The sequence below is a fragment of the Mytilus edulis genome, chromosome 2 (genome assembly GCF_963676685.1).
Source record: "Mytilus edulis chromosome 2, xbMytEdul2.2, whole genome shotgun sequence".
NCBI lineage: Eukaryota > Metazoa > Mollusca > Bivalvia > Mytilida > Mytilidae > Mytilus > Mytilus edulis.
In genome coordinates this window covers 10,871,925-10,923,138 of record NC_092345.1, presented here as the reverse complement: position 1 = coordinate 10,923,138, position 51,214 = coordinate 10,871,925, and the positions used below count along the sequence as shown (strand labels likewise).

At 31.5% G+C, this 51,214-nt stretch overlaps 1 protein-coding gene and 1 long non-coding RNA gene across 2 annotated transcripts; one reads left to right on the top strand and one right to left on the bottom strand.

Annotated features, from left to right (window-relative positions):
- The first annotated feature begins 4,347 nt into the window (after positions 1-4,347).
- LOC139510121 (uncharacterized) lies at positions 4,348-34,218 on the top strand. The gene is made up of 15 exons (XM_071296426.1): positions 4,348-4,518; positions 5,230-5,378; positions 5,892-5,972; positions 6,438-6,567; positions 18,867-19,069; positions 19,699-19,839; positions 21,461-21,675; positions 23,176-23,379; positions 24,996-25,157; positions 26,855-27,019; positions 27,621-27,725; positions 28,486-28,687; positions 30,137-30,405; positions 32,939-33,087; positions 33,931-34,218. The coding sequence occupies exons 1-15, from the start codon at positions 4,367-4,369 to the stop codon at positions 34,034-34,036; spliced, it is 2,433 nt and encodes an 810-aa protein (XP_071152527.1). The 5' UTR covers positions 4,348-4,366; the 3' UTR covers positions 34,037-34,218.
- A 793-nt stretch (positions 34,219-35,011) lies between these two features.
- On the bottom strand, positions 35,012-43,122 carry LOC139510128 (uncharacterized). The gene is made up of 3 exons (XR_011661834.1): positions 42,942-43,122; positions 36,242-36,456; positions 35,012-35,173 (listed from the first exon to the last, which is right to left on the bottom strand). It is a non-coding gene; the product is annotated as an uncharacterized lncRNA (long non-coding RNA).
- Between the last annotated feature and the right edge of the window lie 8,092 nt (positions 43,123-51,214).

The window sequence follows — 51,214 nt, the reverse complement described above, 5'->3', positions numbered from 1 at the left end:
ATTAAGTCATGCTAAATTACTGAAATCTTCATAATTCTAGCATTTTAGTTAAATTTTAGACGGTTTTCGTGTAAAACGAAAGTGGCCGCATTCGTGTTCATCCTTAATATTGAAATGTAAGTTGTATTTTATGATAATACATAACATATATAAAGGTTGAGGATGAACACGGATGCTGCCAGTTTCATTTTTACCAAAAACCATCTGAAAAGTGATATTTTTCGGCATATTAAGTAGATTTTTCATATTTGAGCTTGAATCGGATCGTTTTTAATGTCTAAATCTGTTAAAATCTTTCACATAAACTAATTAATTCAAATAAAATAGACACTTAAGGATGTACTTAGGTGAGGTTAGGTGAAAATTAATAAATCAAAAAGTTAAAAGTGATACTATAAGCTAGTAGAGTATTCGTTTAGGATAAAAATGAACTAAAAATATTGATAGGTCATGGACCTCCTTTTCGAGATATTTGAGATTTCAAATTTGGCGGGAAAAGGCTGACTCGGACTTTTACCTTATATTTGCCTTGATATTATTTGGGTCTCAAAACAAAAGAAAAAAAATCAAGAATCTTCCAAAATTTTGTTAAATGACCTTTCATGAGCTATTAAGTCTAATATGAAAAAATGAATGGGTGTTATGGGGCAAAATATGTTACATTGTATTGTATGGAAAAACAACAAGGAGTCCGAACATTTGACATGAATTCCAAAACCTTACCTAAGTACACCCTTAAGTGTTTAAAAAGTGGTCAAAATCTTTCGTCAGATGAACTTGAAATTTGAGGCCAAAATCGGTCCTTACCGGACCTACTCCTTTATTTTAAAATGATCCGGAAAGCTTTCCAAGTCAAAATCACTGCCTTTAATTCTCGCCAAGTTGACCTTGAGATTTTAGTGAAGTATGCAAAAATTCTTACTTTTTAATAGACACAAGATCTAACTTTACCCTAGAGTCCCAAGAGGATCGATCATTTACTAAATGATGTAAGTGTCTTGTCAAAATTCTACATATATTACCTAACGGGTGATAATGCAATGATTTTACCAATATCCGCTGCAACTTTCCTTGCAGTCGTATTACAAGGATTTATAAGTGCTAAAGCAATAGTATTCAAAATATTCAAACATTTCTGTTCAGGAACACTTAAAGTACCCCTATGTAAATCCCATACAGAACCAAGCCAGTCTAAACTTTTGAATGGCTTCCACACACTTTTTCCATAATTTGGCAAAAACACAGCTGACAATAATTCAGACAATACTTTTGACACTTTTAAACATAATTTTTCAGTATCTTCAAATCCAAGTCCATAATCTAGATATACAATTATATTGAATCCTTTACTATGCCAAAATTTTACAAGAGGGCGTACCATTTTAGTGAAAATGTAACAAGCTGAGCTCAGCACAATGATAAAGCTGAAGTTTTATATTTAACTTTAGTGTCACTTTTCTATGAAAACCCAAGAAACTTTTGTGATTCAACATGCATATCTATATGAAGGTACCCCGATGATGTCTTGAATAAGACTTAAATGCAAAATTTGTATTATGCTGCATACATTTTGGCCCTTTTTACAACCTCGTATTAAAATTTAAATAACATTTCGTATTGATGTACGTGTCTGAGGTCAAGAATCAACCATGATTCCTTGCCAGTCGAGTTGACCGACACTGATAAAGGATTAACAACAAAAGGGGGAGTGCTAACTTTCTTAGCGACTCCCGTACATACTAAAATACAGAATTAGGTGCATCGGTAATTTTCAAAAAAAAAAGCCAGATTCAAGTATAGGTAAAACTTTATTTTTTTTATTTTTTTCACAACTCGACCAATAAAAGTTTTTCTTTCCAAAATTGTAGGCTATTATATAATCGACCGTTTACTTTATAAACTTGTACTAACTCATTCTCATACTCATATGTGTCTAAACATAAATTCAAGCCAATCAAAGATACAACCTCATTTGGAACTGCTGGTGTTGTTAGACCGCTTATTTCTGGACAGTAAGACGACCAATGTCCTGTGGAAAACAACGAGAAAGCATCAGCTGTAGGATTGCTTGTAGGATTGTCATCTTCACTCCTATGATGACTTCTTGCAGATGTACGTTCAGGAGAACTTTGGATTTCCTCGTCAGACATGAAGGAGAAAAGTCAAACAGACCTTAACAGCAATTGAATTAAACGTGTACAGTCAGGATTCTACTTCGTCAAAATTATCTCCCCATTACGCCAGTTCATTTTTACAATCGTAGAAATGGAAGCCATTGTAGGGATGACGCGCTGCCAATTTTGCTCTTGGAAACCGATAAATTTATCCACATTGCACCATTACGATCCTTATATACCAGTTGTAATTTAAAAGACAAATGTATCAACTAGCAAATCAGTTAATGATCTTGTCTGCATTGATTCAACTGAAAACTATTGTCTGATCGGTTGTCAGGTGGAATTTTTCGAAAATTCATAAACATTTAAAAAAATTATAATAAATATTTCGTGGAAGGGCAGACTAGATTTTTTTAGTGGTTGAAGACTATAAACCCTAGTCACACACAAAAAATTATAATTTTTCGAAGATATGCATTTTCATCATCCAACTTGAAAGACTGTCGTCAAGTACTTTTAGTAAAAAAAAATAGCTATTCGAACACACCTATACTGTTTTTGTGATTCATTAGATATGTATTTCACTTGACCCATATATTTCATCTGTTAGCACTGTGATGTTTTTATGTTATAAAGTCAACCTGTAGCTTTGATATATAAACATGATAGAATCTGAAGCGAGACGATGTATGAAATATTCTTGCTTTGTACGATATCAAGACAAAATATTCATCTCAAACACGCCCTAACATAAAAAGGTGTACTCGATTGTCTCTTTTCGATACAATTGTTACCCTTTTTTTTGAATTTTTTCTTATGTCACATAATGGAAGGGCAGACACGAAAATTACTGAACTAATAGATTGATATTTTTCCGTTCGTGGTAATTTTTTTTTAAATCGGAGGTTATGCATTTTCTACATCCAACTTGAAAGATACCCATGTCGCCGACTTGATATCTAATTGTTCTGCTAACTATGTTCTAGATAAATTGAAAACTTATGGAAATGGTGTTTTTAAAATAAAACACTTTGTCATTTAGAAGAAAATTGTCATTTTATTTGTTTTTATTAACTTTTAAATTTTTTGTCACTATAGTAAACATTACAGTATACATTTATCGCCTTCTCTAACAAAGAGCTTCGATTCTTTTATTCTATTTCAACCGGGTTTCCGACTGCAAAAGTATCTCATACGTATGTTATTACATGTACAAAATATTGTTTTACCATCTTGTATTAGTGCCGTTGTGCAAATCTTTAGACATATATATATTTTCTAGGAGATGCCCGATAATCATGGTAAAATTGGGCAAGTGTTAAAACAATTAAGAGTTTTTAAATTTTACATGCGCGAAATCGTATAAGACACGTTCGAAGACACGGATCGAATTTGGTATTTTCTCCCAAAAAATATGTGGAAAAAAGATTGTTTCAAAGACAATTTTAGGAAGAACCAAACACTACATTTATACGTCATATTACAAATATTTCCGACTTTGTATGATTTCAGATGAGTTGCGGCTCAAAAAAATCGGTCGTTCCCTTTGTTAGTATATCATTTGTATCAAATAAGAACCTTTGTTTTTTTTTGTTTTAAGTTACTATTAGAATATCCATTTTAAGGATTTGCGTAGCGGAAATATTACGCAACAACTCCTTGTGATTCACTTAGAATTCAGTATTTAACATTGCCCAGATATTTACGAGGACAATTTTCAAAACATCCGGGTTCCATTTACAAAAAAAATTATCTGGGTATTGAAATTAAATTTAGCTTTTTTAAACTGATTCTATACTTGTTAGTGTCTTTGTTGAAACAGTTATTTGTTTTTTTTAATGATTTTGATTATTACACAATGTTGACTGTTGTACCCCAATTTTTGACATTTTGACATCTTATTGTCAATATAATGAAATTATTTGCAACAGTTGTAAATCTGAAAGGCTTATCTAGCTATAAACCAGGTTCAATCCACCATTTCCAACAAAATGCCTGTACCAAGTTTGGAATATGCCATCGTTTGATGTGTTGCTCTTTTAATTTTTGCATTTGATTAAGAACTTTCCGGTTTGAATTTTCGTTTGAATTCGTTATTTTTGTAATCCTTTGACACATTTTATACGCCAGTGTGTTATTGTCCCGCCTGATGAAATTACCAGACAAAACGCTACTACAGCTTGACAATATACCTATCATGCAATAGTGAGAAAACAAATTATATAAATTATTTTTTTCCTTTAATCCCAATGACCTTATATCTTGGGAGCGAACATGCCGGTCTTTATTTGGTATCATATTATCAAATACGGCCTTATCATACATTTGTAAGACGTATGTGTATATTTAAATTTACAATGCGGTCAGTTCTGTTCCTCGTAGTTCTATGTTGCAAATTAAGGTAAGATTATTGAGTTTTACATATGATAATACAATACTGTAGTGATCGGTTGTCAGCTTTACCTCTGAGAACTATTGGCCATCATCCAAATATAGGAAAAAGAGAATGCGATATGATTTCCAATAAGACTACTTTCCACCGAAAAACTAAGATCAATAATGTCAACAACTACAGCCACCGCACGGCCTTCAACAATTCAACATATATTTTTTAATCACTTGGTATAATGTACCAAATTACATTTTTTCCAAGCTAAAATAACAAAGTCAAAGAAAATCATAATAAAAGGGATTATATGCATAGACATATGGTTTCTTAATTAAGAAAATATAGACAGTTTAGTTAATGACATATTTGCTAGGAAATAATTTTAAACCAAAAGACACAACATATTGAAACAATTAAAACTGGAACCAAAGTATTTCAAATGAGAACACTTGATAATGAAAATGATATTCTAGTACGACCAGTAAGAGGTATAAAGATTAAACTAATAGTAAAGTGATTAGAAAGGAACACAGTGGAACGGAAATAAATCCTGACTTAATTCTCTGCATTACTTATTCATCTATCTCAAAGGTTATGAACATCATGGTGATAAATATTTTGAATTTATAATAAGAAAAATTGTATATGTGATAATATATTCTTCAAAACTGTGGCTTATTTCTCGGTGATTATGATAGTTTTATTGAATTAAAATATTCTCAGAGTCAGTGTTTCCGTCACTTGCCCAAATGACTGTCATTGGAATGGGAAATGTGATACCAATAGTGGTAAATGCCAGTGTTTTGCGGGATTTGTTGGTAATGATTGTGCTGTTGATTGTGGATGTACAGGTCACGGGACATGTAAATCTGGTTCGTTTTAGATTATATTTGTCATGTGATATAATATAAGTTAATTAACGTAGTAACATTGCTTCAATATTAAGGAATTTATTGGACTGTAATACAAGTGTGAGGTTTAGCTAGCTATACGTAAAGCCAACAGTAGTATACCGGTGTTCAAAAATCATAAATCGACTAAGAAAAAATAAATCCGGGTTACAAACTAAAACCTATAAAAACACATCAGCTATAAGAGAAAAACAAACTTTAAGAAACAACAAGAACACCGAAGTGTAACAAAAACAAACGGCATCATTCATGGAAAAACGAGCTATTTGATAACACCTGCCATATTCATTTAAGCCATGTTAAAACCATTATTTTGCGATTCTTTTTTACTTTACTTTATGCATACATTTCTTTTAGATAACTTACAATGTATTATAGAGGAATTCATTCGCGTTCACTATTTTTTAAAGTATAAATAACATCAATTTATTTAAGTTGGATTTACTTAAGTATTGTACTTTTTTTTTCATTAAGACAACACCTGCCTCTGTCAAGATGGTTGGAAATGGTATGCAGCGCAGCACAAATGTATTTGGGATTGTCAGTGTCCAAATGGTCAGTTGCTTAAATTACTAAACACAATAGTGTGTTAATGATTGTTATCTACATCACACGTTTGAGGAATCGACCAATATTTCAATCAGAAAGTCAGATACATCGAATTATATACCCATAAAAGTCTCTATTACCAAATACTTTGTGTCATAAAAATACCACCACGATTTCGGGTGTGAAAGACCATAGACTTTTGAGTTTTGATCAAACACAAAGACAAAAACACTCCAATAAAACTATCTACTGTGCTTGAAGGTACCCTAAGGCGACAGCAGTTTACCGATATTTTCAAACCATGAACATAATTCTTTAATATGCTTGCGTATTAAAAATATTGACGAGGCACACATTCTAGTATTATTTTTCTTAAACTATTAGTATATATACATGATACCATACTTATTAGTTTGAACGGTGATCACATCCTTGAATATTAACTATGACATGTCCTTCATCACTTCAAAGGGATACAGTGCATAGGTCCTGGTATATGTGGCTGTTCTACCAACTGTCATCAAGGTACATGCTGGAATGGTCAGTGTGAATGTTTTGAAGGCTACAGTGGAAATGACTGTTCTCATTTTAACCCAAACATGTATGTTACTCTTTTTTTTATAAAGCTCTTCAAAACACCTTGTTTTTCCGTAGAAATAAAATTGTGGTTTATAGCTATAAAACCAGGTGTAATCCACCATTTTCTACATTTGAAAATGCCTGTACCAAGTCAGGAATATGATAGTTCTTGTCCATTCGTTTTTGATATGTTTTGTTATTTGATTTTGCCATGTGATTAGGGACTTTCCGATTTTGATCCGATTGAGTTCAGTATTTTTGTGATTTTACTTTTTACTACATGTCCCCGAGGCACCAGACACAAGTTGGTTCCTTTTTCCTTTTTCCTTTTTCGATATTCAAATTTTGAAAAATATTACAAGTCCAAACTGAATTTTTTTTTCCTTCAAAATTTTTTTTCCTTCAAATTTTTTTTCCTAAAAAATGTTTTTTTCCCTCAAAATTTTTTTTCCTCAAATTTTTTTTTTCCTCAAAATTTTTTTTTTCCTCAAAATTTTGTTTCCTAAAAAAATTTTTGTCCTCAAATTTTTTTTCCTCAATTTTTTTTTCTCAAATTTTTTTTCCCTCAAAATGTTTTTCCTCAAAAAGTTTTCTTCAAATTTTTTTTTCGTTTCCTTATTCCTTTTTTTTTTCCTTTTTCGATTATCATCCTTATTCGATTTCCATTTCCTTATTCGATTTTCATTTTCTTATTCGGTTTCTTTTTCCTTTTCCAATATTCATTTCCTTATTCGGTTTCTATTTCCTTATTCAGTTTCTATTTCCTTATTGGATTTTCATTTCCTTATTCGATTTCCATTTCCTTATTCGATTTTCATTTCCTTATTTGGTTTCTTATTCCTTTTTCAATATTCATTTCCTTTTTCGGTTTCTATTTCCTTATTCGGTTTCTTTTTCCTTATTCGGTTTCTTTTTCCTTTTTCAATATTCATTTCCTTTTTCGGTTTCTGTTTCCTTATTCGGTTTCTATTTCCTTATTCGGTTTCTATTTCCTTATTTGGTTTCTATTTCCTAATTGGATTTTCGTTTCCTTATTCGATTTCCATTTCCTTGTTCGATTTTCATTTCCTAATTCGGTTTCTTTTTCCTTTTTCAATATTCATTTCCTTTTTCGGTTTCTAGTTCCTTATTCGGTTTCTATTTTCTTATTCGGTTTCTATTTCCTTTTTCGATTTTCATTTCCTTATTCGGTTTCCATTTCCTTTTTCGATATTCAAATTTTGAAAAATATTACCAGTCCAAACTGAATTTTTTTTTTGCTTCAAATTTTTTTTTCCTCAAAATTTTTTTTTCCTCAAAATTTTATTTCCTCAAATTTTTTTTTTTCCTCAAAATTTTTTTTTCCTCAAAATTTTTTTCCTTATTCGGTTTCTTTTTCCTTTTTCAATATTCATTACCTTTTTCGGTTTCTATTTCCTTATTCGGTTTCTTGTCCTCAAATTTTTTTTCCTCAATTTTTTTTTCTCAAATTTTTTTTCCCTCAAAATGTTTTTCCTCAAAAAGTTTTCTTCAAATTTTTTTTTCGTTTCCTTATTCCTTTTTTTTTTCCTTTTTCGATTATCATCCTTATTCGATTTCCATTTCCTTATTCGATTTTCATTTTCTTATTCGGTTTCTTTTTCCTTTTCCAATATTCATTTCCTTATTCGGTTTCTATTTCCTTATTCAGTTTCTATTTCCTTATTGGATTTTCATTTCCTTATTCGATTTCCATTTCCTTATTCGATTTTCATTTCCTTATTTGGTTTCTTATTCCTTTTTCAATATTCATTTCCTTTTTCGGTTTCTATTTCCTTATTCGGTTTCTTTTTCCTTATTCGGTTTCTTTTTCCTTTTTCAATATTCATTTCCTTTTTCGGTTTCTGTTTCCTTATTCGGTTTCTATTTCCTTATTCGGTTTCTATTTCCTTATTTGGTTTCTATTTCCTAATTGGATTTTCGTTTCCTTATTCGATTTCCATTTCCTTGTTCGATTTTCATTTCCTAATTCGGTTTCTTTTTCCTTTTTCAATATTCATTTCCTTTTTCGGTTTCTAGTTCCTTATTCGGTTTCTATTTTCTTATTCGGTTTCTATTTCCTTTTTCGATTTTCATTTCCTTATTCGGTTTCCATTTCCTTTTTCGATATTCAAATTTTGAAAAATATTACCAGTCCAAACTGAATTTTTTTTTTGCTTCAAATTTTTTTTTCCTCAAAATTTTTTTTTCCTCAAAATTTTATTTCCTCAAATTTTTTTTTTTCCTCAAAATTTTTTTTTCCTCAAAATTTTTTTCCTTATTCGGTTTCTTTTTCCTTTTTCAATATTCATTACCTTTTTCGGTTTCTATTTCCTTATTCGGTTTCTATTTCCTTTTTCGATTTTCATTTCCTTATTCGGTTTCCATTTCCTTTTTCGATATTTGAAAAATATTTATAGTATAACTAATCGCCGTATTTGAATATCAAAAATAAGACAACGCGTGACCGAACGACGCATGGATTAAACGAGTGCGCAGCACGAGTTTAATCCATAGCGGCGTTCGGTCACAAGTTGTCTTATTTTTGATATTCAAATACGGCGATTAGTTATTCTTTTTATTACATTGGCAAATGGCTTTTTTTTATGAAATTAATGTAGAAAATGTAAGGAACTATATCTTTTTCCTACGCATTGACAATTTGTTTTGATCCGACGTTATCGACGTCTTGACAACGCCTATTGTTGTATGACGTCAGAGAGTGAAATAACCACGTTTATTTCACATGTGAAATTATCGGTTTTTATCTAACTGGGAAATCAATGTAAATCATTGCAACCAATGTAATAATAGTATATAAAATATAAGTCCAAACTGAATTTTTTTTTTCCTTCAAAATTTTTTTTCCTCAAATTTTTTTTTCCTCAAAATATTTTTTTCCTCAAAAATTTTTTTCCTCAAAATTTTTTTTCCTCAAAATTTTTTTTCCTCAAATTTTTTTTTCCTCAAATTTTTTTTTCCTCAATTTTTTTTTCCTCAAATTTTTGTTTCCTCGAAAAGTTTTTCTTCAAAATTTTTTTTCGTTTCCTTATTCGTTTTCTTTTTCCATTTTCGATTATCATTCCTTATTCGGTTTCTTTTTCCTTATTCGATTTTCATTTCCTTATTCGGTTTCTATTTCCTTATTCAGTTTCCATTTCCTTTTTCGATATTCAAATTTTAAAAAAATATTACAATTCCAAACTGAATATTTTTTCTTTGAAAATTTTTTTTTCTCAAAATTTTTTTCAGAAGACTTTTTTTCGTTTCCTTATTCGTTTTCATTTTCCTTTTTCGATTTTCATTTCCTTATTCGGTTTCGATTTCTTTTTTCGATAATCAAATTTGGAAAAACTGAAGTGGCTGCTATTTTGATCGGCTGCTAATAGGCTTTAATTTGGTGTATAATATGAGCAGATGGGTTAAGGCAGTCCGTTCAATTATTCACAATAAGCCATTTCACAAAGTTCATGCGTATTTTGATATTTAAGTCCGTCGGTACTCTTCTACTAGAGGTTTCCCGATTTGCTACGTATCTGGTACGGTTGGTACGTAACTCAACGGTTGGTGCTGTTTTGGAGAAATCATTTAATGAATGAGGTCATTTCATTCATCATGATAACATCAAAAGAATTGAAATGCATATCAGCAAAAAAAACTAGCTTCACGTTTTATTTGATAACGATTTCTAGAACACTTTGTTTATATTCCCTATGAAATTATTTAGTGGTACATAAGAGAATGAATCAAACTGGAAACCTCTAATACGCTTTCGAATGAGGTATAAAGTCTATCTGTAAATACGGGCTGAAGTGTCACAGCAGTCCATTCAATTATTCAAAATATCCATTTCATTATTCAAAATTGGCTATTTCCTAATTTTCACGCGTGTTTTGGCATTTAGGTCCTCCGTAACCCCTCTAATGGTCATTGCCGCACATATTGTTTATTATCAGTGTATTTCTCTATCAATAAGCTTTTTATTGGTGTATAATTTTTATCGTAATTAGGAGCTGACGGGTTGCAGCAGTCCGTTCCATTATACAAAATAAGCTATTTCTCAATGTTCACGCGTATTTCGATATTAAGTCCGTCGGTACTCCTCTTATATGCGTTGCGGAACATATTGACTATATACCTTTTGCTCCTCATAATAAGCTTACGAATGAGTTATAAGGTTTATCTATTATTCGGGGCTGAAGGGTAACAGCAGTCCATTCAATTATTCAAAATATCCATTTCATTATTCAAAATTGGCTATTCCTTAATTTTCACGCGTGTTTTGTCATTTAGGTCCTCCGTGACCCCTCTAATGGTCATTGCTGCATAATCAACTTGTTATATCTTTAATCAGAGGATGAAGAATAGCAAAGGTCCAGAGAAAATAAAAAAAGACAACGTAGAGTATTTTAATTTTGATATATATATATATATATATGTTTTGGTATTCAGGTTGTTCATACATGGAATTTCTTTTAAAAATAGTTAAGAAAAAGCCATAAGTTTATATCCTCCGAAACTAAATAAATAAATGAAATTAAAGATTTACAGAGTGTTTTTTTATAATAATTTGAATGATCGTTTGATAACACTAAAATGACGAATTTAAAAATACGGAATTTAGCTACAGTGTCAGTTATTTTTATTTCACTATTCACCGCTCCAACTTGAATAATGAAACCTTAACTATTTCATCATTCATTACTTAACATTGAATAGTGAATAGTGAACTAGTTCATTATTCATTATTGAATTTTGAATAATGAATAATGAATAATGGACGTACTTCAGCGCGGTAAAAATGACAAGTATGATGGATTTTTTTCTGTGCCCGGTAAAAAGACCACCTACATAATGTAGTGTTCTAGTACTTCCCAGATCTATGGACAAAACGACAGGCAGGACGGAACACTCTTAGTTAATCATATGTACATACCACCTAAAACTTCATTTTTGAGGGATTATATATATACATACAACCTCTAGTAACTTACCCTGTATTTCACTTTAAATGTGTCTCGTTTTATACTAATGTATAAGTGAAATAGTCGGGCAATCCATGACAGATTTTGCCAAGTAGCCTTTGCCAGCTGTTCATATTAAATTGTTCATATTGCCTCGCATATGTGTGTCTTCTATGCCACATACAACTGTGACGATATTGACTTTAGCAAACAATTCTGCTCAAACCGGTGCTAGGGACTGTCTTTCAACTTTCATTGAAACGAGCATGATTTCTCTGTGTAAAAGATCTCAATGTATTTGTCAAGAGAACAGCAATAAAGACGCTGTTTCTTTACTGCAAATGTATTGTGTATATGTCTTGATTTTGATGTCGGGCAAACTTATGAAAGAAAACGGAAACACAAAAATCAGTATTTTTTTTTTTAATTTGTTAAGGCGCATAACCCTAGAATGGTATAAATGACGCCACCAAAATTCAAATGTGATCTGTATTTTGTTGTAATACGGATTGTGTATAAGTTTCTTAACATTTTGTTGAGGCAAACTCAAGATAAAAGAACAAAAACTAATTTCTTGACGTACGGACATACACACAGACAAAGCTGGAAAAACTTAATGCCCCCTCCACTATAAGTCATATTTCATTGAATAACCCGATGTTTTCATCACTTAGTCACGATAATTGCTATCTATATCCTATTCTTTTTTTATTTATATAAAGTTCCGGAAAAAATTTCCCTAACCGATATTAATCAGAGTCTTTTAAATAACTAGAAGGAATTCCGATCTATATATAGAAAATTATTGACCTGGCTACTGAGGTTGTCATTTGTCGCTTCTGTAAAAGGAGTAAAAAACGGGGCATGTAATATCAAAATCGGGAATACGCTGGCATTTCATAATCTATCATGTATTGTTACGTAGGGACATTTGTTCTTACGAAACAGCTTATAAATGCACATCTTATACAGGGGCAGATCCAGCCATTTTAAAAAGGGAGCGGGTTCCAACTATATGTCCCTATTCAAATGCATTGATCGGCCGAAAAAGGGAGGTTCCAGCCCCCGAAACCCCCTTCTGGATCCGCCACTGTTACAACATTTTGATGTCTCATATAGACTTTCCAGTTCGTTTTTCATTGTATACTAGAAAGATCTCATTTTTGTCTGAATTGGTGAACCCTTTTTTAACGATAAAGAGTAATAAGGAAATGAAAATTGAATAAGGAAATAGAAACTGAATAAAGAAATAGAAACCCAATAAGGAAATGGAAATCTAATATTATAACAATGAAATAAAAACCCAATAAGGAAATAGAAACCGAACAAGGAATGAAAATCGAATAAGGAAAAAGTTACCGAATAAGCAAATGAAAATTGAATTAGGAAATAGAAACCGAATAAGGAAATGAAAATTGAATAAGGAAATAGACACCAAATAAGAAAATAGAAACCGAATAAGTAAAAAGTTACCGAATAAGGAAATGAAAATCGAATAAGGAAAAAGAAACCGAATAAGGAATGTTATTACATTGGTTGCAATGAATTACATTGATTTCCCAGTTAAATAAAAACCGATAATTTCACATGTGAAATAAACGTGGCCTTATTTCACTCTCTGACGTCATACAATAAGTACCGATTATCAGGTTATCTGCATTTTGATATCGTAAAATATCAGCTGCGACATAATATGAAGCTTTTTGTCGAGTGAGCGTAGCGAACGAGATCAACTAGCCTTCATATAATGTCAAGCAGCTGATATTTTACAATATCAATATGCAGATAATCTGATAATCGATTTATCGGGCTATATATTTGCGTGTTTCGGAAGTGTTTTCTTTGTTTCACCAGCACACAAAAGATGACTTGATAAGTTCGGGTCTAAGTTATTAACGTCGGTTCAAACATTATGACGTCGCTGATATGTCAGGGTCAAAGTTAATAAGGCCGGGTCAACGTATTTGACGTCACAAAGACATGATACGGAATAATATTATTAATTTGTATATTTTAACAAATTTGATTCGTTTAGGGATAGTCACATGTTAATCTATATTTTCGAAGGTAGAGAGAAAACGGCGGATAGCAAAAAGCATATTGTACGGCAAAAAGCATATTGCACGGTTATTTTTAGAAAATATAAAAACCGATAAACTTTGTGACGTCATGTATTGAATTTCAGGATATTGTTAAACGATCTTAACGTTTTGAAACAGATGATATCTGTGATCGATTATTTGACGGAAAAAATCTTCAAATACTTAAGATGACAAACAAACAAAAAAAAAGCAATTGAAATAACAACTAATATTTTGTATTGTTAAGGAGACAATATGATATCTATAAAATTCCAACAACATCAAATGACGATTTTGATACAAATATGGTCGGAAATTAATAATATAACAAATATAGCCTTTGTATGAGGTCAATACAGGATATATCGACCCAAAGAAGTATATCGACCTCTGACTACGTTCTCAGTCAATATACTTCTTTCAGGTCAATATATCCTTTAATCATATGTTTAGTAGTAAATACAGTAGTTTTGCATGTTTGATAAATAGCCTGTTGTTTAATCCGTATCGCGCAACTTTGGTGCGCACCCTTTATCGCATACCCTTTATCAAACCCTTACCCTTTATCACACCCCTACTTTTTTTTTTTTTTTTTTTTACAGTCAGTTTTGGATTTTTTTTTTGCTTATGAAAAATTTTCCTCAAAATTTTGTTTAATGACGTCATTGTTTGGTATGTGACGTCACGAACGTCGTTTTCATATTGTATGTGACGTCACGAACGTCAAGTTTTCATATTTTTGGCACACTAAATGCAACTATAAAAAATACAAAAATAAACGAAGTATTTTTAAAACAACAGCACGCAAATTGTAAGGTAACCAAGGTGCTTCGGATTAGCAATTGAGCAGTTCTTTTAAGGCCTTTGAAACAAGACAGAAGTAGAACTGAAGGTAACCCAGTGCTATGGAACAGAAAACAGTTCATATAATACTCTTCTGTTGAAACATATGATAAAGCGTATAATACATGGCAAAATCTGTATCATATTTCGTATCATCCCGAGACATCAATATCAGCTCGTTTAATCCATGCGTCGTTCGGTCACGCGTTGTCTTATTTTTGATATAAATACGGCGATTAGTTATACTATAAATAATCGAAAAAGGAAAAAGAAAACGGAAAAAACTTTTTGAGGAAAAACATTTTGAGGAAAAAAATATTTTGAGGAAAAAAAAATTTGAGGAAAAAAAAATTGAGGAAAAAAAATTTTGAGGAAAAAAAAATTTGAGGAAAAAAAATTTTGAGGAAAAAAAATTTTGAAGGAGAAAAAAAAATCAGTTTGGACTTGTAAAATTTTTCAAAATTTGAATATCGAAAAAGGAAATGGAAACTGAATAAGGAAATGAAAATCGAAAAAGGAAATAGAAACCGAAAAAAGGAAATGAATATTGGAAAAGGAAAAAGAAACCGAATAAGGAAATGAAAATCGTATAAGGAAATGAAAATCGAATAAGGAAACGAAAATCCAATAATGAAATAGAAACCAAATAAGGAAATAGAAACCAAATAAGGAAATAGAAACCGAATAAGGAAACAGAAACCGAAAAAGGAAATGAATATTGAAAAAGGAAAAAGGAACCGAATAAGGAAAAAGACACCGAATAAGGAAATTGAAATTGAATAAGGAAATGAAAATCCAATAAGGAAATAGAAAGTGAATAAGGAACTAGAAACCGAAAAAGGAAATGAATATTGAAAAAGGAAAAAGAAACCGAATAAGGAAATGAAAAGCGAATAAGGAAATGGAAATCAAATAAGGAAACGAAAATCCAATAATGAAATAGAAATCAAATAAGGAAATAGAAACCGAATAAGGAAATAGAAACCGAATAAGGAAACCGAAACCGAAAAAGGAAATGAATATTGAAAAAGGAAAAAGAAACCGAATAAGGAAAAAGAAACCGAATAAGGAAATTGAAATTGAATAAGGAAATGAAAATCCAATAAGGAAATAGAAACTGAATAAGGAACTAGAAACCGAAAAAGGAAATGAATATTGAAAAAGGAAAAAGAAACCGAATAAGGAAATGAAAAGCAAATAAGGAAATGGAAATCAAATAAGGAAACGAAAATCCAATAATGAAATAGAAACCAAATAAGGAAATAGAAACCGAATAAGGAAATAGAAACCGAATAAGGAAACAGAAACCGAAAAAGGAAATGAATATTGAAAAAGGAAAAAGAAACCGAATAAGGAAAAAGAAACCGAATAAGGAAATTGAAATTGAATAAGAAAATGAAAATCCAATAAGGAAATAGAAACTGAATAAGGAACTAGAAACCGAAAAAGGAAATGAATATTGAAAAAGGAAAAAGACACCGCATTAAGAAAAAGAAACCGAATAAGGAAAAAGAAACCGAATAAGGAAAAAGAAACCGAATAAGGAAATTGAAATTGAATAAGAAAATGAAAATCCAATAAGGAAATAGAAACTGAATAAGGAACTAGAAACCGAAAAAGGAAATGAATATTGAAAAAGGAAAAAGAAACCGCATAAGGAAAAAGAAACCGAATAAGGAAAAAGAAACCGAATAAGGAAAAAGAAACCGAATAAGGAAATGGAAATCAAATAAGGAAACGAAAATCCAATTAGGAAATAGAAACCGAATAAGGAAATAGAAACCGAAAAAGGAAATGAATATTGAAAAAGGAAAAATAAACTGAATAAGGAAATGAAAATTGAATAAGGAAATGGAAATCGAATAAGGAAATGAAAATCCAATAAGGAAATAGAAACTGAATAAGGAAATAGAAACCGAATAAGGAAATGAATATTGAAAAAGGAAAAAGAAACCGAATAAGGAAATGAAAATTGAATAAGGAAGTGAAAATAGACTAAGGAAATGGAAATCGAATAAGGATGATAATCGAAAAAGGAAAAAGAAAACGAATAAGGAAATGAAAAAAAATTAGAAGAAAAACTTTTTGAGGAAAAATATTTTGAGGAAAAAAAATATTTGAGGAAAAAAAATTTTGAGGAAAAAAAAATGAGGCAAAAAAATTTTGAGCCAAAAAAATTTTGAGGAAAAAAAAATTTTGAGGAAAAAAAAAAATTTGAGGTAAAAAAAAATTTTGAGGAAAAAAAAATTTTGAGGAAAAAAAATTTGAAGGAAAAAAAAATTCAGTTTGGACTTGTAATATTTTTCAAAATTTGAATATCGAAAAAGGAAATGGAAACCGAATAAGGAAATGAAAATCGAAAAAGGTTATATAAACCGAATAATGAAATAGAAACCGAAAAAGGAAATGAAAATTGAAAAAAGAAAAAGAAACCGAATAAGGAAAAAGAAACAGAATAAGGAAAAAGAAACCGAATAAGGAAATGGAAATTGAATAAGGAAATGAAAATCCAATAAGGAAATAGAAACCAAATAAGGAACTAGAAACCGAAAAAGGAAATGAATATTGAAAAAGGAAAAAGAAACCGAATTAGGAAATGAAAATCGAATAAGGAAATGGAAATCGAATAAGGAAACGAAAATCCAATTAGGAAATAGAACCCGAATAAGGAAATAGAAACGGAAAAAGGAAATGAATATTGAAAAAGGAAAAAGAAACCGAATAAGGAAATGAAAATCGAATAAGGAAATGGAAATCGAATAAGGAAATGAAAATCCAATAAGGAAATAGAAACTGAATAAGGAAATAGAAACCGAATAAGGAAATGAATATTGAAAAAGGAAAAAGAAACCGAATAAGGAAATGAAAATTGAATATGGAAATGGAAATCGAATAAGGAAATTAAAATCCAATAAGGAAATAGAAACCGAATAAGGAAATAGGAACCGAAAAAGGAAATGAATATTGAAAAAGGAAGAAGAAACCGAATAAGGAAAAGAAAATCGAATAAGGAAATGAAAATCGAATAAGGAAATGGAAATCAAATAAGGATGATAATCGAAAAAGGAAAAAGAAAACGAATAAGGAAATGACAAAAAAATTTGAAGAAAAACTTTTTGAGGAAAAATATTTTGAGGAAGAAAAAAAAATTTGAGGAAAAAAAATTTTGAGGAAATAAAAATTGAGGAAAAAAAAAATTGAGGAAAAAAATTTTGAGGAAAAAAAAATTTTGAGGAAAAAAAAATTTGAGGAAAAAAAATTTTGGGGAAAAAAAAATTTTGAGGAAAAAAAATTTTGAAGGAAAAAAAAAATTCAGTTTGGACTTGTAATATTTTCAAAATTTGAATATCGAAAAAGGAAAAAGGAAAAAGGAACCAACTTGTGTCTGGTCCCCGAGGCATACCATCAGCTAAGTATTATGTGCATACTTTGTCACTTTTATGATTTATATCATACCTTTATCTTATTTTTAGTTGATAAATTCAGGAATCAAGAAACAAAAGTTCTACTTCCCTTTGACTTAAATTCAACAACTGTTGCCTCCAATCTGAATGAAATTCTGATCCTGTGTCGGAACTTTGCCTTTAAAACGCTACGTTCTATTCTTTCTGAAGGACGTTTCTTGATCGTCCAGTATTGCCGGATTAATGCATAAAAATGCAATAAACTCATTCAAGAACTTGAATGTTATGATGTAATAATTATCAGAGCATGAAATAGAATTGATTCGCTTAACTTCGGACGCATCAATAATTATTAAGTTTTTTATATTTTTTATTTTAAAATTCGGAAACAATCAAATGTCATTCAAAAGTATGATAATTATTTTTGTGTCATCTGCTCTTATCGAGTATATACTACTAAAGCAATATGTAAATAATTAAATGCATATATAGAAGAAATAAAAAGGAACTGAAGATATTAACATCAAAGGTACCAGGATTATTATTTAGTACGCCAGACGCGCGTTTCGTCTACATACGACTCATCAGTGACGCTCATAAATATAGTTTATTTATGCACAAATTGAAGTCTCAAATAAAACCATAGAGAAACAATAACCCGAATAACAACGAAAAAACAAACAACAATCTTCAAATACTTTACCAAAAAACTGAAGACTGAGCACTATCCAAAACAAAAACTTGATAAATATTGAGATGGATTATAGAAAGACAAACAGTCAAATCAAGAGATGGAAGTAACATTCGTCCCTAAACCATGAATGACCAGTCAATGTAACTGTAAATTACCATGCATGATGTGAATAGAATAAACCAAAACTAAAAATCAAAGCAATTGGAATACTCTTATTACTCGCTGAAAAGTAAAACAAATAATAATATATTTCCCGTTTTAGTTTGTCATTTTCTTTCTTTTAAATATGATTTTGATTTCTATGACAGTTTTGTGAAAATAGTTGATTTTTCATATAGCATGGCAAATAAGGATGTGTCTGTGGGTATGAATATTGGTGGTCTCTCTTACTATTCATCTGAACTGAAATTTGTTGATATTGGTAAACTTTCACAATCCTGGATTACACAGAGAACCAGTGGACCCAACGCAAATAAATGGGATACGAACGAACAAAATTTGGTGAATTGGAGAAATGACGGATATCCTTCTTCTTTACCAGGTATTTTTTCTTTCATTTGTTTTCCATTAATTATTACAAAAATGTCGAAATCTTTCAACCAAAGGAACGAATATATAAAGGTTTTTCATAAGTTGCGACATTTTTCTCCCATACCGGAAGATTTCCTTCCTCATATGTCACGCTTATCATAGTTTTTCGCGGTTGAGGGTTTACAAATGACCAATACTCAAAATCAAAATATTTATCGGTGCCCTGCATTTGAAATAGAAAAAGCAATAGCTGTTTTGAAAAATGATTTAATTTTTTTTACCAAAGGACCTTAATGTAAAACCGACTAAGGATGTATCAACAATAAGATTAAAGAAAGGAAAGGGTAATTACTAGGAATATATAATACATGTAGCATTTATCAAAGCCGTCATAACTTAAAGTCAACTAAAACATTTTCGTATTTAAAAACATTACTTTATAGAAAGCAACAGTGTACTTCCAACATTGTTTTAAAGATATCCGATTAGCTTTTAGAACCATAAACTCGGAAGTTGTTTATATTCCTGTATTTTTGCAATTATCACAATCCCCCTGATCGCCGTCCCTTTCTATACATTATATATTTCAATAAACAGTATTCTTCCGTTTATAATCACTCAAATATTTATTAATTTCAGATAATATGAGGTTAGGGAAACTGATGTTAAGAAGTACCATTGGCCTCTATGCTCCAAAAGGGAATTACACTCTGCTGTACGACGGAGAGGGTGAAATATCTTTTAGATTTGCCCATGAACACATCATGTATAATGGCAAAGGTACCATATTCACAGAAATTGTCTAATAGTTTGTTCTTGTGTTGTGCTGATGCACCATTGTCTCATGAAAGATGGAGGGTTGAACCCGGCCATAATTCGTTTTTGCCTTTCCAAAGTCAGGAGCTTGTAGTTCTGTTGGGGTTTTTTTTCATGTCTGTCATATTTAATTTTGAAATTTTTTTGGCAATGAATTAAGTCGTTAAGTTTTTTAAATTGAATGTTTCATATTTTTTCATGTTGGGACCGTTTATAGCTGACTATATGGTATTTATTTTTCTCATTGCCGAAAATAATTGCGTTCATCCACTTCATATGACTTTGGTGGATAGTTTTCTCATTGGCAATCATTCCATACCTCCTTTCTTTAATATACACTTATAAACAGATATGGTAACATAATAAATCGTTCTAGCTTGGCTTCAAAGATAAAAACTGATTAAGGTAGATTCATGGTATACCGCCATCTTGGATTGAACAATCACAGTAAAAAATCGGTCTAGTTATTTGCCTAAATCTGCAAATTTGGAGACAGATTTGCAATTTAATGGTTAGACTGTTTAATAAAATAAGGAAAACTTGGCAATTTATTGTATAATCCAAAATATTTAAACAATATCATTTTTCTAGCTTTTAGAATCATTTTTTTCAACGAGCCATTTAAGGGAAGATAACTCTTTTAGTAAAGTATTTATACTGGACAGATAGGGATTTTTTTCTTTTTACTTGTAGCAAGAAAACGAGTTCGGGGACACCATTTTTTCTTTTTATTTTCTTAAAGCATATTACAAAACCTATCTTTTCACAATTTATTTCATAATTCTATCTCATAGATTTTTTTTATGCACACAAATGTGTTTTTCCATGAACAATCTAACCAAATTTAGGCATATTTCAACGACTCATAGATTGAAAAAAAAGCACGGTGACCCCTACTTTTTATTATATTTTTGAAAAGAGCATATTAAAATCTTCGTTCTGGCTAAATATAAGAAAATTCTGTCTCAAAAAATATTTATGATCTTATGATCTACCTTTAAGTATTTTTCAGTGTTCTTTTTGTTTTGTTTTATCATACACTTGTTTATATTCATATTAGACGTTAAGGGATCCGCACCACTTTTTTTTAAATGCCAAGACCCAGCAAAACATAATCAGCTGAAATGATTTAACTTTGGAACAATGAAAAAGACTTAAAACATTATGAAATGGGAAATTCATGTTATGAAAGGGCTGATTGGTCAAACGCAATAATTACGATGACAGAAAATGATTTTTTGAATAAAAGATTTCAATCAAAATGGATACAGAATTTTTATTTTTTTATTTTGATCAAAACAAGTAACAATCACCTGCATTTAATTAGAATTCTATCCATTGCAATTGATTGTGGATTATCTTTTTATAAGTATCAGTGATTGAAAAACAGTTAGTCGGAATATTTTTTGCAATACTCAAGTGGCTGAATATTATCAAACAATAGAAAAATTAATAGTATTATTAAATCATGACCCACAAAAATAAGACTAAACAAATAAATGCAGTACAGGAATTCATTTGGGTCAGTCTAAATTTAATTTTGAGATCAAGAAATAAGATAATTTCAACTTTTATTCACTTTTAGGTAGAATGGTTATAAATATAAACGAAGGAAAAGCTGGCATCGAACTTATTCTCAGCAAAACAAATCCAGCCAACCCTGTTCGGAATGTTCGTTTTATTATGCCAGGATTTGAAGATCGATACGAGAAATTTCCATTTTATCCATCGTTTTTGGAAACTATCAAACGATATTCTGAACTACGTTATATGGACTTTTTACACACTAATGGACATACGGTAGGAATTTTTGGTAGCGGATTTTAATGTCATTGGAAACACAGTTCAAATTTTGTTATAGATGAATTCCGATTAACGTCATTAGAGATGCAGGTCAATATTGACAAACTAATTCAAACAAAATTAGCTAGTTATTCTGACCGCTAGAATAGTTGTATGAACAATTCTTATTTGTTAAAACCTTAAGACCTAAAAGCTTTTGAAGGCAAAATGACGAAAACTAATTAACTGTGATTATTTGCCTTTGTAAAACAAAATAAAACTAAAGCGATTTATAAAACAAGAAATTTTATTTAAAAATTGGAATGTCTTCTTTTATTTTTATTTTTTTGTGCTAAAAAAGCTGGGTTAAATATTTGCTTCTATTCTTATCTATACTATTAAACGAGAAGACCTCATTTTTGGTGTCGCTTCTCTTCTTTCCAGAATAAATTAATCAACACGCCTTTGTGTCCTATAGGTGCATAGTCGCATTTGTCATCCATCCATTCATATGATTATTCAGATTGAGTTATTTTAGGAGAAAAACGAGATAAAAGGCATCCGGATATTGTCCAGTCATTGTACGAAATTTTAAGTCAGATTAGACTTCCGGTTTGCGTTTTTCAGTATATTTTGAACATACAAATACTACGAATAAAGTGTATTTTCAGAATTTTATCTGCTATCATTTTCAAGTTTACTATCCACGGCAGTCACAGAGTTTATTAAATAGAGAGGGTCTGTATACTATATCAATGATCACCATGGATCGATTAGTAAACTTAGAATTGAAAGTAAATACGCTTTATTTATATAGTAATGAATGTTCATAATATACAGATAAGCTCTAAAATTATTCATGTGAACTTTTGATACTTTTTCTAAAATTTTCCAGTCATTAAATCTTTTACAAAATTCATTAATTGCATAAAAAAAAAGAAGATGTGGTATGATTGCCATGTTAAGACAACTCTCCAAAAGAGACCAAAATGGCACAGATATTAACAACTATAGTTCACCGTACGGCCTTCAACAAAGAGCAAAGCCCTACCGCATACTCAGCTTCAAAAGGCCCGAAATGACAATGTAAAACAATGCAAACGAGAAAACTAGCGGCCTTATTTATGTAAAATAAATGAACGAAAAACAAATATGTAACACATAAACAAACGACAACCACTGAATTACAGGATCCTTACTTAAATAAATGTTCATAACAAGTCATACTAAATGTATGTTCATATTGAAATTGATAGAAAACCAAAAATTGGGAACTTTGGAAATAAAGGTGGAGAGTAAAAAAACATTTTCCAGTCCCCAATAACCTATGACTTATGATACTTTTGCTGAAATTCTCCAGTCATTCTGTATTTTACAAAATTCTTCCAACAACAATTTACATACTTTAAACTACGCTCTGAATGGCCGCGATTTCGCGGGTGTGTTCTAGTAAGTTCTAAAATAATGAGATTGTGTCATTGCATCTAACCAATAAATATGCTACATGTACAAATCTAGCCAGAACCTACAACATGGGACGAGAGACGCAAACAGGAACACCATACACACACAGGATCAGAAGGAGCAGCCATTGAACACATGATAGATTTAAGCAATCGGATTGGTGCAAATCCGTGGTTTAATATGCCTCATGCTGCAGATGACAACTTCGTCACACAGTTTGCTAAGTTAGTTGAGAAGACCCTTCGGAATGATTTAAAGGTAAATAGGAAATAAAGAGTAATACTTATTTCTAAAACTCAAGTTAAGACGGAGTGTGCAGTTGTTTCAAACCGAGATTTCACTTCAGAGGTATGATAAAACGACGAAACAGTGTCCGATATTTACTGAACGTGTTATTGTTTTTCAAAAATGCATGTAAGCTTGAAGACTATTTAGCGGGTTTGTAATATGTTGAGTAACATGAGTAACACGACGGGTGTCACAAGTGGAGCAGGATCAGCTAACCCTTCCAGAGCACATGAGATCACCCCCAGTTTGTTTGTGGGGTTCATGTTGCTCAGTCTTAAGTTTTCTGTGTTGTTTCATGTGAACTATTATTTGTCTGTTTGTCTTTTTCATTTTTAGCCATTTTCGATTCATGAGTTTGATTGTTCCTCTGGTAGCTTTCGCCCCTCTTCTATTGCCAGTCTTAAAATTTGTGTCCATTTTTCAGATCTGTATCTTATTTCATATTGCGGAATAGACGTCCTAAATCTATGGGTTTTTTTTTCTCTCGAATCTTTGTCCTTCTCAAGTTTGAGGGTATGCATCGTTCTATGAGTTGACGTAATAATTATCTATACGTCTTCTTGGAAATGTTTTGTTGTCAAAAACTTCAATGCAACTATCATATTCGAATAAAATCGAAAAACATTAGTTATGGATATTTTAAATTAACTATGTGTTGAAATATGCACATGGTTTGATTTGAAGGGACCATGGAACCAGAAAAATGAAGCGTGGCAGGAAACGGGAGCAACAAACGACAACGTTTGAATTGCAGCCTAATGACTTGAGACAGGCACTTGAAAGATGTGGCGGGGTTTTAATAGATTGAAGGCGAACCAACCCTCCCAAAACTGGAACAGTGGTGTAACATTACAAAATAAGAAAAATCTATTTAAACCAGTAGAAACACAGTGTGGACGTGGCAGGGTATATATCCCTGCAACAAAAAGACACTATCTAGCGTACTCATAGTTCGTATACGGTGCATGAAATCCTACCCTTCCGGAGAACCTGATTTCACTCCCGGTTTTTAGTGGAGTTCGTGTTGTTTCTTATTTATTATTTATACTGTTGATGTAAATGTTATTGTTATTGTCTTACTGACAGCTGGTTCAAAACCAATAACAACTAATCAAAAAGTCATGCTTCTAAGACCAAAATGTCAATCAGTACACATCCTACATGTACTGAATTTAGTGAAAAGACGTCATTAATAGTCACTGGATATCAACTCTGTTATTTCGATGGTTTGTTTTTTTGCTCGGTCTTTAGCTTTCTATATGGTATTTTGCGTTCAATTTTTTTTTGTCTACTGTGGATTCATTATTATTCGTTGGATACCAATTTTCGTGGGTTTCGTGGGAACAGGTTAACCATGAATTTAAATGTTTAAAGAATGACAAATTTTCTAAAGGCTTTGTATGCAGAGATCGGCAAATCCACCAAGTAAAATATCCACGAAAACTGATACCCATGAAAATAAACGAATCCACAGTATTTTTCTTTTTTTTACATGGATTTTAAACATATGACTTTGAATGATCCTTTTGTATCTATCGTCACTCTTGTGTATCATGTTAACATTAAATTTATGCATTTTATTTTAGATTTACATTGAATATTCAAACGAGGTATGGAATGGAATATTTCGACAAACTCATTATACTCAGGAACAAGGCGTGAAGCTTAAACTAGATCCACAAAGCTGGAAAGCAGGAATGAAATACTATAATAAGAGATCTTCCGAAATCATGCAAATTTGGAAAACGGTCTGTTAAACTAGATTTAAAAAAATAATTAAATGACAAATAATTAAAATGATGCGAGTTAGATGGTCAAAGTAATTTTTCAAAATAAAGTCTTTTATGTGATATTATTTATTTAGATAAAATAATATACTTGTATTGAAGCTACAAAAATTCATAATTCGCACAGAACACATTGAAAAAAGTGATTAATTTTCATTATAATACAAGGAAATAAAACAGACGTATTGGACATCTCCCCCTCCCAGTATGGACCTAAATGTATAAAAGTTATATATATATTGAAATTGTTAAAAAGTAGCATCGCATACATCACTTCTTTGGGAGTACAATATAAATGGAGTATATGGATTATTTTTTTAAATTTCATTTTGTTTAGAATTGAAACAACAAAGGGTTACATAATCCGTACAGGACCAGTAAAGTTATAGTTCATTTATTTGATAAACAAATCAGGAGACGAAAAGGTATAAAATATGAAAACCACACGGTATCAATTTGCTCGCTTCTGAAGCGATTTTCTTGATTTGCCTTCACCAGGAACTCTTAAAGCCAAATATTTTAAAGCCAAGGACGAATAAGGACCTAAACAGTTGAAGACCTATAATATAAAAAAAAGAACCTTAAAAATAGCCAAATGCATCTGAGGTCAGCTTTGCCTGAGGGAGTTAAAACCTTATTTTCTTACATTTTTTAGATTTATCAACGGACTATTTTAGAAAGGTTTGTTATTAGTCGTGTCAGTACCGAAATACTGACTACTGAATTGGTGATATCCTAGGGCACTGATAGTCCGTAGGTATCGGTCTAGTCCTTTTAAAAAAACACGATATAAATGGCATGCGTCCAAAGCGCTGTTCTGGGTCTACCTTCATAAGGAAGGCTCAAAGCCGAATTTAGAAGGAAAGGATGTATAAGAACCTAAACAGTTAAAGAGCTATATAACTTAAAAGACATAAAAAAAAAAAGCCAAATTCATCTAAGGTATAAAACTACTAAGGCTTAGGGCTCTTAATAAACTATACATGGGACCTAAATAAAGCACTTCTATGGATAGGTGTGAAGACCACTTTAAACTGAAATAAACTAAATTGTCTCTATATAGAAAAAAATAGATGATGTGTCATTACACATGAGACAACTATCCACTAGTGTTCAGATAAAGTGAATATAAGCAATTATATGCTATCTTAAACAATGAAAAACCTATACGGTATAGTTGCCAATTGAAGGTCCGACATGAAAAATGTCAAACAATTCAAACGAAACTAACAGACTAATTTATAACAAAATAAACTAAGAATAACGAATATGACAAACTTGAACTACTTGCTCGTGAACATGCACTTAAAGGTATATAGATATTTACCCGTTTTTAAAGAGCCGATCATTGGTACCATATATTTTTTCATGAATAAGCCCATCTTTAATTTTCAGGCGATACTTCATATTTTGACAAATAAATATTATACAGTAAAAGTCGTATAATGAAGAAAAAAATCAACTAGAACTAAATAACTACACTTTCCAGTATAATTCGGATACCTAGATGCAGTATTGATCGTCGACGCTAGAACTTTCAGTAACATTTTTATTCGATTTTAATTTTAAATCTATTTATAAATCATGTGACCAAATGCATGAAAAAATACTGTGGATGATGGAGATATAAAACTTAAAATATGATTTAATCGTTTCAGGTTTTCGGATCACAACCTGACAAAATTGTACCAGTGTGGGCATGGCAGACAGGTTACCAAGACTACACAAGACAAGCCATTGAAGATTTGGGAAATAGAACGCGAAACTTTAAAGCAATAGCCATTACCGGTTATTTCGATTGCAACAACCTCGCAGGCAAGCATGTGAGTGTAATGCATATATAATATACACATGGAAAAAAGTATTGCAACACCTTGATTTTTCAAAAATTGAAAAATCAGCCTCTTTTTTTGGATGATATATAATAAGATATTTGTATAATATTATTGAAACATAGTTTATGATAACATTGGCATTGAAACGAACAAAAAATGTTTAAAAAAAAATGATTTATATAACCACAATTTTAATAACAAAATGAAGCGTTTTTTGTACAAAAAAATGCATTTTACAAGTTTTACTGTAGTCGAACTTTACAATGTAAGACATTTCAAAATTAATCTATAGATGATTGTTCACATCATGGTTGATCGTTACACGCCAAAGAATTAGTACTTTGTGCGCAGCCTCCATTCAAACGGATAACCGCATCTTAACGTCTTCTGATTCCTGCCAAAAATCGACTAATTTGTTGCTAAGGTAGCAGCAACCATTTCTGATGAAGGGCATTGTTTATTTCATGATGTGTTTGAACATACAAATGACACAAAAAATGAATATGTTGCTTTTGCTAGTAATAATTTGTTGTTGATGAACATATAATTAATTAAAATTGATGATTTGATTTTTTTTTGTCTTTTATAGGCAGCAGAGATGTTAAACATGTCGAATATTCAAATGGAGACATATTGCAATAATCAAATGTCTCAATCAGAGTCGTCATTTCAATATTTTATGGACCTCGCCAAGGTAATTATTCAATAAGGAAGATTAAAGAGTGTTTGAAGTGTGTTCCTGATAGAATATATTGTGTTTTTTAAGTAGGTGTAAATGTACAGTCTGTTTCGGAAAATTGAATAGGACTGTCGGAAAAGGATGTAATTTCCGATACAGACAGACTTTTATAGGTAAAAAAGTAATTGAAACATTAACAAAAGGACAATTTTTTTTGTTTAATTAAGAATTGAATGCTTCTTTTTGTAATTTTATTGGGGTGTAAAAGCGTTGACCAAAGTACATTTTGTATGAAGCGCGGAAGCGCTTCATTCTGAAAATGTGCGCACTGTGAACGCTTTTACAACCCTATGAAATTACAAAAAGAAGCATTCAATACTTATAATTACATTTTCTAGCTAGGATCATGAAAACACGGTTTTGAACAGGGTTTTTATTTAATTTACCTGTGCACTTTATTGTCTGACCTCGTGTTATCATGAATGGTGTTTTATTGTGTAATGCAATTGATTAAAGAATAACACGTGATGTTGTCATTTAGCTAACCAGAATAACGTATTATAATGAAACATACGTCTAATGTAATTATCATGTCTTAAAGATCCGAAAATATTTCATAAAAATACAGGAATATTACATTTTGAAACGCAGAACTACACAAAAATACACAAACATTATTTAAAGAAATGATGACCTTTGTTTGAGGTGTACGATGTAAGAAGAGGTAGACTGTTAACATCAATTGGAAATAAAACTTAATGTTTCCCTTAATAAGAAACATGGACTTAAACTTCTGATGTACGAAGGCGGTCCATCAATTATGGAAGGCAGTGCCATTGGTCAAGGAATTAGCCACGACGACGTCACAAATAAAGCAATCGCTTTTAATAGAGATCAACACATCAAGTCTGTAGTAGATAATCTTCTTGAAGCTTGGTATAAGATTGTGGTAAATGATCCACAAAATTCATCACCAGGTAATAATCAATAATTTTTTAGTGTAATGTAGATTCCAGGTGCTGACGTTGTTTATCATCTTAATTATGCTAATGTTCTTTTATTTGTTTACGTAAATTATTAACCTTTACTGTTCAACCCATGTTTGGTTTAAATATTAATTTTACGTGGCTCGGATATTATACATCCCGCCATTGTGTTATTGTGAAATAGTCATTTTTGTATTCTTGTCCTTCATTTGTATACCCCACGCAACGAAGTTGCGAAGGGTATAACGTGTTTGACCCGTCCGTCCGTCCGTCCGTTCGTCAGTCAGTACTGTTTATTGTCATCGCAACTCATCTCAAACCACACAACAAAATTTATCGAAACCTTTTTAGATAATTAGTACATAATATGTAGATGTGCATATCAACAGGAAATTACGATTCAGTATCTTTTCTAGGAGTTACTTCCCTTTGAACTTGTTTGCTTTAATGTACTAATGAAACAGTTTGTCATCGCAACTACTCTGAAACAACACAACAGAATTTCACGAAACATTTTCAGATAATAAGGACATACTATGTAGATGTGCATATCGACAGGAATTTACAATTAAATTTTTTTTCCAGAAGGTACGCCTCTTTGAACTTATTTGCTGTAATGTACAACTGCAACAGTTCGTCATCGCAACTCCTCTGAAACCAAGACTATTTCATTTCTCCAATGACAATGTGGGGACGTGGGGTATGTGAGTGTTCTCACTGAGGTTCTTTAACTTATTTGCCTCGTCAATTTGTCGTCTTGTTTTTCTTTGTTTACATATTTGTTTGTTTTTTAAATGACTAAGATTATATTACACTAGTTTGATTGTTGTACTCCTGTTTTTAACAAAATCAATTTTGTTTGTTTGTTTTCTTCACACATTATTGTCAATATACTTAGTAATGGAATTTTATGCGATTTTCATAAAAGTGATAGGTTTAGCTAGCTATGAATTCGAAACCAGCAGGTTTAATTTACCATTTTCTACATAGGGAAAGGCCCGTACAAAGTCTGGAATATGACAGATATGTTTGATTCGTTTGATTTGATTGAACTCATGATTTTCCTATTTGGTGGGGGACTTTCCGTTTTGGATTTTCCTTGGAGTTTGGAGTTTTTGTTATTTTGCTTTTTATGCAGCATCGAAATTTTGGTTTTAGGGCATTGGAGTTGAACATCCTTTTATTTACAATTCTCTTATTAAGATGCTTATGGTTGAATATTGTATTTATATTCCCCTGTAAAAGGTTTCGATAACTGGGTGCTTACATTTGCAGATCTTTTGTTATAAATGGTCTTGCCGATGTTCTTATATTCATTTTATATTTTTCACTGATAAAAAGTGCAAAGAATTACTTTAAATACTATACGATATAAGTTTATTTACAAATTTAACGATCAAATAAGAAATAACATAAATTGTTGTTATGTATTATTCAAAGGTGGATTGTTCAATTATTTTTCCTCCACTGGTACTCCATCAAAATATGGCAGCTGGGGAATGCTTGAATACACCGGACAAGATCCTGGAACAGTACCTAAGTATGAAGCGACCCAGAGTTTCATTACGCGACATTATAGTCATAATCGTGTAGATATACCATGCAGTTTCCTTCAGCAGTCGACCCTTGGCTATGGCTGTTTCTTACAGAAACGTGGAGCTCTTCATTGGCGTTGTGCTGTAACAGACGATGATGGCGTTACTTGGTCGGTAAATATATACTTTCTATTATTCATAAATAGGCAATTTTATTTTAGTAGCAATAAACAAAAGAACTATGTCAATTGGACATGCTTTGATACTATTTATGCACTTGAATTTTTACTTGATAACATTTTTGTTCGCTTTGGAGATTCCGTATATCGTCAAGTTATTGGAATTCCAATGGGGACTAACTGTGCACCACTTATTGCGGACCTGTTTTTGTATTGTTATGAGTTACAATTTATGACTAAAATTAGCAAAGACCCATCAAAACAACATTTGATACAAAAATTTAACAATACTTTTAGATATTTGGATGATATATTGGCTCTAAATAATGACGACTTCAGTATGTATACTAAAGAAATTTATCCTGTAGAACTTACTTTAAATAAAGCTAATGATAACAATGACCACTGCCCTTTCCTCGATCTTGATATCTATATCATAAACGGGAAGCTTAATACAAAAATTTATGATAAAAGAGATGATTTTTCATTTCCTATTGTTAATTATCCATTTTTAGATGGTGACGTTCCCTTGTCACCATCTTATGGTGTTTATATATCTCAACTTGTACGATTCGCTCGTGTATGTAACAATGTATTAGATTTTAGCGAGAGAAATTTATGTATTACTGAAAAATTATTACACCAGGGTTTTCGATATCACAAACTGGTCAAAACATTTACTAAATTTTATCACCGGTATAAGGAAATAATTCGTAAATATAACTCAACATGCAGACATCTTATACGTTCAGGTATTTCACATCCAAAATTTTATGGAAATATTCTTTATAAAGCACAAAAATGTCAGTATTCTCCTCAGAAACTAACAAAACCTTTAAATAGACTTATTAAAAGGGGATATAGTTACGATACTGTTGTCAGGTCATTAAAGATTGCATATTTTGGCTTTAACATTGATTCACTGATAGGGTCTTTGCATCGGAACTAAACACATTTATTTCTTAAAAAAAACAGTTGTTGGCATGACACGGGTTATGTTCTTCTCATATATTTTATGATAGTATGATACTAAACCCCTAACGGGAGGGATTGTACCTGATATTCATATGATGAAGACATAATCTTTCAATCAGTTTAATTGAGGTCTGGAGCTGGCATGTCAGTTAACTGCTAGTAGTCTGTTGTTATTTATGTATTATTGTCATTTTATTTATTTTCTTTTGTTACATCTTTTGACATCAGACTCGGACTTCTCTTGAACTGAATTTTAATGTGCGTATTGTTATTCTTTTACTTTTCTTCATTGGCTAGAGGTATAGGGGGAGGGTTGAGATCTCATAAACATGTTTAACCCCGCCGCAATTTTGCGCCTGTCCCAAGTCAGGAGCCTCTGGCCTTTGTTAGTCTTGTATGATTTAAAATTTTAGTTTCTTGTGTATAATTCGGAGTTTAGTATGACGTCCATTATCACTGTACTATTATGCATATTTTAGGGGCCAGCTGAAGGACACCTACGGGTGCGGGAATTCTCGCTACATTGAAGACCCATTGGTTGCCTTCGGCTGTTGTTTGCTCTATGGTCGGGTGGTTGTCGCTTTGACATATTCACCATTTCCTTTCTCAATTTTACTCGCACTGATTTTAATTGTGTAGTGATGAAAATATAGTCAATATAATATAAAAAATTTCATGCGTTCAAAGCGCTTTTCTAGATTATCCTTTACCAGGCACGCTCAAAGACAAATATTTAAAAGCCGGAGATGTAAAAGTACTTCTTCTGACATCAGACTCGGATTTCTCTTGAACTGAATTTTAATGTGCGTATTGTTATGCGTTTACTTTACTACATTGGTTAGAGGTATAGGGGGAGGGTTGAGATCTCACAAACATGTTTATCCCCGCCGCATTTTTGCGCCTGTCCCAAGTCAGGAGCCTCTGGCCTTTGTTAGTCTTGTATTATTTTAATTTTAGTTTCTTGTGTACAATTTGGAAATTAGTATGGCGTTCATTATCACTAGACTAGTATATTTTTATTTGGTCGGGTTGTTGTCTCTTTGACACATTCCCCATTTCCTTTCTCAATTTTATTGTCATGAAAATAATGGAGTGCCAAAAAGGGACAGTATAAAAGATAAAAGGAAATCAAATATAAACAGGATTATAATACAGTTATAAATGAAGAATGAAAAAATAAAACCTTTTTAAAAAGAAAAAGTGTAGAAAAAAAATATAATAAAAAAAAATCTTATCAAGTACTTTCTCCGTTTATACATTATTACAGTCGGCTTTCGTAAATGAAAAAAAACCTATAGATCAAATAATCAAAACGTGTGTCAATCTTTTTCCTACTTATCGTTGAAATAATTTTCCTCAATTTTTTTCTTCTATTTTAAAACTTATCCGCAATGTCTCATTAGTGGTTTGGCTCCTTTAATTTGTATTAATAGAGATTGACATACATGAAAAGAGATATTGTGTAATAACAGAAATACATTTTGTACGAAATGAATTGTGAAATATCCATAGAATTCAAACATGGTATAGAATAGTATTTGTTTTACTTTTAGTACTACCCAGACGTTGGCAACACTGGAGATACTCTTGTACTAGATGGATTTAACCCTACTACACATACAGTATATGTCAGATCGGTAAACAAGATAGGGGTTAACAACTATTATAGCATAGACACAAGAACAGCAAATACATGGAAAACGTAAGTATTTTGATGTTTATGTTTCCAGTTCTTTTTGCTTTAAAGTGTTTCTGTTATTTGGTTTTCTAGTTTATTACGAGTTAATTACGTATAACTAAAAAAAAACAAGATAATGTCGTATGATTGCCAAAGGTACAACTCTCCGCTAGGACCTAAATGAATGTTAACAAATATAAGTAACCGTATGGTCTTCAACAAGGAACAAACCCAATACCGGACAGCAAGCATTGTTAATATCAAAGTCTGATCTGACAGTACATCAAATAAAATTCAAGTTGAATAAAGACGGAGAAACGCTCGGAGCTAAAAAAAATAAATAAAAATAAAAAATAAGTCAAACAGAACATTACAATTATAGCGAAATTCAGGCGTTACTTTGTACTCTTATTTGTCTTATAACTGTAAATCATATCAATTGATAACTATTTACACCCCTGGGTCGATGCCACTGCTGGTGGACGTATCGTCCCCGAGGGTATCACCAGCCCAGTAGTAAACACTTCGGTGTTGACATGCATATCAATTATATGGTCATTATTATAAATATCCTGTTCACTAAAGTATGAAATTTTTCCGTGCATAGATTACCTTAACCGTATTTGGAACCATTTTTTTGGGTGCCAAATACGGCTAAGGTAATTTGGGTCCTCAATGTTCCTCAACGTTTTACTTGTTAGGCTTTATGCTCTGAGCGTCACTGATGAGTCTTATGTAGACGAAACGCGCGTCTTGCGTATTAAATTATAAGCATGGTACCTATTTAAACACAAACATAAAACAAAATTAATGGTTAAACTTAGTAAAAATCGTGTACATGTTGAATTAAATGTCCTCTTTTTTCAGTCATACAAGCTTTGATTACTACAGTTCAGTTGCCTCAAGAAATGTCAGACGTCGACTACCTAATGGTGTTTACAACTATTTAGATACACAGGGAAGATGTTCTTGAAAAATCTCAAAAACTAAGCTATATCAGTGAAGTTTGTCATCGCAAAAAAGAATAATCTACATATTGTTTGTTCATTTATCAACGGAGTTCTTTGATTTTTTTAAACAAAAAAAGAATTATATGATTTAAAGCTCACCCGAAACATCAGAATAAAGTACACTATTTGCATCAAAGTATAGAAATTTTGTCTTTCCATCCACGGGATCATACCAATGATTATGTAACATACTCTTAATTCTTCATAATCATTGGTACAAGCATTATTATATATTAAAAACAAGAATGTGTCCCCAGTACACGGATGCCCTATCCGCACTATAATTTTCAGTGGATCGTAAAAATGGGGGAAAATATATGATTTGGCATAAGAATTAGAAAGATCACATCATAGGGAACATGTGTACTAAGTCCAAGTTGTTTGGACTTCAACTTAATCAAAAACTACCTCGACCAAAAACTTTAACCTGAAGCGGGAGAGACTTACAAACGGACGAACGGACGCCCAGACCAGAAAACATAATGCCCATAAAAAGGGGACGAAAGATACCAAAGGGACAGTCAAACTCGTTAATCGAAAATAAACTGACAACGTCAAGGCTAAAAATGAAAAAGACAAACAGACAAACAATAGTACACATGACACAACATAGAAAACTAAAGAATTAGCAACACGAACCCCACCAAAAACTAGGGATGGTCTCATGTGCTCCGGAAGGGTAAGCAGATCCTGCTTTCCACCTGGCACTCGTCGTGTTGCTCATGTTAAAACAATTTCGGTAAATAGTCTTTCTTGGAAAATCACATTCATGAAAAGGAAGGGGAATGTATTTACGGCGTAAGGAACATATCCGATATCATTACATAACGGTCAACCAACTCGTGATGGCGTCCGTAAAATGTACGTAGGGATGGTTTTAATTTCATAAATGTGGCATACATGTATCTAGTTTTGCTATTTATAATTTAGAACGAAAATTGAATACATCCATAGATTTGTGATTTTAATAACTGAATTTGAAATTTGAAAACTGTTCTAGTATTTTATTTCATAGGTAAATCCTCCCATGTATCTCTGCTCAGTTGGTGCTTCAACTTTCAACTCTGCATGGTGTCCATTACTTTGAATACATTGATTTTCTGTAAAAAGTAAGACTTTATGAGAAGACCTGATAAATGCATATCTGATAGGTTTAATATTTTTTTTGTATATTTCATTGATGTTTATCTCATAATTATTTATTTTTTTTGCATATTCGATGGTCAATAAATTTTCAAACATTTTCCTAGAACTATCTATTATAGTTTATAACAAGATTTTACAATGTATACATTATCGGTGGTCTACTTCATTACTTTTGTTTCAATAAACTAATATTGAAGTGTAGTGTGCAATCTAAGCATGACACTTAAATATTTGCAGCCTTTTATTATTTTCCAAACTTTTGTACTCGAACATATGTATTGGAGGTTATTTCGGAATACGTGCCGGTTGTACAAGAATCACATAATAAAAAACATAAACATAAATTATTGAAGCGGTAAAATGGCGATTATAAATGAAAAATTATGGTGGGTTGTTGCCACCTTAATATTTTATCTCTCCTTTTATTTATAGAATGTTTAAGAGTATAAATAGTTATCAAAAGTACCAGGATAATAATTTAGTACGCCAGACGCGCGTTTCGTCTACATAAGACTCATCCGTGACGCTCATATCAAAATATTTATAAAGCGGGCACAAATACCACAAGGTCCGAAAAACTATAACAAAATGCAAAGGTCCAATTTGCATGACGAAATTGCAAGCTTGGTCTTCATTATCCGGTTTTAGAATGTAATGGTTTACTTTAGTTTAAACTAAAAATAATAAATACAATGAACAAGTCGACTACATGAAATTACTGTTTTCCTTTATTCATTTATGATGTTTATCACTCGTTAACATAAACGGATTTGAGAACTTGAGTATATATTGATATAGAAGGGATATAATTAATATTTATAATGAGATATAATATGAGTGCCTATGAGACAACTCTCCATCCAAGTCATAGTCTGTAAAAGTAAACCATTATAGGTCAAAGTACGATCTTCAACACGAAGCCTTAACTAACACCGAACAGCAAGCTATAAAGGGCCCAAAATGACTAGTGTAAAACCATTCAAACAGGAAAACCATATATATATATAATTTGCCTACATTACCTGATGAGAGCATTTTTAACTGTGTCATTTTGCCAAATGAATTGTCATAAATGGTAAACGCATCACCTCCAAGCCAGTCAATAAGACACAAACTATATGGTTTAGGTTCATTAAACAAGACTTTTAGTGAACCCCTTGGGTAATTCCAATCTATAATTCCTTTCAAACAAGATGGCGTTATTACAACGGTCTCTGTTTCATTCTGCGGTATAAATCTAAATATAAAAAGTCTTGTCATATGGAGAAAAAGTAGTAAAATAAACCTAATCACAAAATGGCAGCATACATATTTAATATAGTATATCATTTATAATTAAAGCGATACATCTGCAGCCGAGTATCATCTTACATGGCGCTTCACAATAGACCTAATTGGAAACTTACACTAAATACTATCTATCTAGAAACTGAAACTACCCTTTTGATGGAACAATAATATAGCGATGCATTGCCTCAACTACAGCCGTTTATTATCATACATGGTGCCTCATATTGGGCTTATTTGGAAACCAAAAAATTACTGAGGCAGAAATTGCCTTTTTATTGTACATGCAATATAGCGCTACAACCTATATATGCATTCAGACACTTTTAATTTTGCATTCTCATCGCATAAGAACTGTAAGCATCATTGGTATGTGTTTTTGTAAATTGTGTAATATTAAAAAAAACCTCAACAATATTATGTGCCTCTAAATACATGTTGAAAGTAAAAACTTGGGTGTAAATAGTTTATTTGTCATTTATAATTATTATTTTTTCCAATCACATTTAATATTCCTCTCACAATTGAAACAGTATAATGCAATATTTGAAAAACGATGATTAATATAAATGAGTGTACAAGTGGTGTTTAACGAATAGAAAATAGATAATAACAGGCCAAAAAAAAATATGAAAAAACAAGGTATTAAATCAGATTATGTTGAAACCATAAGGCCAATAAACTTAAGGTAAAAAATCAATGTAACCATGCATTTGGGTTGTCATTAATATTCAATTTGAAAATAAAAATAGAAAAATATATTTAAAAGTAAAATCACAAAAATACTGAACTCAGAGGAAAATCTAATCGGAAAGTCCATAATCACATGGCAAAATCAAATGACAGAACGCATCAAAAACGAATAGACAAGAACTGTCATATTCCTGACTTGGTACAGGCATTTTAAATGTAGAAAATGGTGGATTAAACCTGGTTTTATAGCGCTAAATCTCTCACTTTGATGACAGTCTCATCAAATTCCGTTATATTAACAATGATGCGTTCAATTAACCAGACATAACAAATAAAATAGTCAAAAAATGGGTACAGCAGTCATCATCGTGTACCAATTTCAAAAGGAACAATTTAAGGTAGCACAATACAAAGATTTTTCACCGCCAATCAGACATCTTTAAACTGATGTAATTCCACTCATCTTTCTTTAATTTTATAAATGAGGTACCAAAAGAAAGAAGAAGGATTAATCTTTAAAATTGTGATGATTTCATTATGATATAATTATTACATAATTAATTGTTATGTAATTAGTTGCCATATTGTGATGTCCGTACTTGAATGAATTTAGCTGCTTGGTTATTCATAGCATCACAAAATATTTTATAGATTCGTGTACAACACAGTTTGACTTCCAAAACTGTGTCTCAGATTTTTACTATTGTATTTCATTCTCTCATTAATCTTCAATGAAGTTTGCAACATCAATTCATAAGAGACCACTAAATGCAATTGGGTATAAAATTTGTTCTATTGATGTTTTTGGAAATCTGAGACACAGTTTTGGAGGTCAAGCTGTGTTGTACACGAATCTATAAAATATTTTGGGATGTTATGAAGAACAAAGATGCTAAATTCATTCAAGTGTGGACATCACAATATAGCAACTAATTACATAATAATTAATTATGTAATAATTATGTCATAATGAAATTATCACAATTTGAAAGATTAATCTTTCTTCTTTCTTTTGGTACCTCATTTATAAAATATAAAGAAGGATGAAATGAATTACATTAGTTTAAATTTGTCTGATTGGGAGTGAAAAAAATCTTTGTATTGTGCTACCTTAACAGAACACAAAAACATCTATCTACAAACACATTCATTGATTCGCGTGTCTGACGACAGTAAATTTTATACGTCACATATATTTGTCGTTCAATGTATATACAAACAATTTTTGAATTTCACATGGGCAATGTTAGCATACAGGGTTAAAAATCAAAAGTATGTAAGAATTAATTTCAGAAATAGACCGAGATTTAAAATAGTCCAAAAGTTATATAGAATTTATAAGAATCCACAAATAGTTCATTCCACTACGCGATTGAAGACTTTTGACGTTTGTGGTTCAACGTATTTTCTAATTCATAATAGAAATATATCATAATGACATATAATAGAACAATATCATAATGACGGGATCTTTTCAAGTACAGAATCACGTTATATAAGAACCAAAGAATCACAAAAAGTCGCATATACAAAACACACCAGCAAAAAATGAAAGATAATACAAACACATTGATGGGATGTTTAAGTACCGAGCCACGTTAAATGGATATCACATAAAACAATCCAACAGTAAAAGTAATATTAATAATAGAACAAAGACAAATGAAAGAACAACATAACACGTTGTTAAGATGATAAACAACATCAGTACGCAGAATCTATCATGTATTATTTGTGAAGTTGATACGGAATATTTATCAACAAGGTCTTGGTACCTTCCGATTAACTTTTTAAGAAAAAGGACGAGACGTTACACGCTTCTGTATTCTGTTTAATTCTATATTGCTTTCTTTTCTAAAAATCGAATCTGTGTGTTTCCTTGAATAATGGAAAGTCTTTGTCACTGATTAAATCCTTAAGAAGTATCAAACCTAATTGGTACAAATCCCTAATACCCCCCACCCCCCCCCCCCCCCACCACCCCCACCCCGAACCCCCCAGAAAAAAAAGTTAAATTACAGAAAGAGGTATTCAGAGGTAATAATTTACCCATATCTTGACTATTTTATTTATTATGTCTGTTTAGTGCACGCATCATTGTAAATATAGCGGAATTTGATGAGACTGTCATCAAAGTGAGAGAATAAGACATGACCTGTTTTTTCAAGTTTTATCCTTGAAGAAAAAATAAATTTGTTTCTGTTCAGAATATTGTTGAACAGGCTGGGAAAACCGAGATTCAGATTATCGGAGTTCAGTTTTTTTTGTGATTTTTCTTTTTACATTTCTAGGTATAAAACTGGTAATAAAAACTGCAAGTGGAGTAAGAGTTCAATATATTATAAAAGATGGGGATCTCCCATAAGTATTAGAAAGTAATAACCACTAATTACCATAAACAATAGACATAAGTACATCCGACTGCAAGCATAGACAAACAACGAGCAAATCATGGTCCAAATAGTCGGACTTGGTACAGAAAAAAATGTGTAACTAATGTCATATAAAACAATTCATTTATCTAAACCATATGTCATACTTTTAAAAAACAGTGTATGTAAAGTGCGGATCCTAAAATATCATTTTTACTGTATATGCCATAAATGTCTAATGTAGAATGATAAATAAACAGACGAACTTTTTTTAATTTTTGAAGAAAATGAAGAAAAATAGTTAAAATGTATATGTTCAGAAATACATAATACCAATAAAACAAAGTAAGAGATGCGAGCGGGATTTATCGCGCCTAAAGCCATCCAACTGTGAAATATATACCAAAATAGGTGAATTTTTAGGACATTTCACGAACAGATCGTGCAGGTGCTTTATAACTAACAGGTGAGATGTTGTTGCAATAAAAAATATTCATTTTAATACAATTATTAAAGTTGTATAACGTAGAATATGTTTTGTCATTCAGTTTCTTCATATTTAACTAAATTCCACTATGATGATTTCGTAATGCTAGTCATGTTTACTGTCGAATAATGATACTATTGTTTCATTTTAACTGTGGAGCGAATCATTAGTATTGTATATGCGGTGCATTTTCACTGTATAATTATTATTTTTTTCATCTATTACAGCTCATTTCTTTAAGCATGTAGAGCAAGACTTTAGTTGATTTGCTTGCTTTTTTTATAAGATAATCATTATGATAACACTCAATTTAATTCAAATATTAAAAATACAGGTTAAACTATGCCTATTCATATTGTTTAAAAATGTCAATCTTATTTACAAAGTTTGTATAAACAATTATACAAACAAAGCAAGCAAGCCAACCAAAGTTTTGCTTTACATGCATTAGGAAATTAGCTGTAAAGCCTTAATTTAGCCGACTTGCTCAAATAATAGATAAAGTAAGAGAAAGATTTGATAAAATTTAACTTACGGATAAAGGTTTGGTTTTAAAACACTCTACTAAATTCAATAGAAATAACATTTATTTCAAATGTATTCCATTTAGTTTCTTATAAAGCGTATAGAGATCTTTATCCCTATTTTTTTTATCCATTTCCATGACACTTCACCACTAATTACGTACATCTTGATATAGATTGCACCTTTGTTTTCCCGTTTAAAAGGTTTTACACTGGAGCCCTTAATAACTTGCTGTTCGCTGTGAGCCAAGACTCCATGTTGAAGACCGTATTTTGACGTATAATGGTCTACTTTTATAAATTGTGACTCGGATGGAGATCTAGAGTTGTCTCATTGTCACATACGACATCTATATGGCTCAAAAACGAAACGAGACGGGATAAAAAGGGATGAAAAAATCTACGCTACTTTTTTAATATATTTATAATGGGCTTTATATGAGTCAAAATAGAGTAAAATAGTGGGTCTTATTTGGGTATAAGCGTCACGCCGGATTGCGGATTTTTTGCAAGCGTGACAGGTGAAAGTCAAATGATTGTGTAGAGAAAAACGGGAAATAAAGTCTAGCGGGACACGGATAATTACAAAAAATTAGAACTGCATAGTATAAGCGGGATACGGGAATCTGACAAAACAATAAGCGGAATACGGGAATCTGCCAAAACAGTAAGCAGGATCCGGGATCAGAACCCCCCAATGACACCCCAGAAAAAGATATTTTTGTATATTCATCCTATTGTTACAGTCATGCCTTCAATAACAAAATATTCGATGCATGCATTTTTTCATATTTTTGGTCCCTTTTTCAATTTTGTGGGGTCCAAATTTATAGACAAAAGTCCTTTAATATAGATATTTGGAATTCGTTGACATGCTGAATCTGACCATGTATCAAGTTTGGGGATTTTTTGCCTAGTTGATGAAATAGCCCACATAGAGTTCCAAAGGGTCTAAAATCAACAAAAATGAATTGTAGCATGCATTTCGTGTACAATAACTCAAATGTGCATGGTTTTACCTCTGTGGTAGTATCCATTCGCGGATCTAGAATTTTTCATAAGTAGGGGCCCACTGACTGCTTAAGAGGGCCCGCTGCTGTCACGCTCCAGTGATTCACTATATAAGTTAAAATCAAGGAGAAACGTAATCTGAAGAATACAATATGACATGTTGAGAATCGCTTTTGTTACAAGTTTGAAAAGCTATATATTTGATGAAGAATGAATGAGGAGTTTGTATTTCAATTGGAAAATACATGTATCATAAATCCTAAAGTCATCAACTAAGTTTTTTTTCATTTGTTGCAAGTGCATTTATCACATAATTCTACAATAAAAATTCCTCGCATCTTTGAAAATTCTACATTAATAATGACTGCACTAACAGTGATAATTCATCGCATCTATAGTTAAAATGGATCGCTTTCAATAATCGATATGCTATATTATGATGCTTTTATAACACTTATTTGAAGTTTAATGCTATGTTTGTATATTATAAAGACATATCACAATGAAAATATGTTAAAACTTAACTTAAAATCCTTTAACTTGATATTTTCAAAACGTAAACAAATACAGTTTTCCCATGATCCTTTATTCTACAATAGACATACCCGCATATAGCAGTAAAAATGAACTAGCTGGATGCGCACTTTATATACACTGAAAAACAGATTATAAATTGACACAGCCGAGTTATCAACTTACAACTGGGCAAATATAGTAGTATATCGTTGTTCAAAAGTCATAAATCGAAGTGCTCGATATAGCGGTAATGTAGCTAAGGCATACACAGTTATTTAAAATTTGCTGAAATATGGTCACTCAGTAATAAACATGTCAGGTGTCACGAAGTCTTATAAAAGGAAATGTATGCGACTGTCATATAAGTAAGAGTTTTATTAACTATATTATTATCCATTCGTTTGATGTATTTGATCTTTTTATTTTGCAATTTGTTTAGGGACTTTCCGTTTTGAATTTTCCTCAGATTTTGAACTTTAATATAAAAATTTGTCAAAATCAATTTCAAGTTCTTGATACGAATTCTTCAATTAAATGGCATGAAATGGTCTGAAGACTAAAATACAGGTTAAAAAGACAAAACACGCTTTATATTTTTTATACATTACTTAAAATATCAAGACAGCAAAAATGATATGTTCGTCACAAACTATATTAAAACTGATTAAAACAGAAATGTATATAGCAATAGCATGTTTAGTTCAAACAAAATTCTTCACAATCTATCTTATCACCATGAAATATAAAAAAACATATATATACATAGATATTTAGTAATTTGTGTTTTTGTAAATTTAGTAAAGGTTTAATCTTTACTATTGTACTAGCTTACCCTTTAGGATAAAAGGTACAAGGATCCAGAATAGCTATTACTGTTTGTACAGACAAAAGCGTAGCAAAAAAGATTTTAGTCTGCATTATCCTTTTTAGTCGTATAATATTCCAAATTTCTTATCAGATCCGTTATCAGTTAATTCCTGTTCATCATGACCTTTGATATAAGCAGTCCAAAGTCAGATATAATCGTGTAGCTATTTATATTTCAACATGTTCAATGAATACCAATAGCAACAGAAAAACGGTCACGAGCAAAGACAATGGAATGGCAAAAAGAACTACACAAATAGATATATTATGTATCAAACAATTTATAAGATGCAATACGCCGATTCGTATCTGGTATAAGTGATTTATTTTCAATCGGTTAACGGTAAAATTCAAAAGTACAATCAGGTAATTGTAAAGATCATAACTAAGAATACAATGTGTATAACCGGTGTAATAATAATAATAATAATAATAATAATAATAATAATAATAATAATAATAATAATAATAAAATTTATTTCGAAGGTGAATCCTCCCATGTATCTCTAACCATGTGATGCGTAAACTTTTAACACTGCATGGTGTCCATTACTTTGAATACATTGAGCTTCTAAAAATATAAGGTTTAAGTTAAGACCTCATACATTCGCCTAGCTGATTGAGTGTTAGTGTTAAAACTTTTATTTTTTATACATCCTTATATATAATCATATATAACATAACATTGTTTTGCATTAACAATGGTCTTGGTCAATTATTTTCCTGCGGTAAATGTTTTAAGTGTTTACTTGATATATTAATAGTATAAGGTGATAATGCTATAATGACGTTACGCACGATACTGGTGATACCTGACGTTACATAAAAATAACGTCGAAATACACTTTTTGACTGACGTTTTATCCAAGTCGCTTGTTGTTAAACGAACGTATGAATTTATGTTTGTCACGATTGTCCCCCCATTCGTTTTTACCTCTTTAAAGCATTCCCTACATGTACATGTATATACTTTCATATATTATTGGTTTCTATAACTACTGTTTCTTTATAGGGATAAATATTGATTAATAAATTTCTAGCATTTTATTTCATTAATACATTCTAAAACATTTAAATGTGTTTCTTCTGTGATTCGAATGACATTGTTTGTGGTTACTTCCGAACAAATATAGACCACTGACCGCTTTCCTGTTCACAAGACGATATTGAAAAGGCGAGTTCGTTTTGTTGTAATATAGACCAGAATTTGGCTTTGAAAATAAAGGGTCTAAAAAATGGAGGCTTGAGGTGCTCTAAAAATCCTGATATACTCATCAAGGAGTTCCCTTCAAATGAAGAGATACTAGAACAAATAAACATGCTTGAATCAACAGCAATCAAGTTTACACAGTGGAGAAGAGTTCCTGATGGAACAAAAATGAGGTTTAAAGAAATAGAAGAAACGTTACCGAAAGCAGACTTCTGCATCAAATTCGATAAAGATCTTGCAGAATTTAGAGATCATGTTGATAGGGTCCATACCCAATACAGTGAGCTAAAAAGACTTCGAGAAAATCTTCCAGAAAATGAGGTATTAATATGGATGGATTTTGCAGAAAACTTTGGTTGTGTCTCAGTTGAAGAAGTCCAGTCAGCATATTGGAATGCTGCCATGGTCTCATTACATACTATGGTAGTTTATTATCCCGCGAGTAAAGACAACAGAATTCAAAGTTATGTTGCTGCTTCGGATGTATTGTCCCACAATGCTGTAGCTGTCTATACGATCCTTAATCAAATGATAGGTATCCTAGTAGAAGAAATTCCAAATTTGAAAAGAATACATTATCTTAGCGATTCCCCGACAAGTCAGTACAGGAACAAAACTATTTTCCAGTTTATTGCAATGCATGAAGAAGAATTTGGGATGCCTGCTCGATGGAACTATCTTGAAAGCGGTCATGGCAAGGGGCCATGCGATGGACTCGGTGCAAGTGTTAAGAGAGCAGCCGACAATGCCGTTAAGCAAGGTAAGACATCTATTCAGTCTGCCGACGATTTTATGGAATGGGCACGTAGAGCTAGGGAATCTGGGAGTAAAGTTAAATACATATTTTATAACCAGGAGGATTATGATATCTCCGAAAAGTTTTTGTCCGAAAGAATTACACCCATTGCAGTCAAAGGAACATTCAAAATACACTATGTCATTGGAAATGGAATAAATGAAGTTTACTCAAAAGTAACATCATGCTATTGCAACAAATGTATTGTAGATATTTCCACATCGACCTGCGAAGGATACACACTCAATCGACTTGTAAAGGACACGGCCACGAGTGGAGTTGTAGAAGTTATAGAACCTCTAGAAAGTTCAGAAGAGGGAGAGACGGTAGAGGGTAGAAATTTAGAAGAAGAAGAAGAAGAATTGAACAAACACACGATAGAACTAGATAAACTTTCGAAAGATACTTGGGTTGCAGCAATGTACGAACGAAAATGGTACATTGGACAAGTTGTAGATATTGACGAAAATGACAAAGAAGTTCAAGTAAAATTTATGACAGAGACTGGTCGATATGGCGAGAGTTTCAAATGGCCTAAGGAAGATGACATAATCTGGATCAAACTGGACAACATTTTATGCATTATCTTGTCTCCTCCCAACCCATCAGGAAAAAGGATAAAAACATATACTATTTCAGTTAATGAGTTAAAGAAAATAGAGGACCTGGCCAAAACACCCAATTGAAATCTGCCGATGTATATCGTCTGAAATATTAACTGGCAAAACTAGTGATACATGTGTACAACATCATATTAGCAAAGAATATTTTACAATTTTATCATATTTTTGTTTTCTTTTATGTTTTAATGGTTATTCAGAGAAAGTATAACCTCCGTTACAAGGAAATATATTTGAAAATAACACATTTTATCTTTAATGTCAGTGCACAATTATATCTTTTTCTAATATAGTAAATAATTTTCACTTTTTGGTAACTAGTAATATAAAATTAAGGTGAACATTATTCGGTTTAGGTAAAAAAAATATTACTGTGTGAAAGTTGTTGAATCGTTACGGAGATTGTGACATTAACAAGTCCATTTGACTTAAAGAAACATAGAATTTTATAGAAAACAGTTTGTTTAGGTTGTATTGTCAATAATTTGTTTTGAAAAGCTAGCATTAAAGAGTTGTGTGTTACTTTGTATCATAATTTGAATACCGGTTTGATATTAACCTCCGTAACAAAGAAAGGGTGTGGATTTACAAGCATAAAACATTCACACCAGTGATTCAGAGCATATATAATGGGGTTTTTCCTGTAAAACTGTATTATAAAACTAGAATAGTATACAACATTACATTTTATTTGTTTAAATTCATTACTAATTAAGTTGTGAAAACTACTAATTCGAATACATTTTTAAACACTATTTTAATTCAGACCTTTAAATTGGTATTTGCCTTCAATATATACAGCAGAATGCGCATAAATCATTTTGTTATGGTGGTAAATATAAGCCATTTCACATGAGCCACGGTTTACATTATGTGTTTCTCTCTGATGCAATGTTTACGGTGACTTTATACAACACTAACCTCCGATACGTTCATACCTACCTTGTCTTTGAAAAAATGCCAAAACTTGAAAACCACTTAAATGGTGTGAGTGAAAATTTAAAAAAAGACAGACTAGATATAGACACAGAAGAAAACAGCACTCTCTCTCTGCTCAGTTGAGATTTTTTTTTACAGTGTCTACATTCGAATTGTACCCATTTTTGGGGAATGACTGGGTGATGTTCCTTTTGCACCATCTTACGGTGTTTATATTTCACAACTTGCTCGCTATGCCCGTGTCTGTTGTGACGTTTTTGATTTTAACGAACGCAACCTATGTATTACTGGTAAATTATTAAACCAGGGATATCGTTACCATCTTTGGATTTCAAATGTTTGGCTTTGAACGTTCCTGATGAAGGTAAATCCAGAAAAGCGCTTCGGACGCAATAAATTATTAAACGTGTTGTTTTATATTTTTACCATAAATTACTTAAAACCTTTACTAAATTTGTCCATAGATATAAAGATTTGGTTTTGAAGTTTGGTTGTACCTGTAGAAAACTTATTTCAAACGGGATAGCACATCCTCATTTTTACGGAAATGTTGTTAACCGTGCCCGGAAATTTAGAAATGATCCATGTAAACTTGTCGCTCCTTTAAATAAACTTATTCTAAAAGGTTACCTATTCAACACTGTAATAAGATCATTGAATATTGTTTTTATTGGTATAAATATTGATTTTGTTATCAGTAAATTAAAAGCTAACTAGATATTACTAGTATGTTATATGCATATACATATTCATGGATCTACAATCTGTCGATACCTGTAACTTGGCATTGTACAAGGTCATGTTTTTCTCTGGCTGTTTATGACGTCTTTACACTAAATCCATTGGATGTTGGATGTGTACGGATTGATAGTTTAGTCTTAGATGCATGATTTTTTTATTAGTTGTTAGTGGCTTTGAACTAGCTGTCAGATAACTGCGAGTACTCTCAGATCTGTTCATTGTGTCTTTTTGTGTCGGGATATATAAGTACCGGGCCACGTCCACTTGTATTTTTGTCCATCTGATGAGTTAAGCCTTTTTCAACTGATTGTTATAGTTCGTTCTTATGTTATACTGTTATACCACTGTCCCAGGTTAGGGGGAGGGTTGGGATCCCGCTAACATGTTTAACCCCGCCACATTATTTATGTATGTGCCTGTCCCAAGTCAGGAGCCTGTAATTCAGTGGTTGTAGTTTGTTTATGTGTTACATATTTGTTTTTCGTTCATTTTTTTTTTTTTTTTTTTTTTACATACATAAGGCCGTTAGTTTTCTCGTTTGAATTGTTTTACATTGTCTTATCGGGGCTTTTTATAGCTGACTATGCGGTATGGGCTTTGCTCATTGTTGAAGGCCGTGCGGTGACCTATAGTTCTTAATGTCTGTGTCATTTTGGTCTTTTGTGGAAAGTTGTCTCATTGGCAATCATACCACATCTTCTTTTTTATATATAAAAGCATTCCCTCCAACCCAGTCAATAAGACACAAACTGTATGGCTTAGGTTCATTAAACAATACGTTTAGTGCTCCCCTAGGATAGTTCCAGTCTAATGTTCCCTTTGAACAAGATAGCGCAATGACAACGTTCTCTGTTTCATTTTTTTGTATAAATCTGCAATCATAAAAGTATATTCAATCTGGCGAAACAGACGAAAGCTGAATACGTGTTTTTTCAGTCTTTATTAATAAAAATACAATAAATGCAGTGATCTTACCGGCAACGTACCTATTATCATCATAAATGGCGTTAAATATTCAAAAACCTTATTGAAACTCGTCAAAGGCCAAAATTTATCACTTTACTGAAATTTGATGATTCATCAAACATCAAAAAAATCAAAGTCTACATTCTCATCACACAATAATGAAAAGCATCATAAACATAGGTATTGAAAAGTGAGAAATATTGGAAATGAACCTCAACAGTATACACATATTAGTAGATACATGTTTATTTCAAATTGTGACTTGGACAGAGAGTTGTCTCATTGGCAGTCATACCACATCTTCTTAAGCTTATATCTATTTATTGATTTGTAAATGTAAAACTGTGTAGAGACTGAAGCGTGTGTGACAAAAATGAAAGGTCGGTGCGTTCAATTTGCCTAGGTTTTACTTTAACTCTGTGGTGCTTTGAAGGTAGTTTTACCTGATTATATTTAATGATGTTCATATTCATTACTATATACTGATATTGCTTAATTGAATTGTCAGTATGTTTTATACATGTTAAACTAAACATAATTTTGTAACTCTCTACTGATCTTGTTTTCAAATTTAATCAACTTTATGATAAAGAATGAAAGTATCTATAAACCATATCAAGATAATATAAAGGAGTAAGTTCGGTAAGGGCCATATTTGGCCCCGTTTATAAAGTTCAATGTTACAAGACAATAAATGTTTCAAGATGACTTAAAGACATGTGAGAAAGTTAAATCCAACTATTTTTGTCAAAGTTTAATTCTCACTGGGGTAAAGCTGATGACCGTAACTGCATTCACGGTCATCCCAAGATGTCGGATGAAAAATTAGGTCAGTTTCTGTATTGTCTGTTAAAGTGTTTCTATATCATTTTCTTTACAAATCATACATTGAAACGATGTAAATTTATAAAAGAATTACTCGGAAATCACTAATTACTTCTGAGAAATGTGCATGAAACGGGAAATTCGATTTGAAAAAATCGCCAACATGACCGTAAATCACAATCGAGATGACCGTAACAGAATCAGCGATTCATAACAAGGCTGACCGTAACTGCTTTTAAGATGACCGTAATTTGTAAATGATGACCGTAACTTTTAAAGGATAACCCTCAATTCTAAGAAATATCCGTATTTATATAACTATCTTTTTGTATCAAATGATGAATCGTGTTGGTATACACATATTAATATGAGAGTTTTATCCTATAGGTAGAAGAAAATAAGACATGCTTCAAATGCAAAGATTACCATATGTATCTTTTTTACAGTAGAGGGTTTAATTTTTAAAATGAATTTGCCAAAAGACATGCAAATGAACATGAAGGGAAAACATGCTACAAAAGCGCGATAAAATGACACCTTATAAGCATAATGAAAAAAATGCGGTGCACAGCCTTCAACTGCTCGACAAAAGATTTGTTTTTTGTTTCTGGGATTCCTTTTAATGACATATAATAAATATACATTTTTAAAAATGCCAAAAAATTGCATGTACACCCATTGATAGTATATCGTCTTTCATTTTGTCGTGCTAATAATGTCGACAGAAATATTTTGAAAATATCATTCGAATAAACTAGTGAAGGTGAGCTCCAGCAAAGTAGATCCTTAAAATAGTATTGTACGAAAAGCGTATCACAAGGCGGAACGTTGTCAATTTGTATATATACAGAAATGTTATTCATACAGTCAGGATTCTACTTCTTCAAAATTATCTCCCCATTACGCCAGTTCATGCTCACAATCGTAGAAATGGAAGCCACTGTAGGGATGACGCTCTGCCAATTTTGCTCTTAAAAACTGATAAATTTATCCACATAGCACCATTACGATCGATCGTTATATGTCAGTTATATTTTAAAAGACATATGTATCTACTAGCTAATGAGCATTAGTTAATGGTCTTGTCTGCATTGATTCAACTTAAAAATACTGTCTGTTCGGATGTCAGATGGAATTTTTGAAAATTCTTAAGCATTTAAAAAAATTCTAATTAAATATTTCGTGGAAGGGCAGACTAAACATTTTCAGTGGTTAAAGATTATAAACCCTAGTTATCACACACAAGAAAATCATATTTTTTCGAAGATATCCATTTTCATCATTCAAATTAAAAGACTGATGTCAAGTACTTAGAAAAAATAGCTATTCGAACACACCTACTCTGTTTTTGTGATTTATTAGATAGGTATCTCACTTGACCCATATATTTCATCTTTTCGTACTGTCATTTTTTTACGTTATAGTCAACCTGTAGCTTTGATATATAATAATGATAGAATCTGAAGCGAGATGCTATATAAAATACTCTTGCTTTGTACGTTTTAAAGACAAAATATACACCCCAAACATGCCCTAACATAAAAAGGTGCACTCGATTTTCTCTTTTCGATACAATCGTTACCTGTTTTGGGGAATTTTTTCTTGATTCACATAATGGAAGGGCAGACACGAAAATTTCTGAACTAAAAGATTGATATGTTCTCCGTCCGTGATAAAAAAAAAAATTCGGAGGTTATGCATTTTCTACATCCAACTTATAGATACTATAATATATAAAAAAGAAGATGTGGTATTATTGCCAATGAGACAACTATCCAGAAAAGACCAAAATGACACAAACATTAACAACTATAGGTAACCGTAAGGCCTTCAACAATGAGCAAAGCCCATACCGCATAGTCAGCTATAAAAGGCCCCGATAAGAACCATGTCGTCGACTTGATATCTTATTGTTTTGCATTACTATGTAATAGATACATTGAAAACTTATGCAAATGGTGTTTTTAAAATAAGAAAATTGTCGTTTTATTTGTTTCTATTAACTTTTTAAAATTTTGTTACTATATCAAACATTACAGTTAACATTTATCGCTTTCTCGATAAACACAGAGCTTCGATTCTTTTGTTCTATTTCAAAAGTGTTTCCGCCTGCATATATCAAGACGAATTAAGATTTTAAT

Bases quoted from the DNA above. Each gene is read 5' to 3' on its own strand.
- LOC139510121 (XM_071296426.1), top strand. From the start codon at position 4,367: ATGACCTTATATCTTGGGAGCGAACATGCCGGTCTTTATTTGGTATCA. The intron at 25,158-26,854 runs GTCTGTTAAACT...TAATCGTTTCAG, and splicing joins TCATGCAAATTTGGAAAACG to GTTTTCGGATCACAACCTGA. The intron at 33,088-33,930 runs GTAAGTATTTTG...CTCTTTTTTCAG, and splicing joins ACAGCAAATACATGGAAAAC to TCATACAAGCTTTGATTACT.